This window comes from Pelmatolapia mariae, linkage group LG12 (genome assembly GCF_036321145.2).
Source record: "Pelmatolapia mariae isolate MD_Pm_ZW linkage group LG12, Pm_UMD_F_2, whole genome shotgun sequence".
Taxonomy (NCBI): Eukaryota; Metazoa; Chordata; class Actinopteri; order Cichliformes; family Cichlidae; genus Pelmatolapia; species Pelmatolapia mariae.
In genome coordinates this window covers 24,183,775-24,255,562 of record NC_086237.1, presented here as the reverse complement: position 1 = coordinate 24,255,562, position 71,788 = coordinate 24,183,775, and the positions used below count along the sequence as shown (strand labels likewise).

The 71,788-nt window shown below is 40.5% G+C and overlaps 3 protein-coding genes across 9 annotated transcripts in view; 2 read left to right on the top strand and 1 right to left on the bottom strand.

Moving 5' to 3' along the window:
* mlxip (MLX interacting protein) overlaps positions 1-4,654 on the top strand; it is a 33,559-nt gene extending 28,905 nt beyond the window's left edge. For all 4 annotated transcript variants that reach the window (XM_063489386.1, XM_063489389.1, XM_063489388.1 and 1 more), the window contains exon 17: positions 2,647-4,654. In XM_063489386.1, the coding sequence (XP_063345456.1) occupies positions 2,647-2,753 (107 nt within the window). In that variant the 3' untranslated portion in view covers positions 2,754-4,654. The remainder of the gene's footprint in view (positions 1-2,646) is intronic.
* A 16,899-nt stretch (positions 4,655-21,553) lies between these two features.
* Positions 21,554-38,005, top strand: LOC134638283 (leucine-rich repeat-containing protein 43-like). The gene is made up of 12 exons (XM_063488799.1): positions 21,554-21,629; positions 21,700-21,929; positions 22,375-22,485; positions 24,856-24,998; positions 29,117-29,367; positions 29,490-29,687; positions 33,804-33,946; positions 35,999-36,028; positions 36,065-36,101; positions 37,194-37,399; positions 37,571-37,655; positions 37,866-38,005. The coding sequence occupies exons 1-12, from the start codon at positions 21,554-21,556 to the stop codon at positions 38,003-38,005; spliced, it is 1,650 nt and encodes a 549-aa protein (XP_063344869.1).
* A 1,689-nt stretch (positions 38,006-39,694) lies between these two features.
* On the bottom strand, positions 39,695-67,354 carry clip1a (CAP-GLY domain containing linker protein 1a). 4 transcript variants are annotated; one of them, XM_063490745.1, is made up of 27 exons: positions 67,222-67,354; positions 63,543-63,841; positions 62,405-62,940; positions 61,562-61,686; positions 61,251-61,467; positions 60,936-61,133; positions 60,755-60,846; positions 60,483-60,543; positions 58,208-58,312; positions 56,132-57,040; positions 55,857-55,973; positions 55,496-55,553; positions 55,263-55,346; positions 54,985-55,141; positions 54,663-54,828; positions 54,125-54,340; positions 49,698-52,151; positions 48,912-49,049; positions 48,649-48,755; positions 45,836-45,956; positions 45,672-45,724; positions 44,981-45,001; positions 43,606-43,723; positions 42,935-43,067; positions 42,360-42,412; positions 41,075-41,202; positions 39,695-40,793 (listed from the first exon to the last, which is right to left on the bottom strand). In XM_063490745.1, exons 2-27 carry the CDS (start codon positions 63,631-63,633, stop codon positions 40,565-40,567), a joined length of 6,687 nt encoding a protein of 2,228 aa, XP_063346815.1. In that variant the 5' UTR covers positions 63,634-63,841; positions 67,222-67,354; the 3' UTR covers positions 39,695-40,564. The 4 variants fall into 4 exon arrangements, with proteins under 4 accessions (XP_063346815.1, XP_063346816.1, XP_063346817.1 ...); XM_063490746.1 differs by lacking the exon at positions 44,981-45,001; XM_063490747.1 differs by lacking the exon at positions 58,208-58,312.
* Positions 67,355-71,788: the final 4,434 nt, after the last annotated feature.

Here is a 71,788-nt window from a genome sequence, read left to right as displayed (position 1 = left end):
CGGGGTGTAGAGCCTTAAGCGCCAACAGCAGACAGAGACAGATGAAAGATGAAGACAAACATACCCACACTTATCAGAGCTGAGGCTCCTTTATATTGAGAGGCATCTACGGCTTCTCCTCTTTTTGTTATGTAAGCTCCCAAAATTTGACTTTAAAAGTGTTTAATTTCCACTTTAAGCTTCAAAATTTTCCCAATTTGTGTGAAATCATTCTCTTTAAAAACAGTTACATATTAGATGTATTTATTCATGTTTTACTTTGATCAATGTGTCAGTTTACACAACTTTCCCAGACCTCATCATCCATCATCTTTATAGCTCATTTTGACAGCTTTATGGCCAAGGTCAGGTTAAAGCGTCAGGGTCATGGTTGTTATGCCAGCTTTGCAGCAAAAAGCAATTAGTCCTACTTGATATTTTTATGGCTTTAAAGGAGTTGTAATGCCAAAGTTATAGACTAGGGGTGGGCGATATAAACGATATACGATAGAAACGATATAAATTTGGCCAACGATAGAGATTTTGACTATACCGCTCTATCGCGATAGCGCATGTTGATGATGTCATCAAGCTGCGCCTGTTTTGGTCGAAAGCATCGCAGCGGCTACAACCATTATCATCTGCAAATTATGCCGGGTGACAGTCATAGCAAAGAGATGAAGCACTTTTGAAATATGGGGAAAGCCAAAAACTGCACTTCCTCCACTTCCGTAACATTGGTTCATTAATGTTGAATTCTCTCGCAGCTGTTCTATTCCCATGTTGTTGCAGTATATTAATAACTAACCTCGTATTGTGGATGGATTATCTCAGTTGTTCTCCTGACTGAATTTTGCCCCGTGTATAGCATCCTGCTATGCGATTGTATTTGTCCCTAACCACCAGAATCCCTCACGTTAACTTTTATCGAGTGTAAAAAAAGTTGGCGTTCATCCTCCAGCTCCACTGTGCTAATGTTATGCTAACATAGCTGTGTCGCTAGCAATCACGTAGCACAACATTATATACCAGGTAGTCCAACTTCAGTAGCCCTACAAACGCCACTGCTGTTTAGTTTTCTGTCTTCATTTATGTTGGAAGTGATAGCAGAGCTGTACGTTTTAATTACTTTCAAAAATCTCTCAGTCAGAACATGGTATGTCATGTTTAGGTGGAAACTAGCGAGCTAACTTCCTGTTAACTTGTAACTCCGTTAAATTTAATAAATTCTGTTTTCATGGATGCCTGGATGTTAAACTTAATTGCTACACCTGATAAAGCAGCAACGCTGATGATTTTATTAAAGATGAAAGAATTTAGACCGTTTTTAACTCTCAGTATTCGTTTGACTTTGGGACCTGAAGCGGATGGAGTTTTGGACCCAGATTACTCCGCGAAGCTCCTCACTACGGCAGCCGTAATGCTCTGACAATCCATCAAGCAGTGCGGCTTACCAAAGTTGTACTAAAACATTTTTAACAGATTTCTGCACGCCAAAATCGGTTCGAGGTCAGTAAGCACAACCAGAATTCATACATAAGGCACACTCTCGATTTTTGAGAAAATTAAAGGATTTTAAGTGTGCCTTATAGTGTGTAAAATACATTATACAGAAGAAAAGAATATATTGCGATATATATCGTTACCGCACATGCTTCAAATTATATCGCGATATGGATTTTAGGCCATATCGCCCAGCCCTACTTCAGACTTCAGTTTGGGCTGTCAAAGCTATAATCTACCAATATGTCACAAACCTGACCTAAGTATACTGGTCACAAATAATTTGTGTATGTTTCGACTGCTTAACATGGGCACTCCCTAAAATATAAAGCACTGTAGTACAAGTATATAGTGTATACCAGTATATATCATTTCAGAGTCTACATGCCATGAGAAACATCCCCTACAGGTGGACATGGTCAGCAACGATACTAGTGGAGGCTGAGGAGTTTAAATGATGCTCAAATGGTAGTAAGGGGCCCAAAGTGTGCCAAGAAAATATCTACAACATCCCCATCATTAGACCACAACTGATCCATTGGAACAAGGCAGGACATGAAGCTGGTTTTCTTGTTGTTTGTACCAAATTCTGACCCTAATGTAAAAATACAACATTTTTCTCCAGTTTGTCCAGTTTTTGTGAGAGTCTTTGTGAACTGTAGCCTCAGTTTCCTGTTAGCTGACAGAAGTGGCACCACATATGATCTTCTGCTGCTGGAGTCCATCTGCTTCAAAAGTGCTGCATACTTCGGCTATAACCAGTGGCTATATAAATTACTTTTGCTTTCCAATCAGCTCACAGCAGACTGGTCATTCTCTTCTGACCTCTGGTATCAACAAGCTGCTCACTCTCTATAGTATTTTATAGTATTTTCTCTTTTTCTCTGTATGAGATGGTTGGTTGGAGGCAAATCCCAGCGGTTTTTGTGATATTAACACCAGTTAGTGTGCCACCAATGACCATGCCACATTCAAAGTGACTTAAATCACCTTTCTTCTTTATGCTGATGCTTGATTTGAATTTGAGCAGGTCATGCAGTCAACCGAAACTCAGATTAAATCAGAGCAAACTACATGCGGCTCTAAATGCAAAGCACACGGGCATCTGTTTGTGCAAATATCAATCATTTGTTTTAATGCAATTTATTTGGGCTTGTTTTTCAGTGGTCCTAAGTACTCTTCGCCAGCTGTGCACTACCACATCCATTCTCAGCGATCCATCCGTGCTCCCTGAAGAAGCCATCCAGGCCGTAACACAAACAAACTCTTAGATTCCTCCTGGAAGTGACCCAGAAGCCACCTGAACTTTTTTTTTTTAACCATCATAACATATCACTGGTTTGCCTTGTAGCCTTTCAGCAAGCTCACAGTCTTCCACAAATCCCAGAAAAGAGACTATGTTTGACTTTTGGGAACGAGGCACAAAATGAGTGCAAAAATGACTTTTTAATCATATTTAAATAGAAGGAACTATGACTACCTTTAGCTTTCAGATGATTTTCCTCTTTAAGTGTATTAGAAGCTGGTCCGTGTTGTTTTTATGTCTTGAGCAACAACTTGTATTTAAATTTAAGTTACATTTAAAAAATGTAAAGTCACAAGATTGTGTTTCAAAAAGGGAAATACTGAGTGAATGTGAAGTTTATGTTCTCTTATGCAGTATAAGGACATCATTTCTTTCCTTTCACAAGATTATCAGATTTTTGTTTTGTTTTGTTTTAATCTAGCTAGAAGTACAATTTATTTGGAGGTTCAAACACCTGCCAGAGAGGAGATTGAAATATATTAAAGTTGAATACTTATATGTTGGAATTTGCCAGTCCTGTCCTGTTCTGTTCACCGTCCCTCGTTTACTCAGGTGAATGTTATCTTGTCAGTTCATAGCAGTTTTTTTCCGTCCCTGCTCTGCCCATTTCTACTGAGCTCACCTGCAAACAACACAAGGATGAACGTTGCAGGCCGCAGCACGATGCCGCAACATTACTGTCAGCCCCCCACAAGACGCGTAACTGAACTAGCAGTACAGATTTTGCATACACTACTGTATATTCCCGCATCTACAGTGTTACAGGATCTTCAGTGTGCAGTAGGGGTCTTTCTGGTTCTTTACTGATCACTCAGGGCTACGCTAATCATCTGAGAACAAGTCGAGCCAGGATCCTTCTCAGCAGGAACACGTACTGTCTGTAAGGGTACAGGTTTCACTTACCTGCTGTTTCTTTCCTTCTCACAGGTACACTTATTCAAAGCGAACACAGATAAAAAGCAATGCATTGGAGGAGGCGCAAAGAAACACACCCAAAGCCATATCCAAGAGTATTCTCAGTCTGTTGTGTTACTGGCATAATGTTTTTATGGAGTACTCTGCTTTGTGGAGAGCTTGAGGGTTAGACACTGTGTGAGTGCAGCTGGCAGCCTTGAGGTCAAAGTGTGCCTGCATGTGATCTTTGCCAGTTGATTCGTCTCTTTATCTTCTTTTGTGGTTCAGCACTCCTCAGGCAGATGTTGTGAATTCTTTTTTTTCTTTTATTGTGCAGAACAACTGAGTTTACAGTAGCACAACGCACCATGTTTAATAGACGAATGTGCAGCTTTTTGTGTGTGCAGTTCTTTTCTTTTTTTATTTATGATTGGATTGCACGTGTCTTGTATAGGGAAGTTGTGCTCTTGTGTTCCTCTGTAGGCTGCTCAGTTCACAAAAAAATGGAGAATGCAGTGATGAACACTTAAACGAACAGTTTGGTGTTGCGAGTCAAATATATAGGGTTCAGATATGATTTACTACTATTTGATGATGAAAATGCACCTCTGAATGCAGCTAGGTTTTCTCTTTAAATAGTTTTGTAGTTGTTTCTCCTCTTTAGAGGATGTATCTGTGCCGTTTCTCTCCTGTATTACACTGTTTTCTATCCTTCTCTCTCTCTCTAGTGATCTTTACTTCTGTGTTTCTTTGTGTGGATTTGTTTTGGATGATGTACAGGATGACGCAGATTGGATCTGCTTATGTTCGACTCACCACATTTAGTATTGTATTGTTTGTTTTATGAAGAAAAGATATTTTCTTATGCTGCATACGACTGTTTCTTTGTTCTCTTCCCAAATGTCTACATGCAACATGATGGAAAATGCCTTAAATGATTCAGAATCACAATAAATACAACAAAACTGAAAACTTTGTCTTCTCATCACTTTAATTTCAATACAAAACATTTGCTCAAAAGGATCCATGACCAGGTATCAGATTTAACTAAATATTTTCAATAAAAGAGAACATTAGTAGCCGACCAATCAGTGAATTCTAAACTTAGCTTTGCCGAGCAATTCGTCCACAAGCTCCAGCAAGCACTTGGCGTACACATAGCTGTCCAAGTCCTGCTTGAAGGAGGGCAGTCTGCATGTGTGGGAGACCGTATTGCCGGTCCAGAGATGCACCACATCACGTATGATCTGACAGATGTAGTGCAGCTGTGACGACAGCTCCGGGGTGAACTTTGACACTTTTGCCATGTGGCACTCGAAGGAGCATAGCTGGTGAGCAGTGAGGTGCCGCTGCTCCGGCTTGATCAGCTCTGAAAGGTTCAGGGTGGAGCAGGTGATGTTGGGAAGCAGTCCAAAAGCATCCTGCAGGAGAATCCATGAACATACAACTACTGGTAACTACTCATCGCTGTTTGTGTGAAACTGATGATGATGTGTTGTTATTTTTGTAACACAAACACATAAAAATGATCCACAGAAGAATTTTAAACTGACAGTTCAAATACAGCTCTTAATTCATCACTTTCAGTCCCAGGAAGAGTTTATTATGCCTTTCTTTGTTTTCTAATGTAAAGTTATAATGTTTACATTTTTTTAAACCAGCTGCTAAAAATAGAGCAAAAGACTTGATAATGCCTTTAATGCATCAACATACACTCATGGTCTGTGGTGTCACCAGCTCCTCATGTCCATATAATCAAGGGAGCACAGCCTACAACTGGTATTGCTTGTAACATCCTAATACCAGTGTATGCACCTCAAATAACCTGATATGACTATAAAAGCTTTAATTTACTAAACCAGTGGTGGACTACCTATAACCTCTCTTTAAAACACAGTTTACCAGCTCAGTTTAGTTTCAGCAGAGACAGAATCAAGTTAAAAACATCAGTTTCTTTTATAAAGTCTAAATTCTTCCCTCATTATGCAATACTAATGATCTTTGTAAGCATCAGAAGTCTTACCAAGTGCTCCAGCGCGCTCCGTATCTTCACCCTAATCATCCGGATGCTGGCATTCAAGGCACGCTCGGTTGCCCTGTTTCCAACAGCCTCACAGTTTGCTTTCACAGCCAGCAGGCAGAAGAAGATAAGGACTGTAGCAGCAGCATGAAAGGGAACACAGTGGAGATTAATTAGATTGATTACACTGAGCAAGTTTGCCAACCAAAAACTCGAGTCGAGCTGCAGCCTGCTTTCAAATGACACAGCCTCACTTCAGGATGCTTACCAGCACGGAAATTCATGACAGCAGGAGGCTTTGGTTGACCACGGGCTCTGATGAGACACTGTGGTCCATCTTTCAAGGATCACTTTTATTGAGGCTTTTCAGATAAAGATCATTGTTTTCCTTTGGGTGTGGCTTTCAGAGCAAGAATTTTAGGATTCAGTGTTTTTCTTCTGGGGCAATCCTTTGTAAAGAAATTCCTTCAAAAGAAAACAAAAAACATCGACACTTCCCGTAACAGGTGCACAGTCAACCAAAACAGATTAAATCTGTAATAACTGGACAAAAAAAGAAAAGTGTACAAACAAGAATTAAAGGTGGGTACCTTTGTGCTTTACCCTCGTTTGATCTTATTTCCTGTGATATCTCATGTAAAATCAAATAAGTAACTCTTTAAAAAAACATGCCAAAACTGTTTCAGTGTTAGCTAGAATGCAATTTTTTTCTATCTTTGACCTTTACCATTGTCCTTTAAGACAGGCGTATGATTCTCAGCTGCTACTAAGAGGCCCAAATTGTGGCAAGAACCTATCCCCACATCATCACATCACCAACAGCCAGATACAAAGCAGGATGAATCCATCAAATCCTGATCCTACCATCTGGATCCTGCAACTCAAGACTCACCAGACCAGCATTTTTTCCAGTCTCCTATTGTCCAGTTTTGGTGAGCCTATATAAATTGTTGCCTAAGTTTCCTGTTCGCAGCTGACAGGACTGGCACACAGTACAGTCTTCTGCTTATGTAGGCCATCTGCTTCAAAGGGAAGGGAAGGGAAGGGAAGGAGCCTGAGCTAATGTGTGAGGTTGAGAGGTACCAGCTAGTTATAGTCGGGCTCACCTCAATACACGGTTTGGTCTCCGGAACCAGTCTCCTGGAGAGGGGCTGATCTCTGTCTCAGCCTGGAGTTGCCCTTGGTGACAGGTGGCAGGCTGGGGTGGGTGTCTTATCTTAGTGTCCCCTCAGCTTGCTCCCTTACGTTGGAGTTTTTCCTGGTGGACGCGAGGGTTTGTTCCCTGGACCCATGTGCTGAATGACAGTTCAGAGTAGTGGGTGCTCCACCTGAGGACTCTGGCGTCTTATTGGGAGACTTCAACACTCAAGTCCTATAGGGCTTGGTTAGCCTGTGGGACTTCGGAGGCAGCCGATTCAGGAGGAACAATGCGGTTTTTGTCCTGGTTGTGGAACACTGGATAAACTTTTTAACCTCTTGAGGATACTTAAGGGTGCATGTGAGTTTGCCCAACCAGTCTAACATGTGTTTTGTGGACTTGGAGAAGGCATGTATGGGCCCATTGCTACGGGCCATTCGATCCCTATACAATTGTTGCAAGAGCTTGGTCTGCATAGCCAGCAATACATTGGGTCCCAAGGGTGGCTAGCCCTTCCCTTATAGATATATATAAGGTGAGGAGTTTGGCCATCTGGCAGGGGCTCAGAGTAAAGCCACTACTCCTCTACATCGAAAGGAACCAGTTGAGGTGGTTCGAGCATTTGACATCCCCACACTCGTGAACAAGACCCTGAGATACTTAAACTCCTCGACTTGGGGCAGTAACTCGTCCCTGACTCGGAGTGGGCAGTCCACCCTTTTCTGGCTGAGGACCGTGGCCTCAGACTTGGAGGTGCTAATTCTCATTCACACCGTTTCTCACTCGCCTGTGAACTGCTCCAGAGCGAGCTGGAGGCCACCACCTGATGAAGCCAACAGAACCATATCAGATACAGATTTTCTCTGTATTTATTATTGTGCTATCTACTGTACAATATAAAGCGCCTTGAGGCGACTTTTGTTGTGATTTGGCGCTATATAAATAAAATTGAATTGAATTGAATTGAATATAAAAAGCAGAGATGAGATCCTGACACCACCTAAGTGGAAGCCTTCTATAGTTTGTTCCTGTAATAAATACATTTTTAATAAACAATTTAAAATGTAGAAGAAATGAAGAAATATCATAAATTTAAATATCATATTTAGATAGAAGTAACTATCATTACATTGGAAGCTGATCCTTATTGTTTATTTGTCTGGCAGAAGAATATTTAACTTCATGTTTATTTTGTTACTTGTTGTCTTTTTAAAAGTTTTGCATATTTTCATTTCCTGTGCTTTCTAGAAGTATTTATATAAAACTTTGGTTTTGGTTGTTTTAGATCTTTTAGTCTTAATATAAAGATTTAGTGTGTTGTGTACATTTCTAATGTGCTGCCAGACTTGTTTGCTGGACTAAAAGAGTGGTTAACTGACCAAACTGAGTAATGATGACTGGATAAGTCAGCCTGCAGCTGGGAACTGGTGACTTAGGGCCACTTGGTGGCTGTAATGTGGAACTACAGGCTGACAGCTGATTACATCTGCACACTACACTGGGCAGATGCTAGAGTCTTGTGGAGCTGATAGGAAGTGATATCAGATGGGAACTGTGCAGAGGAAGGACAGCTCATTGGGTGTGGGTCTAGCTGCTGTTAGAGAATGAGAGGAGATCAGGAAACAGCCTGCTGGACAGTTACAAGGACTGGACTGTGCTGTAACTCTGTGGACTGGGCTTTTGTTTTTATTTTGCTGTATTCAGGTACCTGTGTAGTGTACTTTGTCAATGGAATTTTCCCTCAGTTCTTAAGGAGTGTAATAACTTTTTTTATTATTTTTAATCATCCATCAATTCACTTTCTTCCGCTTATCCGGGACCGGGTTACAGAGGCAGCAGCCTAAGCAGAGAAGCCCAGACTTCCCTCTTCCCAGCCTCCTCCTCTAGATTTTCCAGGGAAACTACTACTACGGCAGACTGGTACAGTGTCCACATCACTGCAGCTGCAGCACCAATACGTCTACTGTGCTCTTGCTCCCCTCTCCCCTCACTCATGAACAAGACCCTGAGATACTTAAACTCCTCCACTTGGGGCAGTAACTCGTCCCTGATCCGGAGTGGGCAGTCCACCCTTTACCGGCTGAGGACCGTGGCCTCAGACTTGGAGGTACTAATTCTCATTCACACCGTTTCTCACTCGGCCATGAACCGCTTCACTGCGAGCTGTTGGGCACCCCAAATTAAGCCAACAGAACCACATCATCTGCAAAAAGCAGAGACGAGATCCTGACACCACCTAAGTGGAAGCCTTCTATAGTTTGTTCCTGTAATAAATACATTTTTAATAAACAATTTAAAATGTATTTATTTTTTATTCATTCTTGCTCCAGTCTCTGTCCTTTGGCTAACTTGTAGTGCTTGCTCTCTGCCTATCAAAGATTTAGATGCAGAGTTCCTAGCCTCTGTAAAACATGGGTGGCATTGAAAAATAAGCAAAAGTTTAATCTAGCCTTTTACAGGTTTAAGAGCAGCGCTCATTGCCCAGACGTAAATGGTAAATGGCCTGCATTTGTATAGCGCTTTACTTAGTCCCTAAGGACCCCAAAGCGTTCACACTACATTCAGTCATTCACCCATTCACACACAGACGTGAGACACAAAATATGATGAGGATATTAGTATATCTTGGTAGACCTTAGATGCCTAATTTAAGGGCCAGGTGGGGATATGGGGGTGAAAGGAACAGATTTAAGGAAGTCTTAAGGATTTTAAGATGGTAAGACTTGTGTGCGCTGGGGCCTCTCGGAGACTAAGGTGAAATGTTCTGTTTGGAGGATTCAGGGTTAAAAAGAAAAGAGTGCTGCAAATGTTGCTCACTCTTTCAAGTGGTCACCTTTATTGAGGTTTGAGGTATGCAGGTGATACTATATGAACTTTAGGCCCAGGACTGTTACTGGGGCAAGGATAGGAGGGAGCTCAAACTTAGCTGAGGCTAAGCTTGGCAGGACTTTATAGCTACGCTAATAACACTGAGATTATTTAGGTGACCTGGATTTGACTGTATATTTGTGAAGATTGAGCTTGCCTTTCTTGATGTGAGTCATGAGCCTGAAGGGTGGGTCAGGGACCACCACCCCAATTTTTTTTGGTTATGTGTTTGCCAGACAAAGGTGGCAAAAGTTGTTACGTGCATGAAAAAGGTTTGACCTTAATCTTTGACCTTAACGGCTCATGTATCCAAGCTGATGCACGACCTTTTGAGACTTTTACATCATCAGTGTGATTTTTTTCCCCGTTAGAAAAAACAAAATCAATTACAAAATAGATTTTTATGCAATAAACTCAAAAAAGCCACATAGCAAAGCAAATGAAAAAAAAAAACAAAAAAAACAAATTAAACAAATTAAAGCTCATGCATGTAAATTTTTATATATATCTATATGTATGTATATATACATATATATATATATATATATATATATATATATATATATATATATAACTCAAACTCAAATTTCTAGCAAATATTTAATGGTTCAGGCTTTAAAGGGCCTTGCTTCTGACACTAGATGGATGGATGAGGGTGACTACTATTACTTTATTGGGTCAGCCAATAAAGTAGTTCCCTTGTCCTTTAAGTGTGGCTAGAGTCTTCACATCATCAGATTTTTGTCTTTTCCATGTGCTTTAGGGAGTAGGTGAAGTTGTGCCAGAAAAATTTATTGAAGGATGGAAAGGGACATGCCGCTCCTCCACAGACTTTGGTGCTCCGCTACACTAAACTTGCAACAACCGCCTGCCCGGCATAGATCAGATGAAGATCAAGATGTCAGGACTACCATCATTAAAGTGCTTTGGGGTGTCACAGGGGACAGTATTTGGATCAATGTGCGTTATAACTTGTATTTAAATTTCAACTGGTTTTAAAAATTTAAAGTCACAAGAATGTGCGTGGGTTTTTTTTAAAGAAATATGAAGCAAAGTTTTTATCCAATATTTGTGTGCTGTTTCTGGTTGATGTAGAGTATTCAGAATCACAATAAATACAACAAAAATGAAAACTTGGAGTTCTTTTCCCTTTATCTTTAATAAAAATAATTTGGTTATTAATAAATAAATACAACCAGGATATCAGATTTCAATAAATATTTTAAATAAATTAGAACATTAGCAGCCGACCAATCAGTGAAATCAAAACTTTGCTTTGCCAAGCCATTTGTCCACAAGCTCCAGCAAGCACTTGGTGTACACATAGGCATCCAAGTCCTGCTTGAAGGAGAGTGGGCTGTAGGTCTGGGAGACCGTCTTGCCGGTCCAGAGCTTTTCGACATCCCGCATGGTCTGGCAGATGGTCTGTAGCTGTGATGACAACTCTGGGGTGAACTTTGACACCTCTGCTATGCGGCTGCGGAAGGACGAGAGCTGGTGAGCGGTGAGGTGCTGCTGCTCCGGCCTGACCAGCTCCGAAAAGTTCAGGGTGAGGCAGGAGATGTCGGGAAGCACCGCGGGAACATCCTGCAGGAAAATCATTGAGTTACAAGCTGCAGGCGGTTCAAATACAGCCGTCAATTTATCACCTTCAGTGCCAGAAAGGTTGAAAGGCTGTCATTGTTCCCTAAAGTGCAAATTTACATTTTCACATTATTTTTTCCACACCCCCCCAAAACTTTCAGTTTACTTTAGAAAAGGAAGCTGAGAAATGTACTTTTAGATTTTTGCTTAATTTTAAAAGCAGTTATGGATGCTGATTACGTATCACTGTCGGTAAGTCGGCAAATAATTTCAGCTCACTGATTTACTGATATGTCACCTAGTCCCTGTTAATCTCTATTAGTGCCTTTCAGTGCACAAACTTAGAACAAACCTAAAATAAAAATGAGAATTATTGTTATTTATTGTTTTCGTTAAATTATCTAAAATGTTCATTTTAATATTTTATTATAATCTCAGTCGATTCTGACATCTAACTGGGCTGTGTGCTCAAACACAGCCCAGCGCTTTACTGAAGCTGCTTCCATTAAGATGAGTCCATTTTTACAAACTATCATTCAAGCTGCTTTAAAACACATGTAAACTGTAGAAACTTTTAACAGAGACAGTACTGAGTTAAAAAAACACCAAATTCTTCACACAGTCTTCCTTCTTTATGATCTAATGATCTTTGTAAGCATCAGAAGTCTTACCAAGTGCTCCAGCGGGCTCCGTATCTTCACTCTAATCTCCTGGATGGTGGTGTTCAAGGCACTCTTGGTTGCTTTGTTCCTAACAGGCCCGCAGTTTGCTTGCACAGAGAACAGGCAGAAGAAGATAAAAACTGCAGCGGCAGCAGCAGCAGCAGCATGAAAGGGAACACAGTGGAGATTAATTAGATTTGAATACACTCACATGTACACAGAGAGAGAGAGGGGGTGAGCTGCAGTAACCACTGGAGAGTTTCAAAATTGCGCAAGTTTGCCAACCAAAAACTCGAGTCGAGCTGCAGCCTGCTTTCAACTGACACACAGCCTCACTTCAAGATGCTTACCAGCACGGAAATCCATGACAGCAGGAGGCTTTGGTTGACCGCGGGCTCTGATGAGACACTGTGGTCCATCTTTCAAGGATCACTTTTATTAGAACTCCTGAGATAAAGATAAAGATCAGGCTTTTAATATTTTCCTCTGCGTGCAGCTTTGAGAACAAGAAAACTTTAGGATTCAGGTTTTTTTCTCTTCTGGGGGTTTCCTCAGAGGAATCCCTGGTTTAAAAAAAAAACTACACATCCCGTAACAGGTGCAGATCTCATGTGATTACTCATGTAAAATACATGAATGACTTGCACAGCTTTCTATATATATGTGTGTGTGTGTGTTTGTGTGTGTGTGTTTCTATTAGCCTAATATTACACAAGAAAATGAGTCAGTGAACGTAATCAATCAAGCTTTATCCCGAAAATGTAAATGTGTCATCACTGTTTTAGGTTTTTTCTTGAGCTTAATCATTATTGACCTTTGCAGGTCTCCATTAAAACCAGCATATGATGGTAAGATTTTACTAAGGGGCCCAAGGTGAGAAAATATCCCCCAGAACATCACACCACCAAGAGCTTGAACCATTGCCGGATGGATTCTCCATCCAAATTCCGACCCTGTGATCCAAACGTCACAGCAGAAATCAGAGTCATCAGATCAGGGAATATGCTTTTAATCTTCTGTTATCGGTTTTTGTGAGCCCGTGTGATTGTAGTCTCATTTTCCTGTTCTTAGATGACAGGAGTGGCACACAGTGTTGTCTTCTGCTGCTCTGGCCATCTGCTTCAAGAGATGCTCCTTTACATCCCTTGCTGGTAACACATTGTTATTTGAGTTGCCTACCTATGAGCTCAATGCAGTCTGACTATTTTTCTCTGATCTCTGACATCAACAAGCGATTTTCACCCAGAGAACTGATCCTGACAGGATGTTTTCTCTATGTTGGGCCATCCTGTATAAACCCCAGAGATGGATGTGTCTGATCAGCAGTTTATGTATTCTGGCACCAACAACCATGCCACATTCAGAGTCACTTAAATTATGTTTCTTTTCCCTTCTGATACTCAATTTAAACTTCATCATCATCGTCAGCTAAATACACTACATGTGATTGGCTGAATAGGTATAGAGATACTAAATTGCTCTTTTTAAACACACAGTGTTTTCTTACTACAAGAGTCTCACTCACACCAACACAAGTCATTTTTTCTACATTCACATATGTGATGGTTGGGAGCATCTGATGGATTACCTTGGGGTTCAGTGTGTTTCAGAGTTGTGGATGTCAGCGATCGAACCACTGACCTTTCGATTAGTAGACGACCTCCTGACCCACAGCCTTCTGAGTATATGGTACAGATATTAAGCTGCTAAAGATGTTTACAGTCCTGTTATTAACTCTTTTCCTCTTTATGTGGGACAAAAAGTTGGTTCTCATAACATGAAGATGCAGTCATGTTTATGGTTAAGTTATGGTTAGGCGGGTTAGTAGCTGTGCTTACACTAAGTGTTAGTCAGGAGGATGTTCTGTAAAGTCATGGAGACAACTCTGTTTGTGTGGTTCGCCTTTGGCAAGAGCGTCCTCTGAACTTCACCGTGTGAAGGTTTGGACGTAGGTTTGCTTTTAGGTTAGTGCTGAGATGGCTACAACATTTTGATGGCTAAGGTAAAATGTAAAAAAATAAATCATTATGTCCTTTGTGTGACAAGCAGAGAAACAAGGAAAGGTCAAAGAGCTTCATGGTCTGAGCTGAACATTTTATTATGCCAAGTAACGTTTTTAAACTGCACATGTGGTAGGTTACACTATCCAGTCAGAATGGACCAGCCATAAAACATTACACATCATTCGATATAAATAAAATAAATACAGGCAAAAAATAATAATTAATTAATAAATACAAAAATAAATAAATAAATAAATAGATAGGAAAATAAATATTTTAAAAAAGTCTTACATTTTGTCTAAAAGGTTAGTGAAAACATTAACAGGACGGCTCCATCTGTGTGAAATTTTTCACCCATATCATGCTGTTTTTTAAAATACCGAAGATAGTGGTTTTCTTATTGTAAGTGTCTAAAGCGCTTAAATCTGTGCTGCACTGTTGCTGGGGGGCACCAGCGAAATCTGTCTGCGCAACAGTCAAGTTGAACCGTTTAAGGAACACATTTGTGTTCTTGGTGACTTTTTCAGCCTTCAGGTCCCCAATTACACCCTTGACGAATGCTGGCAGGCTTTCGAGGCAGCCCACAATGGCACAGATGGACTTCCTGATCGCGGTTTCGTTTCCCATTCCCCAAGTTTGTCCCTTAAGTTTCCCTGTGTCGGTTGAGTTGAGTGGCAGACCTGCGTATTTGCACTGCAAAAGAAGTGAGAGCAGTTAGCGCAAAGGCAATGATGCAGCACTGCGCTCTGAGGATGTTAGCTATACTTCCATGATAAAAATCAGAGTTTCAAAGGGTTCCTTTACAACAGATTGTGTTTATCGTGATACATAAACTGGCTTTGACAGTTGAATGCAAATCTTTAGATTTATATTTTCCGGCACATTTTATTTTATTGTACTTACATAATTATTTGTTGCCCTTTCTAGTTCGCAGAGAGATGCTTCCAAGTTCGTCTTCATTTTCTCTTTAAGCTCTTGTATAGGGTTCTTTGGGACTGGGTTGGAAGCCATAATGGGAATACATATCATCACGATGAGCGACAGATGAGGGAGCTCTGCAAGCAGTTATGCATAAAAAAGCCGATGTCAAAAAAAGCTGGAATCAACACTGCTGGCAGATCTCCTGATCATACTAAAAAAGAAAGCTAGACTTGAGAGACTGACACTTAAACAGTTATTTCAGATGGTAAGCACACCCTCATACCTCAAAGCAGGCTTACACCATAAAAGGTGGTAAAGTAGCAGAAGGATCATTCACTTCAATGTATATTTTTATGTATATAGTGCCATTTCAAAACACTGGTTACTTCACTACAAAGTAAAAACCCTACAATCTTAGAGAAAGAGGATTAAGCATGTCGCAACAGCAGGGAGAAAGAACTCCCTTTTAACAGGAAGAAACCTGCATCGAAACCAAGATTGGAGAGGTGCTGCACCCGGGGAAAGAGAAGGGGAGAGGAGGAGAGCGTGGAGACACACAGACAAAATGCAAACTATGAGAGGGGAAGACAAAAGTTGATGATATGCACTAGTGAAAAGAGCTGAGTGGAAAAGAAGTGCTCAGTGCATCATGGGAAGTTCCCTAGCACTCTGAGGCTATAGCAGCATAACTGAGAGATGGTTTCAGTCACTTGATTCAGCTCTAAGTAAAAGCTTTATTAAACAAAACAAAAATACCCCCAAAACAATAACAAAAGCTGAAGCCTAATCTTAAAACTACAGAGGATGTCTGTCTCCTGAATCCAGACTGGGAGGTGGTTCCACAGGCGAGGCTCAAGCCCCTGCCTCCCATTCTACTTTAAGAAACTCTAGGAACCACTGTTTAGCCTGCATTCTCCATCAGGACTACAAGGTCTGTAAGGGCCCTGATCAATCAGTACTTTGTATGTGAGTAGAAATAGGATCTCTTCTTCTAGTCCCCGTTAGCACTCTCACTGCAGTGGATTGGACTGAAGGCTTTTTTCTTTAAGCTTTTAGAGCAAAATCATAATAAAGAAGTACAGAATAGTCCAGCATAGAGGTAACAAATACCTCAAGTTTTTTAGGGTAACTCTGAGGCAGTTATTGACATTAAAGTATGCAGGCAGGTGAAAGATGGCAGCCGCACAAATTTGTTTAATGTGAGCGTTAAATGACAATGACTCCACGCTTCGAGCAGTTCTAAAAAGCCTCACTTCAAAACACACCACAACGTGAAGATAAACAGCAGCTCTACACAAAGATCTGTGGCTGATTTACGCTTTGCAGGAACAAACGATCCTCCTATACTGTTCAACTAGAAATCAAAAGCAGCTTACCTTTAATAAGACCCATGGTGTTGCTTGTTTCTGTTTGCTGCTAATGATCCTAAACTGGCACACACTGTGCTTATATACCAAAATGTGGGATTTTTTTTGTTTCAGGAGATGACGTTTGTGGCACTATCGTCCAGAGAATCTTTCTAAATGTTTCTATTTTGCAATTGTAGGTCGTTCACCACATGAACTTACTGTGGGTAGACGAAGCAAACTACCACAGAGGTATCTCAAAAATCTGATGTCTGTTGATTAAAGAGAAAAAGTGGTGAACTGCAGGTAATGATTTGACTGTGTCTGCCACTGACCCCATAGTTAACTGCTTGTGGCAGTACAGGAAACCCAGATAGACTGACTGACTGTCGTGTGAACTGGTTTGATTTATCGCTTTTTGTTCTTTCTGTTTCTGAATCACATTGCTTTCCTCTTTTGTTGACCAGATATTTCCAAATAAGGTCCAAAAAGCCAGATTACCTTTAACTGCGGGGCTCCAGAGGGCCAAGGCCCGCCGCCTTTGGATTCAATCACAAGGGGTCGCCGCGCAGGTAGTGCCACAAACACCGAGATGATCCATTTCCTTTTTGTTATCTACATATGTTCAGTTTCTGTGTACTCGTTGCAAAATTTAATCAGCCACGTGAAGTTACCGACTTGTAGACTGTGTAAGAGGCCCTGAACCACGCAGGGCAGGACAGATTCAACGTTTTCATGTTGTTCATGTTGTTTACGCAACAACTTGAGATTCATCTGACCAGTCAATATTTTTCCAATTAAATTTTTGGCGTGCGTGGGCACCGGTTTGGCTCAGTGCGCTGAGCGGGCAACCACATGCCATTCGGCTGAGAGCGGCCCGCCCGGGTTTGAGTCCGTCCCGTGGCCCTTTCCTGCGTGTCTTCCCCCCGCTTTCCTGTCCGACCTTCACTGTGTCTATTAAACAAAGCAGAAAAAGGCCAAAAGGTTTTTGATGTGTGAACTGAGGCCTGCTCTTAGTTGACAGGAATGGCACTCGGTGTGGTCTTCTGCTGCTTTAGCCCATCTTCTTCGCAGTTACACATGTTGTGTGTTTAGAGATGCTCTTTATATTTGCTATACAAATAAATTTATTATTATTTGAGTTACTGTTGCCTTCCTAAGTTTGAAGCAGTCCGGTCATTCCCTTCAAACCTCTGGCATTTTAAAGGTATTTTTACCCAGAGAACTTCCGCTCGAGGATATCTGCTCTTTTTCGCACCAATCTCTGTAAACAATAGAGATGGTTGTGTGGGAAAATCCCAGATTAGCAGTTTCCAAAATATTCAAACCAGCTGGTCTGGCACTAACAACCATCCCACATTCAAAGTGACTTAAATCAACTTTCTTCCTCATTCTGATGCTCAGGTTCGTCTTCAGCAGGCCGGCTTGACCACGTTTACTTGAAGCAGCCTTGCACCATCTCAGTCTGACCTTTTGAAAGGCTGTGTTGAACTACAACACATTTACTCCTAAATACAGTGTGCCGCTACCATGTGATTGGCTTAGATTTGCATTAATCAGTTGGACAGGTGTACCTAATGAATAAACTCATTTTGAGAAAAATGCAAAGAGCTTCACTCACATACACTTTTTCGCTTATTTAATATTCAACAACTATTCAAGTGTGGTTCAGTAGCTGCACCTAATAACGTAGCCGGTGTATATTTGAAGTGGAGAACAAAACTGTTCATGGAAATAAGGGGAGCCATAACTCCTCATACCTGAGGGTAATTTCCACTCAGGGTTTCACAGACATGTCTACAATGGTTCCAATTCCAGTAGACTCACACAAGCATTGAAGATACTGAGTCATATTCAAAATCTACTTTATTGGGTCATAAATTTCATAGAAATTAATCTAAGAAAAAAAAGTCAGTGTTTTTCCATTATCAGACACAACACAGGATCTTATCACCTTGTAGCCTGTGTAAAAGGTTTTATCTGAAAACGTTATCACTAAATGTCACCTGCAGTCTGTGTCAGTTATCTGAGATCTCAGTGTACTAATTCCATTCTCCTTGTGGTTTACGGGGAACTCTGTCACTCGATTACTGGAGAACTCCACAAAACATAAGTGCACACCTAACTCAACAATAATTCATGAGCTGCCATAAAATTTTGCCAGATGTTCACACTTCCCAGAGTGTGAATCCAACGCAGTCTCCCAGTAATCCCAGGACTCCCAGGTAATCCCCAGTATCTCCTACAGGTGTAACAACACCGTGATAGGCCTCACTGCAGCCACACAAAGGCCACTAATGTCTGTTCAAGCATGGGGTAAAAGAGACAAACCCGTATAACAAACACAATCATTCATATATTTCCTCATTGAACAGTCATTTCCAGTGGACCAGCTCACAAACAACATCCTTATATTTTCAAACTTTTACAAAAACTCAAACAACTCACCCATCAGAACTTCATCTTTTGGACCTTGTGTTCAGCAAAGTAACTGACAGCACTGCTCAATTCCAAAATCCTAGTGGTTTACTCATCCTGCTCTCTTCCCTCTTTCCCCCTGTGAGCATTTCCTTGCTTTGGTTGCTATATATATTTTAAAAAGCCACTGCGCTTAGTAACTGCTCTGAGCGAAACACAAAGGTGACATCAACAGGTTTGGGCACATTTTGCAGAAATGACAGGAAGCAAGATGAGGAAGTAAAGCAATATATTTCGCCAGAATCCCCCTCTGGCAACAAAACTCTTCATAAAATGCACCTATTAAATCAGTGGAGTGTAAAAAGTCTGAGTAAATATTTGCAGCTAAAATCCAGTTCATCTCTTTGTTCACAGTAGTTGTGAAAAACACTGACTTTGTTTTACACCTCATTATTTTCTTTAAAATTCATCACTAAATAAAATGTATTATGAATACGAGTCAGTATCTTTAATGCTTCCACAAGTCTTATCACGTAAATCGATCAATAATCAGTGCAACACATGCCATTTAACATTAACTTTCTCTAGACTCAGCCTGCACATGTCACCCACGGTGAAAATGTGTGGTCACCCAAATTCATTGTCATCCTATAAGAAAAGCCTCCACAAGAGCAAATTTAACATCGGTATTTAGTGTTAAACTAAATACCTGAAAATGTAAAGACATTCCTATGGGGCTCTTTACCCCAAAGCACCTTTGTGCTTAAATATACAGCTGCATGGAGCTGCTACGTCAAGCCTTTGTCTTTGTCAGATGGCGGGTGTTAATCAGCAGTAAATCTGAGGTGAAAACGATTAAAATGCACACATTTACTATTCCATTCCAAGGAAAAGCACAGATTTAATTAATAATAAAGTTATGTTTGTACCTGTCAGGAATTATTGTGTCATTATTATTCTCCTCTGTATCTCCTTCCTGCAAGCGTCTGGGAGCTGCCAAGGGTTAATTGCTAATTGTTTACACTAACAAGGTGTGGCTAGAGGTGTGCATTTGGCTAGCTTTGGGGCCTGGTTAAGTAAAAGTTTAAAAAGAAAAAGAAATTCTTAAAAGGAAAGCAAGATGGCAGTGAAAGAATAAAACTTAGAACTGATTATCAGTCAACCATCTTTTTAGCTAATGTTTAAAACATTGTATATATTCTGCTGTCTGATGCTGATGGGTACACTTTTGCACAGCCTTTGCAGAGTCACATCTACGTCTGTTTATCCTGATGGTAAAAACGTTTGACATAAATGGTTGCGGAGCCAATTTGTGAGACAAATTTTCACGTGTCCATGTGACCAGATTTTTTTCCAAGCTAAGTAAGCTGCACTGTTAAAGCATTAGACTGCGACTGTGTTATAATACAGTAAATTATATTGGAAAAAAATCTGGGAAAACATTTTGGCTGCACCAATAGACAATTTATTAACTATTTATTTGAAGATGAAATCTTTCAATGTGACTACTTTTTTAAATTTAGGACTTAAAAGAGAGTTTAGAGTCTATTAAATTTCCCAAATATTCATCACAATCAGCAGTTTTTCTGCAGTATGTAAATATTACTTTCTACACTGTCCTGATTTGGTGAAAAACGCACATGCTGTTTTAGAAACTTTTAACCCAAGAGAATGATTCAGGCTTCCTTTTGTGGTTTCCTGCTAACCTTGTTTCTTCTCGTAACTTTGTATGGTGTCAGTTGTATTTAGCAGCATTTTAGAGAAACAATATGACTATCTTCCTTTAAATCAACTCCTAATAGCGAATGACCCCAAATAATTCACTGATTGTTTTTTCTGAAGTGTTCTTTTCCTTTTTTTCGGGAGTCCAAATAACTTTTGTTTTCTATAAAAGTAACATCTTTTATTTGCCAGTGAGTTAATGATCAGTCAGTCCAGTAGTCATGTTATAGTCATACTCATTATAATAACCTCTTTATTAAAGCATTACATTCATTTAACACAGCTAGAAGGTTGTCATACAATCATTATTTGATGAGGGTGGCCTGTAAATAACTATCAAAGTAAAAGTCATTTGTGGAAATAACACTATATTAAGGCCAATACGTTCTAATTCAATTCAGTTTGTCCACTGGCTTACATTACTGCGAATACCCTCGTCCATAAAAACCATAATCCCTTCACCTTTTGCAGCTCCACTCTCTTCTGTAGATGTTGTAGCCAACCACATTTAGTGCAGCAGAGCCATAATTTGTAGGAAAAAGTCAGTTCAGTTATTGAGAGCAAAAAAGAGAGACAAAATAGCAGTTGGGTGTAAATAAGATAAAAACCCACAACATGCATGCACGGGATGATGGAAAATTATAGTCAGGAAGAATAAAGAAGAATCAAGACAGGCAAAGAATAAAAGTTCAAATTTATTGATTAAAAACAGATGAATAATGATAATGATTTAGGAAGTATGGCAAAGTCGTCAGGTGAATGACCTTCAGTCGGCTTTTCTGTCCACTTCCAAACACAAATCCTTTCTACTAAGGCAAAGGTCATCTCAACACAGAGACAACAGGTAATGCCAAACAATCACTCACAACAAAGAAGCACCAAGCTTCATCAGAGAAGAACAGCCGTCATTTCATCCAGTTAATGTGTTTGATTTTTAATGGTTAGTAAAACAGAGGACTTCAGAGCCATTCATGCCAAACTCCCTCCTAATGTTTCACAGGGTAGCTGCATGGAGCCCCAGGTGTTGCCAGGCAACCCTACAGGCATTTGTAAACAAAGAGCAGAAGTCCTTTTCTTCTGACAGACAGACCAAAGACTGACCATGAATGCACGAACTACACTAGCTACAGTGTGACCGTGGTGTAAATCCACCTAAATGTGATGAAGTTACACAGTGACTAAGTCAGCCATGAGCTCAAGCACACTGTCTGCTGTGATAGAGAAGCTGATTCACAGCCTATGTCTGAATGACTTTCCCTGTGGAAATGGCACATGGGTAAGTATCTTAAACACTGACTTGTCTATAAATACTTTAGAGTCTAAGACATTAAAAACATGGATTCAATCTGCAGAGAAACACCAAAGGGAATGCGGAGCGAGCAGAGATGGAGTCCACGGATGCTCTTCTGGATCTGCTGAGCTGCCCTCATTCTCCATGGCGCCATGATGTAATGTGGAGCCCGCAAGCTTTGCCTCTCAGACAGCTGGCTGTGCTCACACCTGAACGCCTCCACGCCCCCTTCATTTACAACTACTTCACTTCACTTCGCATTGTTGACAGAGACGTGAGTAGTCCTCTCATAAGGAGTGCACTGGTGTTCACTGATAGCCTATGGCAACAGTCATTGATTAGTCTATGATCCACAGTCATTCAGAATAAAAGATTTTGTACCCCAGATTGAGAAGGAACCATATAAGGTATCTTCACTGACTGTGATGTGCAACATAAAAAGTAATAATTTTAATAAAACTCAAAAAACAACAGTTGAAAAAGAAAAAGAGTTTTGTAATATGAAGGGTTATTGGGGGTTAATTTTATATTTGTCCCAATGTTAAAGTGCTGTCAGTTTGTCTAATGTTTCTTCGCCACAGATTAGCTCAGAGCTACCAGTTTGCCTCAGATGACTCCTCACCCCACTTTTATCGTATTTATCATAGCGCGGATTTATTTAATGTTTGATGCTTTTACACATTTGTAAAGGTTTATCTTCTGTCTGTCTGCGTGTTCAGGTAACAGCCATTGACGGTGGCCTGTTGAAGTTCTCAAAGCTGGAGGAGCTGGTGCTGAGTGCTAACAAAATCTCAGAAGTACCTACAGCAAACCTTCCCGGCACTTTAAAGGCAAGTCCCAGTCCTGCTTTAGCTTGAATTTGCAGCTCTTAACAGATTTAAGTGTAGACAGCATTGTTATCATTTAAATGTGATTCATGATTCACCAAAAAACACTATAGCTGTCCCATTCTGCATCATCAAAGGCGACACCCTTGCTTTCGGATTTACCCATGAGATCAGACGTTTAAATACTCTCATAATTGCCATAAATGTCATGGTAATTTTGGACTTTAAATGATTTCTGTATTTTTTCCAGAGTATAATGATTGTACAGCATACCTCTAATGATTTAACAAAAACAACAACAAAAAAGAAATTAAATGCACAAGTTTGAATTTATTTTGGATTTTCTCTGATCCACACAGGGCCAGAATCATACAAATATACAATATGAACATGACGCACAACCAGTAGTTCCTCTTTGCAGCATAAAAGTATTTGTTTGTCAGCACTCACTGGATCGACCAATACTTAGGAACAATGAAAACATTCATGGAACTCAGTGAAACTCTAAGAATGAGAATGCAAAATTACACAAGTCGGGAAAGTCTCTCTGAGCCATTTCTCAACAACTTCAGGTTTCAACATCATTAGTTCAAACTGTGTCACCACTTTTCCAAGGTGTGGAGGAAGACCCATATGATCACCATCAGACGAGATTGCTTGGGATGTTCATGAAGCACCGAGGCTCAAGCCTGCCATGAGCTGTTGGACAGTGTTACTCTCCAACAGTGAAGCCAGTCTTATATCACTATGATCTGAGAGGGTGCCTACCAAGAAAGAAGCCCCTGCCTTAGTTGAAACCTTTAAGCTCAGTTGAATGAAGTTTGCAAAGCCCTCTGGAGAAAAGTTCTATGGTTAGATGAGCCAAACTTAGCTATTGAGTTTGGAGGAATCAAGGTGAGCTTTCAAATCTGAGAACACTGTACCAGCTATCAAGCATGGTGGCGGTTGCATCATGCTCTGTTTTGCTGCCATTTATATTGTCACATTGAAACACATGCAAGCGGATAGAATAATGAAGGAGGAGGACTACCTCTAAATCTTTCAACTTCACCTCAAATCAACAGCTACATGGTTGAAAGTTGGACACATTTGGCAGTCCCAGCAGGACAATAACCCCAAACAAACTGGTTTTGGAATGGACACAATAGGCTAACATTAAACTTCCCTTAATGACCTTCCCAAAATCTGGTTAAAAGCTGGGTCTGTGCCAGAAAAATCAACCAGTTTGAACTCTACCAATTCTGCCAAGAAGAGTGGTCAAATATCCAGCCAGGCTACCAAAGTGTCTCATCCAGGTGCAACTTACTAAGGGGCATTTAACCAAATATTAGTGGGGGTGTATGTAAAAGTCTGAGCCTCTATGTACATGTTTACCCTGTGTGAAGACGAAATCCAAAATAAACTTCTGCACTCAATTCTTGTTTTTGTAAAGTCATTAAAGACATGTGTACTTTAAAAACTTTAAAGCACGGAAAAAGAACAGTTCAAAGAAATCATTAAAATTCCCCAAATTAGCACTAAACCCATGATGACTGTGTGTAAATTCTGAACACAAGTGTCTGTGGGAAAGTGGTTTTAACGTGTTGATGCACTGAGAGCTTAGCCCGGCACAGTCTGGCAGTGACGGCCTGAATGAGGGGTGCGTAGAGTCATGCAAATCCAGCCACACTGCTGGCTTTGCAGATGCAGTGAAAATCAGATTCAGATTCTGTGATGGAGGAAAGAGCTTCTCAGCTGTTCTCACTCTCTGCCACACAGTCTCTCAATCTGATTTTGTGCAGTTTCACTATCATATACTGATGCAGCTGCTCTGGATGGTCTTGATAGTCCCTCAGTAGGAATGTGGCGAGGATGGGAGGTGGGATGTAGGCTTTCCTCAGTCTTTGCAGAAAGTAGACATCCTGGCTATTGAGATGTTCAAGTTCTGCACCAGGCAAAGATCGAGGAATTTGATACTCTTGACAACCACAGCCTAGATAACACAAGAAGGTGACGATGACAAGTGCTGCAACCAGTGTGCAGTGTCACACTTGCTCTTTTGCTTTCTCGTTCTCGCTCTTTGTTCCCTCTCTCTTTCACTCTTTTATCTCTCTTTGTCTCTTTCATTCAGTGTGCACACAATAATGCATACATGTCAAGGACTGTGAAGCTTTAAAGTTTTGGGCTTTAATGCACAATCAGACTGACAGCTCAGCAGCTCAGCTCAATCAGTCCTTGGTGTTTGTTTGTTTGTTTCTTTTTCATTTTCAGATCTATGGTTTTATAAGTGATGATGACGCCGGCTTTTATCTGAAAGTTCAGAGAACAAAGTGTAGCTGATGCTGCATGGAGGAGATGAGTGAGTGACACATTTTGAACATGTTTCTTTCAAAGATTTTGGAGCTACGTGCAAACCGGCTGTCGTCTTTAGACAGCCTCGCCAGCGGTGCTCCTCCTCCCCACCTGCAGTACCTCGGCCTCGGCTCAAACACTCTGGGTTCCCATAATGATGTCACTCATCTTACTGGAAGACACTGGTTAGTTCACATTACACACCACAGACGCACAGACACACACACATACACACAAACCGGAAGCTTTCTGGCATGTTAAGAAAACCAAACCAGGTCAAATCAAGCTTTCAAGTGTACTTTCTAATCAGTCAGCAGGTGACATTACTTCATTGCAGGTTGCTTTTATGTGGATTTACTTCTCTTTCACACCTGTGTGTCATACTTGCACTGATCAAACTGAAGCAATACCAGCTGGTTTCCTGCCAAAGTGCCACCAGAGACTAAAACATACCCTGTTGGGAGGAAAATCTTTTCATCTCACCCACAAAACTTTGAGGAAAAACCAGAGCTTTCACAGTTTTACAGAATTATAATACCAGAGGGGAATACAGGCCTGATGATGTCTGTGTCTGTTGCAATCAAAAGGAAGTATTACAGCTTCACGTTAGAGCTGTGAGGCTTCTGCTCTTAATCATCACTTAAACAGAACTGCAAACATCTAAAAACACAACACTTCTTTATGTCCTGTCAGGATTTTTCAGAACAGGAAGTGTTAAACATCTTGTGAAAACAGGAGTATAATGGCTCGTACAGGGGAGAGAGGAGCCTTGTTGAGCAGCTTTTGGATGGACTTCTTTTGTCCTCCACTTGTCCAGTTCCCTCAAGATTTTTTAAGGACACACTGCACACAGTGCCCATAAATGTCATGTTTTTGGCTTGTAGCTCTTTGGAAATCATGTCATTGGTGCAAAAATACTATTTTATGCCTACCAAACTATGTTATGTTATATGTTGGGTGTAGTCTATGTCATTTTCACCAATTCAGTTAATGAAATGGGAACAAGTGTTGTGTTTTTATCTTATTCATAGGTCAAACAAAAAAACAAGCAACCCCCCCCAAAAAAAACAAACAAACAAAAAACACAACAAAAACTTTACTTTGAAAATGATCAAGTACACGAAGTGGACTGAAAACGAGTGAAAAACAAACAAAACACTTCAGAAAGTCTGGAAAACGAATGCTCAACACCAATTAAAAAATAGCTTGGCTCCTTGGAAGCAAAAATATAGAGAAGACTTTTACACAGTATTTTATAAATCTACAAAAATATGATTTGAACGTTGAGTGAATCATGGAAATTCATGAAGTGTCTTGATAGAGTGTCGGGTGACGCTGCTTCTGTGCACCTTTAGCTTTTTCAAGATCAAGATCAACCCCCTTCAACCTGATAGCTGTGAAGGCCACAGCATTCGAATGATATCACGGCCTATGAATGAGCGGCTCGTATCAGGAAAATCCCAGCAGAAATTTACCATCGTAATGCAAAAATGATCAGTCAGAACAGCATCGTCATGGTTTGCAGTGAATTTTATCTCCATTGGTGGGCGGCTGGATCCCCGTTGGCACACACGCACACACAGTTTGTGATTTTAAGGGTAACTTTCCGAGTGTCACCACTGACTGCGGGTATTTTAGAGCCTGAGATTGTCTCAAAAAGACACAGTTGCATTGATGTTTATAGTTTGAAACACTAGAGGACCAAACATACAGCTTTGATTTTATTTCTTTTTTGGAGTTATGTTGATCAGATGCCTTCTGTGGCCCCTCGTCCATTCACTGAGACGGTGTCCCACATTTTGAATGGCGTTCATTTTTTAAACTCAACACTGTGAGAGAGACAGACGCAGTGTTTCTGTTACGCAGTGAACTTTATCAGTAAAAGTTGGACTTGTACTGATGGCTGTCATCATGGGTTTCCTGCAGGTTAACCTGACACCTCCCTTTGCTGCCTACGCTACACCCAAAGATTGCAGCTCACAACTGATAAACACCGCATAAGAAAAAATTAGAAGGAAATGCAGCTACATCAGTCAAGACCGGGAAACTTCAAGTAACTGGCTTAAACTAGTCAAAAGGGTTTTTACAAGTGCTCATCAGTCATTTGTGTGCCATACAATGAAACTATCGTTGGTTGCATCCCAACTGAAACCTCAGCATTAACAACCAGAACAGCAAATGCAAAAAGGAAGGAAGGAAACAAAAACAGGCGAGAGGCTGTCTTAAAGCTCCAAAAACAGGCATGACATCATAGACGGAGGAAAAAACAGGTTTAAACAAAGAAAAAAGAAAGAAAATAAAATCAAAATTTTAAAAGAGAAGAAAGGCGATTTAAGTGAATCTGGGATGCCGCGGGAGGAGATTTGCATCGTGGATGCAGAATGAGATTATTACATCTGGATCTTAAATAACTGGCACACACACCGTAGCTGACATTTAGTGATAACTGTGATAACAGCCTACAAGGATGCTGTGTCATAGCTGTTCACAGTTGACTTGATTTTGATTTCCCAGATTAATTTCTTTGAAATTCATGACTAAATAAAGCATATTTTGAATATGACTGACGTGTTTAGATCAGGGATGTCAAACTCCTTTTATAGTGTGGGCCACATACACTTTGAACGTAATTAAGTGGGTCGGATTGGTGAAACCCCTCTTTCTACATAACTACACCTATCTGAGATATTCTAATATTAGAAAAAGAATTGCAGTTTCAACAATACATTTAAGTTTTTCTGCACGATAAAGAAATGCTGCTGTGGGCTTGAACTGTAAGAAATGTTGGCGTGAGTTCTGTAAACTCAGCCTGTATTTATAACGTGGAAATTTTGTCTTCATTGACAAAATTGTTTTGTTTTTTTTACTGTGAGCCCAGTGTAAAAAAAAAGAGATCAATTTCTACACTAGATGAGATGACAGTGAAAAAAACAGGAGTTTTCTGTTATGTAATTTATTACTTATTTAAATTGTTGAAGTATGAATGGCCACGGGGGAGGAATGAGTTATCATAAGCAAAATCTGTAAAAGTCTAAAATTTAAGCGATTCTTCTCATTTTCCAAAACTGTCCAATGGACCAGATTGGAGTCTTTTGCAGGGCAACTCTGGGCCCCAGGCCTTATGTTTGACACCCCTGGTCTAGAGAAACTGCAACTATTTTAGACACAGATGGATTCGTGTCAGTGCAACCCTGGGTGGAAATTACACTCAGGGATGAGGAGTAATGGCTCCAGCGTTTGTGTGAAAAACTGTTTTGTGCCCCTCAGTGCTTCACTGTGTATATACATACCCTGGCCACTTTATTAGGCACACCATTTCAGCTGCTCATGAGCGCAAATATCTAATTAGCCATTCACGATGTGGCAATACAGTGCGTTTAGGCACGTATGAAACTGAGTATCAGAATGAGGAAGAAGGATGATTTAAGTGAGTTTGAATGGCAGCTGTTGATCTTCAGGGATTTTCCCAGAACCATCTCTATGGGTTATAGAGAACAGGTTGAAAAAGAGAAAGTATCCAGTGTGTGTGTGTGTGTGTGTATTTTAGATATATATTATTATATTTTTCTTTATAACTTTTATGTCACATTTTTTCTCATATTTTTAATGCTTTACCCTTCTGGAAGTTACACTCAGTAGCCACTTTATTAGGTATAGCTCTATGTGATTGCAAATATCTAATTAGCCAGTCATATAGCAGCAACCCAAAACAACTTGCTGACATTCAAACTGAGCACCAGAACAGAGAATAACGGTGATGAAAGTGACTTGGTGGTTGGTGAGTGAGCAGCAGTTTTGTGGGTGAAAAACGAAAAGCTGCTTGTCAGCTGAGAGAGGGAGATAAGCTACAGCAGCCAAAGGCCGCAGTGTGTCCCACACCTGTTAGCTAAGAACAGGAAACTGGGGCTACGATTCACACAGATTCAACATGAAAACATGGTGAAAAACATGATCCATCCTGCCTTGTATCAACAGTTCAGGCTGACTGTAAAAGTGAAACGTGTGTGTGTGTGTGTGTGTGTGTGTGTGTGTGTGTGTGTGTGTGTGTGTGTGTGTGTGTGTGTGTGGTGTGAGGTATTTTACTGGCACACTTTGGCCCTCTTACGAACTGAGCATCATTTAAATATCATAACCTATCTGAGTATTATCCATCCCATGAAGATGGATGGAGGATGTGTTAAAACACAGTTAATAGCTGCATGAATGAAATAAGATATCTGTCATCATCTTTATCATCTCTTTGGATCACAAGTTGTCTCATACACATCTGTCCTGTAAAGCCAGCACCTCTGTCTGTCCTCAGGCCACAGCTGGTGTGTCTGGACCTCAGCGACTGCGGGTTTCAGGACCAGCCAGCTCTGCTAAATAGCTTGAGCACCCTGCCTTGCCTCAGGACGCTGCTGCTGGAGGGAAATCCTTTTGCGCTTGCATCTTCATACCCGGGACTGACTGTGGACAGCCTCCCGCAGCTTTCCTGTCTGGACACCTCATGGATTTCCCCGGAGGAGAGGATTCGCTTTAGGGGCTTGGCCAAGATGAGTGGTGAGTTTGTGAGCTGCCCTATGAGCCCTGTGAGCGAGGGCCCCAGTTTTCTATATAATTTTAATGCACACTGAGCATGTGCTTACAGGTCATAACATCAGAATACTTTTTACTTTGCACAGACCCGGCAGTAGGCACAGCGTCACCCACAGTGAGCGTGGGCAGGATGACGGGAATTCCAGATCCTCGGATGATTGTGGATGACAAAGCTCCCGATTTCCCTGTGGTCAGCTACCGCTATTTTATCACCTACGAGTTCCTGAGGCATCAGACACCTGCTCACTCGGTGACGTATCCTTCCCACACATTTGAGGTTTTTAGCATATCTACAAGTTTAAATGTTTTTAAATGTTTTGGGCCTCATTCTATAGTTCTAATATGGTTTCAAGCATTGCTTTGGATATACAGTTGTCAGAATAAAGAGTGCAATTTAGTCAAACAACATATTTCCTTCCTGTGTTAAAAGATAAAGCTACCCACATGCTGATAAGTTCGTCATTTGTTGTTTCCACCTTGGTTACGCAATCTCTCTACTACACACTACATCTTTACATCTTTCTTCTTCTTCTTTATTAAAATTTTACTACAAATTGAGGTTTGTGGGTTTTTTTAACCTCACATTTCTTTTGTTACATGTAATTAATGTATTTACTTCACTGCTGTAACTAAATTCAGAGCAACAAACAGCGACAAAATCCTTCTAAAATATCTATCTTGCAATTCACCGGCAATCTTCAGATTTCAAGGTACTTTAAAGTATTATGTAAATTCACCTTAATTTCAGTGGTTATCACTCAAACAGCCATGATGGAATACATGAGAACGGAAAAAGGTATAATCAGACAGTAAATCCACCTCAAGCAATGAGAGGAGAGGAAACAGGTGGGAAGACAGTGGGAGCAAATCAGGAATAATGATACAAAGGAAGTTAAGCTCGACAGAATGCACAGGAGAGAAGAGACTACCGCAATAAAACAAGAAACATAGCTAACGCTGAGACAGGGACTAAGACATACACACATGACACAGAGAGAAAAAGGTAAACACTTCAGAAAGGAGACAGTGAAGAGACTAAGGGAACAAGAAGGGAACTAATAAGCCAAAAGTCATCTTAGAGAAACAAACAGGGAACCAAAACTATATTAACAAAAACTAAGAACAAAAACCGTAAACCATAAAAGACATAATGAATTTACAAAAAGACCCTGAAAGTGGTCACTGCATTTGGTTGTTAGAAAAGATCACGATTTCAGTTCGTGTTGATCAAAAGGCCGAATGGAAACAAGAACTGGGAATGTTCGTATGTTTCTAAAAAAAAGTGGTTTTCAGATCACATTAAATACATGAATGTAAATGTGCAGCAATGAAACCTGATTGTTTTAACACAAGTCTGAGTGTATAAATCACAAAGACTCTAAAAAGTTTTGAAAATTAAATAAATAAATAAATAAATACATTTTTATTTATATAGCACCTTTCAAGACAGAATCACAAAGTGCTGCACATAAGATTACAAGTCATAAAAAGATTAAAAAAAAAGAGAAAATAAAACAGGCAAAAAATTAACCAAAAGCAATTTTAAAAAGGTGAGTTTTGAGTTGTTTTTTAAAAACAGCTACTGAGTCCGCAGTTCTTAATGTTTGGGGGAGAGAGTTCCACAGTCTAGGGGCCACAGTGGCAAAAGCTCTATCACCCTTAGTTCTCCTCTTAGTATTTTTTATAGCAAGTAAGCAATGATCAGATGACCTCAAGGACCTGCTGGGAACATAGGGCTGTAGCAGATCAAAGATGTAGGCTGGTGCCAGTCCGTGCACAGCTCTGTAGGTCAAGACCAGGATCTTAAAAGTGACTCTAGATTTAACAGGAAGCCAGTGTAACTGAGATAACAACGGTGTCACATGTGAGTACTTGGAGGATTTTGTCAAAAGCCTAGCTGCAGCGTTTTGCACAACCTGCAGACGATCCAGAGAACCTTTGCTTAGACACATAAACAGCGAATTACAATAATCCAAGCGTGAGGAAATAAATGCATGTATAGCAATCTCGAGTTCAGAACCAGATAAAATCGGGCTTAGCCTAGCCACATTTATTAAATGATAAAAACAAGACCGAACCAGAGATTTCCCATGCCCATCCAATGTGAGAGTCGAGTCAAAAGTGACACCTAAATTCCTGATAGAGGATTTAACATAGAGTGAAAATCTATCAGGGGCGCATACGAGGACTTCGGTTTTCCCCTCGTTGAGTTGGAGGAAATTTGCAGCCATCCAACATTTGATCAAATCTAAGCAATCATTCAGACGCTGAAGCTTAGATAAATCCTCGGGCTTAAAAGAAACGTACAACTGAATATCATCAAAATTTGTGAAACTGTTTATTTTAGTACCTAAAAATATGTTGCATATCTTTTTATAATTGTTGACAAAAAAATGTAAAAACTTTTCTGTCCTTTTGTGTGATATAATGTGCTGCCATGTGGTGCGACAGGCATAAAATAACCAGAAATGTGATTTAAATTTCTAAATATCTTTAAAAAACCACTGTGTGTTACATTACATACAGTTATCAACCCTGTTTAACGTTAACAGGCTGACAAAGTTTTGCTTGCATTTACGGAAAAAGGTGAACGAGTCATGGTGAAACATAGACATGGACTTATTTAATCCCACATCGGGGAAATTCACTTATTACAGCAGCACAAATGTGAAACTGAGATATTATATATTAGAAAACTAAAAATAGAAAAAAATTTGTAAGAAAAATCGTGTACAACAAGGGTCCATGTACAGATTTTTTGTACAGTTCAGTGAGAGTGAAGGAGAAATATTGTTAGTATTAAATTTACATGGCATGAGTAATATTTTTTATGTTATTATAATACACTATATATACATGTGTGTGTGTGTGTGTGTGTGTGTATGTGTGTGTGTGTACCTGTTTAGACATCTTTGTGGGGACCAAAAATTGGAAGTTTACTATACTTATGTGGACCAAAATCCTGGTCCCCACAAGTTTGAAGGCATTTTTCAGACTTAAAATGTGGTTTTAGTGTCAGGGTTACAATTAGGTTATGGTTGGGTTTAGGGTAAGGGTTAGAGTTAGGCATTCATTTTTGATGGTTAGGGTTAGGGTAAACGGTGAGGGAAAGCATTATGTCAATGAGATGTCCCCACAAGAACATGAGTACATGAATACACACGTGTGTGTGTTTCTTTACTTTCTTTATGACTTTCATGTCACATGCCATAGGACACATTTTGCATTTACTGACAAGGTTCGGGACCATTAATATTTTTCTTCTTTATACTTCTTTAATATGTAAATGTATTTATTCTTCTAAAATGTCAACTGCCTGTTTTTCTACTACAAATCTGTCAGATCTGATGACTTTGTGGCCATTGACTGATTGACTCAGTAGCCAATTTATTAGGTATAGCTGTATGTTAATGCAAATATCTAATTAGCCAGTCACACAGCAGCAACTCAAAACAACCCGCTGACGTTGAAACTGAGCACCAGAACAGGGAATAACAATTTCACACACTGCTGATCTACTAGGATTTTAACACACAACCATCTCATACAGACAATGCTCTAATCGCTGGAGAGATTATAACTCCACTTTCTATGTTGTAGACAGCAACAAGTCTTTAACGTCACAAAAACACAATACACAAGCCACACACTTCATTCAAAAAGGAAAACGAGCACATAATTTCCTAAATTTAAGCACACAACTGGGAGGAAAAAAGTACTCAGAGAAACTGCACAGAAGTAAAATTATTCCATTACTCCAAATTGAAATTGATTTATTTTTTTTTTTACAGAAACTTAACACTGAGACAAAATCTGACACAAGATCTGTGACTGAAGGCCAACGATCAAACGAGAACGGCGAAAAACAGACGTCCAAACAAGACGGGGGCATTTTGAACTCAGAGAAACCCATTTGTGGCAACACATGTGGTAATAACACTTATCTCATCTGACCTGTTTGTCTTTGACGTAAACTTCTGACTGCAGATGAAGCACAGCAGACACTGTGACAGCTTTTTGTACTTTTTGTGCAAATATACAAAACAAACAAACAGGGTCGCACGCAGTGTATAAAGGAGTCTGGAAACAATCCCTTTTTGATATTTGGATTTCTTAAACTTGGTGATGTGTCCTGTTCAAATGAGAGAATTTTTCTCTTATAAAGTTTGTGGAATTTACACGCTTGCCTTAAAGGAAACTACAGTCAGATCAGCCGATGAAGAGCTGTATGCCTACATAACCTGAAACCAAATGACGAACCTGATCCTTTATCGCCTTCATCAGGTGTCAAAGGCACTGATGAGCTGCCGGTTTATATCTGGTTTACTTGTGTGTTTTCTTTTACCGCAGTGTGTAGTCATGACGATTCAAAAGCTGGACTTTTTGGTATGTTTTTCTTATTTCTTCCTCAGCAGTGTTAAGGCACAGCACGTCCAAGCTGTCGTGGTCAGAGAGCATGGACTTCGGTGACACGCAAACCCACACTGTGAGCGCTCTGGGAGATTTAAAGAAATTCCTCAATCGGGGACTGCGTTTATGCTTAGAGGAAGAAAAGGTACAGAAAGTCAGGTTTGATAGGGTGTGTGATTGCACAGGCCTGCAGCCAAACTTTTCTGATTCACCGAAAGTTCTTCACTGAAACCTGAAATGACTCAAAGGCACTTTGAAGAAGTTAAAGTGCTTCATTGGGGTCATCTTGAATTCAAAGACACACAAAAATCAAAGTGAAAAAATGATCACTTTCCAGAAAAGGGTGGAGTGCCCACTCCGGGTCAGGGACGAGACCCTGCCCCAAGTGGAGGAGTTTAAGTATCTCGGGGTCTTGTTCACGAGTGATGGGTGCGAGAGATCGACAGACGGATTGGTGCAGCGGCTGCAGTGATGCGGACGCTGTACTGGACTGTTGTGGTGAAGAGAGAGCTGAGTGTAAAAGCGAAGCTCTCAATTTACCGGTCGATCTACGCCCCTACCCTCACCTATGGTCAGGAGCTGTGGGTAGTGACCAAAAGAACGAGATCGCGGATACAAGCGGCGGAAATGGGTTTCCTCCATTGGTGGCTGGCCTCTCCCTTAGAGATAGGGTGAGAAGTTCGGCCATTCGGGAGGGGCTCAGAGTAGAGCCACTGCTCCTCCACATCGAAAGGAGCCAGTTGAGGTGGTTCGGGCATCTGACAAGGATGCCCCCTGAGCGCCTCCTGGGCGAGGTCTTCCAGGCATGTCCCACCGGGAGGAGGCCCCGGGGCAGGACACACTGGATAGATTATATGTCTTGGCTGGCCTGGGAACGCCTTGGTGTTCCCCTGGATAAGCTGGCGGAGGTGGCTGGGGAGAGGGAGGTCTGGGCTTCTCTGCTTGGGCTGCTGCCCCCGCGACCCGGCCCCGGATAAGCGGGAGAAAATGGATGGATGGATGGATGGAAAAAATGATGCTGCAGGCTCGTCTGTTTTGCCAAACTTTCAATGCAGCAACTCAGAATGGTCTGTATGACCCCGTGTGGTAGTATGCACGTAATGTGACGATGGATGAGGTCCTGCGGATCTAATCCCAGATCTGGACCAGGGTATCACTCTTGGACAGTCTGAGGTGCAACCTGGTGGCGTTAGACGGACTACCCCTCCATGGGTATGCCTCCCCAGACAATCACTGGGTCACCACCAAACCGGTCATGCTGAACGATGTTACAGGCAGCTTAAGGTTCTCCTCAGCCTCTCCAGACCCTGTCTGTCACATGTGCTCAGGGTGAACCGGCTCTCATTTGTGAAAAGTGGTGTTACCTCCTACCACCAGCAGTGACACAGATCCTACTGCCAGCAACCTCCACCTGTAAAACCATTCGTGTTATGGGGGTTGTCTTATTGTTCTCACTGTAGTGCACCTGTTGTTAATTTCATTAACACCAAAGCATCTGAAACTGTTTTTAAAAAAACCCCTCTGATACTAAACTGACCTGATCAATATCCCAGAAGTTTAACTGACTTGATGCTGCACTCTGATTAAAAAGAGTTCCAGTTAATAATGTTTCATATTACATCTTCTCTATAGAGATAGTTTTTCAGATTTTTCATTTATGATTAAAAGTCCTCTATCCAAATAAGTGATAGGCAATAATTTACTCAAGAGTCCACATGATAAGTTTGGGCCTGTTCAGTACTAATGTTGTCTCTGTAAGCTTATTGATGAGGCTCTCCACAACAGTCACAGTTTATCATGTTGTCCAAAATTAATTGGTTAAACCTAAAAATAAATATCTTAGAAGCAGGAGACAATGAGCTATTTTAATTACAATATTTAGAATCAGCATATATGAAGTATTAGATCCCTGATTTGTTTCCTGGAGGAGACACAAACCCAACCTCAGCAGGTCACAAGCATGTGTACTCGTACTCAGGGTCTCAGCCCTCCTGAGAAATGGGAGGTTCTCATCAGGAAAGTCATTTGGTAGCAAATCAAACACGTAGATGCATAAAGGGAGGAAGGCACCTTACCAGATTTAGCACATAGAACACCAGAAATATTCCATTTTATTTCTGAAGCAGACAATGAGCTGAAGATTTGTTGACCAGTGTGAGTCGCAAAATGCATCAAAACTCATAGTTTGTGGTTTTAGGTCCTGTCGTGGCCTGCAGCTTCTGAAGAAGTCCTGCTGACCAAAGCCAACCAAACTGGAAAAGAGAAGAAAGGCAGGAGGGAGAAAGACGTGAGTGTATCATGTAATACCATTGAACTGTAGGTACAGCCATCACCTAACTCACCGACTGCAGACACAATAATGAACTTACTTTCAGGGAAATCATGCACTGTTGTGGAACGTGGAAGAAACTTGGTGATGTGGACAGATACACAGATTTTTATGTCTGGGTTCAGTGTCGGAAGCTATGCTTTATTGCGTACTATATATTCCTTTCAACATTGATGGTGCCTTTACTTCAGAGATGCAGGCTTTTGACGAGTGTCAGGGGTGATTTGTGTAACACTACGCAAAAGCATATAAAGGTTCAAAAGTTCAAAATGGACCAAAAAGTGACCCTTGGGGAATCCCAAGAGGTGTTTCTGTTTGGTGCTTATCATAAATACTGAGAGATTAAAGGTATGCACATTTTTTCAGTTATGGTGGAGTAGGTGGAGACAAGTGTCAGAGGAATAACAGTAAATCTAAAAAACAACAAAAAAGTTCATGTTTATATGTGGCACCTTCTTTTTTGCATAACAGACCTTTAACATGCATGTGATGGCACAGGGAACTGTGATCTTAGATGAATATTTCTGGAGGTGTTCCTGAGTCCATGCAGGGATTTCTGTGACATGTTTTTAATGCAGTGCTGCCTGACGATCCAGCGATCTCTTGCGTACAGAGATTCCTCCAGATGATCTGAATCTGTTGATTTGATTATTCTGAAATCATTTATAGATGCAGTTTTTTGCAGGTTGGTGAACCTCTGTTCATTTAAGTTCTGTGTAACTCTCCCTCTATAAGATTATATCCAATCATGTTACTGACCAGTTGCCAGTAAACCTAGTTGTAATAGTCACTTACTTTTGTTGCCCCCATGCCAACTTTTTAAAGATGTGTTGCTGCCAATAAAAATATTAGCTCACTCACTTTAAACACTTTCTGTGTCCTGTGGTGGATAAAATTTGGGTTTATGCATTCTGGTTTTATTTTATTTATTGATTTATTTTTATTTTTTTAGAAATGGGGTTGTAATCAACAGAAACATAATAACCACAGGGAAAGCCTCGATGGAACTGTATATAAACAGAAAGTTATTTAATGTCACTGGTCTCTTCTTTATAGTCTCCAGGTAAATCTGATTTCACCAAGTCTAAAGACAAAAATAAAAAATCTGTACCTGAGCTGGTCCAAGATGCCCCGATCAGACGAATCCTTGGCTCCGTGCACATCCCCCTGCAAAGCCTGGTCAGAGGAGGCCAGCAGGTTAAAGTCCTCTGTGACTTTGGCGTGCTGCACACAGACTCTGAGGTGGAAGCAACACAAACACATCAAAAGGCAAGTTTGCACATATGAGTTTAGGTTTTGCTGAGATATTATTGCTGTTTTCTGGATGAGTTACATGGGACAAAGGTTAAAATAGGAAAATCCATCCAAAAGAGTAGCATTGTAGGAAAGGACACAAAAAACAAATTGACATGTCTGGGCTATTTTTTCGTACATCTTTAGGATTTGGGAAGGAAAAACAAAGAGGACAAGAAGAAGGAGGACAAGGAAACAAAAGGGAGACAGCACAATGCAGCATCGTCAAAAGGTTAGCGAGAAGACTGCTTCATGACAAAATGACTTTGACATACATAAGACAGGATAAAAGCACCAGACTACTTTGAGAGTCAGAGCAGCTGTAGATGCTGTGGTCTGTGTCTAGGAGAGGATATTAAGAAAGAAGGCTAAGAATGAAATTGCGTCATTAGTCAGTGAGCTTTTCTTTTTCCGTCTCTGTAATCCTGCGTGATGTCGGCAGATAAAGAGAAGAAGGCGTTTGAGGTGCACGACTCAATAACCAGCCAACAGGAACCAGTGATTGTGGAGCTGATTGTGGAGCTGAAGAAATGGCAGACTGCATCTGAAGCTCACCACTTCCTCCTGCCACAAACCTCCTAAGGCAGACTGTTCTCCCCGGGGTCCGTTTGTCCTTCCTTCCTCATGACTGTTAACTGTGACAGTACCGTTGAGATAACTGCATAATAAATTTCTTGCCTCTGCAAAGTACCGCGTTATCAGGCTGCTGTATTTGCATCCTATTCAGCACTGCATGTTCTGTGTGCATCTAAGTGGACTGGAAAATGTCCGTACTTAGGGCTTATTCAGAACCTCAAATTAAATATCATACCCAACTTTGTGTTCATGTGACGTGGAAAAACCGTCCAGACTGACAGATTCCTTTTAACTACAGGGAAGCTATTTTTTGAACTTAGTTATTAAATCCACTCAGTGAATCACCATCTTGTGGTGGTGGAGAGGTTTGTGTGTCTCAGTGAGCCCAGGGGCTTTGTTGCTGAGGGGTTTTTGCCCCAAAGCAAATTAGTCCTGTATGAAGGGCCAGACAAAGAGTGATTCAGAGGACCCCTGTAGAAGTAAAGAAATCAAGAGAGCGAATTACTGTGCCCAAGATGGGGTTACCAGGGCCCCTGCCCTGGAGCCAGTCCTGAGGAGGGTGGTCAAGTGAGAGCGCCCTGGGCCCGTTGGACCCAGCCACTCCAGTAGGGTGGGTTCAGTGGGTTCAGTGATGGAGAATGTCGGCACTGAACCCCATTAAAGCCTAACTTTTTATATTTTTTCAAGTGACAAAAAGCAGTTGTGGTAACTTTATTAAATTATTAAAGTGATTATCAAAGATTAGATCACTGTCGAAAAATAATGCCAAGCTTCCTAACTTGTTCACTGTGTTTCAGAGAAAGGATGATAAATTATTTTATGTCTTTGACTTTTTGGAGTAACAACAAATATTTCCATCTTATCTCTTTTCACTTCTGAAAAGTTTCTAGAAAATTAATCAAGAATCTGACCCGTTAAACAAGCTAAATTGTGATCCTTGAAATGTCTCTGTGAAAGAATCATAATACATCACTGTTGACCTTCAGGTCATCAGTGACTTCAGTAAGAGCCGTTTCTGTGCTGTGGTTGGTTCTGATTGGTACTTATCAGAAATACTGACATTAAAAGTATGAACATTTTTTTTCAATTAGGGTTGAGTGGGTGGAGACGAGTGTCAGGGGCAAGTCTGACAGAAGAATAGCAGCAACAGTGAAAAGGACTGTTTATAAGATGGTAGTGAGACCTGCTGTGTTGGTTTGGACATGTGCAGTGGAAGATTAGTGGTTACAGTGGACAAAGGATGCTGAAGGTGGAACTGTCGGGCCAGAGGAAAGGAGGAAGACTACAGTAGAGGTTCATGGATGTAATGAAGGAGGACATGCAGGAGGTTGGTGTGACAGAGGAGTATATCACAGATCATAACGCTTATAAATGAGTCTTACAGCAAATATCAAGTCCTTATTAAAGGGGACTGATAATATAACCAGGTGTTAAAATATATTAAAATAAGCCCGCCAGGCAAGTGCTCCAGATTTGGCTTCTGGAGCTTTTTAAGTGTGCCTCTATGAACACGTTTGCAGTCTATTAAACAATTCCCCCCTGCTTTAGTACTCTGGTTTTGAAATGTATAAAATAAAGGTTTGCATATTTAGTGTACTGTTTTCACTGTATAGTGCACCAAGGCAGAAGGATTCAGGCGTGACACACAGATATTATTATGAAGGAATTGTGCACAAAGATGCTTCATTTACCCATAAATGTTTTATTTATTTTTTAATACACCAATATTGAAAACATGTTGTGAGAAATGCCAAAGTGTTTCACCGTTTCATACAGAAATGATCTTCTAAGAAACTTTTTTTGGAAAGGCACAGTTCCATTACAGGAACTGAGGACTTAAGCATCAAGTCCATTATTTAACAGTTTCTTTTATTCTTATCAATCTTCCTGCAGTCCTTTTCAAAGTCCATAAAAAAAGTTCCCTATTAAAGCCAAACAGCATTGCTTTTTGCTCCAACTCCATATCAGAGCAAGGAAACCTCTCCCTGTTACAAATTTACACTCATACTATCAAATCTTTAAGTACATAGCATTTCCAGGCATAAAAAATAAACTATAGCTCCCAGACTTTGCGCAAACTGACATTTGTTTTTCAATCAAGTCATTTACAGCTTCAAATAAACACCTTTTATGATATTATATTATCTCTGTAACCCCCTTACAAGCTGTGCAAACGGTGTTAACATACTGATAAATTAAATGATTTGAAGAATCTCCGAGAATGATACATCCACTTACATTAGCCCCTCACTCACACAAACCCAAGATATCAAACTTTTTTTTTCCTTCAAACTCATTTACAATTGCAAATGAAACTGTTATTTCATGTGTAGCAATTTATTTGAATGAATGGAGAGATTCTGCCAAACCTTTCTCCTCTAAGAGCGCTTAAGGGGTGGTGTGGACAACAAAGATGCTTGAAACAAAAAAAAACAAGCACACAAAATGCATACACACACGCACAATTAGGACCCCAGAAGCACAGCGTAATCCAAAATGGTGTGCAAATATAGTGATTGTGCGAACGAGGGTTTAAAAAAAAAGAAAAAACAAAGCAAAAAGGCTTTAAAAGGTCTGGTCATCGTTACAGGAGTCAGTCCAGTGCCCAAAGACCTCACAGATGTCGCAGTAGGGCCGCTCCTCACCCTTATTGCCATGGTAGGTGGTGTGTGGAGGGGAGTCTGGCATCTGCGTTTGCGTAGGACAGTCCTCAGTGTCGTGGAGGTCAAAGCAGTCGCAGATGTCGCAGAAGAGCCTCGGGGGAGGTTTCTTCTTTGCAGGCTGCTTGTCGTGGCTGTGGAGCAGGAGAAAAAGTAGAAGAAGAAGGATAAAATGACAAAGAAGAAGCAAAAGAAGGAAGAAAAAAGAGGAGGAGAAAAAAGGGGTAGAAAAAAGGAGAAGACAAGAAGAAAGAAGCAAAAGGAGAGAAAAAGGAGGAACAAAAGGAGAAAATCATGAACAAAAACAATGGAGAAGCAGCAGAAAAAAAGGAGAAGGAGAAATTGTTCAGAGTCATTGCCACGCAGCGAACATCATTTTAAACACCTGAGAAGCTCTTTTGTGAATCGGACTTACCCGTCATAGTTATCCAGCTCGCTTGGATTATTCCCATTAAGGGCAGCAGCTGCCATTTTTTCCAGTTTGTCCTTGAGCTCCTGATTCTTCTTCTGGAGGTCCACAATGACTGAATTCAGGAAATCAATCTGTAAAGGAAACACACAACATTAGCATCAAGGCTGCCCCTGGAGATCAATGAGCACAACATTTTCTAACATATTAATAATTTTAAACAGCTAATGGGGGTTAGAATTATTGTACTATGTTCAAAGGCTTTGATTGCTACAACAATGTGGACAGTAACTATGGTGATGTTACGACAACAGTAACTACGTGTCACTAAATATTCCCAAAAATTAAATCCCCCTTATAAAACAAACAAACCAAAAAAACAGAAAAAAAAAAAAAAAAAGGTGCTGAGTGGCTACTGCGAGTCATCAAAGAAGAATCAAAGCTTGAAATGAGCCACAAAGAAAGCTCACTTATGATGATTAATGACTGCCAATTAAAACCTCTGTGAATTTTAACAGAGCACTCACTGAACGCTTAAATCAAGCTCGATTCATTTTTGGAGGACATTTGTAGTTTTCACACCAAATAATGTGACTCGACCACATGAAACATAAGAGCCACAGTGATGGACAAACATGCACAAGTGAAGCTGATGAAAACAATAACAAACCGCTGCCTGATGGTGGTGCAGCATTGCCAACATCAGAGACAGGGCAGAGGAGAAGAGTTGGAATAAAGAAAGAGAAGGAGAAAAAAAAAAGAAAGTGAAATTCAAATTAGGACTTCTGCTCGACAACACGCTCAAGTCATCACAGACACGTTCTACAGTATAACATTTTTAGAATAAACATGGGAGGGAAACTCGTGAAGCTGAAAACACGCTCACAGAGGTGACCCGATGGAAGTGTGTTACCAATTTGTTTGGCTTTATCAGTCATCCTTGTAGAGCCTGAGATGACGGAAGCTTCAAATACTTTCAGTGAAATTAAACTCCACTAAATTCACCTCCACAAAACATTATACTGTAAGAATTAAATGAGTCAACAGAACTATAAAATCCACTATATAGCCTGTTGCTACAAACAAAAACATAGTGTCATTTAGTAGTACTGCATGAGCAAACGGCCCAGTCATTCACAAACAGCATTCAGGAAGTCTGTTTCCATACAGCTGCCCCAAACGGGCAGGGTAGGAAAGCATTGTTACACTGAATGTGTTAAAAGAATAAAATAGACAAAGCAAAACTCTCAGTCTGTTCACCAGTGTCAATCGGGAGTGCCGCAGTACACACCTGACTCTCTGCAGTCTCCTTATCCTCCCTCATTTGGTCCAACACTGCATCACCTGGAAAACAGAAATTAGTTTACCTTTGGATGGATGCACTTTCAAGTTTCATTAATTCTGCTGCTATCGAATGGCTGCAGTACAAGATGAGATTAAAGGGTTAATGAAGTATGTAGACCTGGCTAGACCGCCACAGCAACTCCAGTCTACATAACATAAGCATGTTTGTGCAGTTTTGGATTAAAATCAACCTTTATTGCATATTTTCATTGACCTTTTACTCTCCATATCCTCGACATGCTATATAGACTCTTTGCTGAAGGAATACATTTTATACATTTAATCTGCTGAGCAGTAAATGACTAACACGGCAGAAGAAAGTGGTGCTGCACGCACTGCATCATTGTGGGAAATTACATATCAAATGCCCCCCCCCCTTTTTTTTTTTTAAATAAATACAAACACACATAGCCCGAAGCAGAGGCCAACAGAAAATCATTCTGATATCAATTATCTGAGCCAGGTGACACAAAGAAAGTCTGGCTATATTGAAACTGTGCACTGTTGTGCCTGAGGACTTACCAACGGGCCCCGCGGTCAGATCCTTCTCCAGTCTCTGCACACGCGCCTGTAGAGTAGCTTTGTCCTGCTCCAAGGATTGAATTGTACCCTGCAGTGTCTTAACTGAGGCACTTTCCCCACGTACTACAGCCAGCTATGATGAAAAACACAAAACAAAACAACCCTTGATATTAAATTACTGAAACGTTTCTTTTCAGCATTATAGTACAAAATAAACAAACAGTGTACAAATACAATCTCAGCCAATCTTCAAGCCAAGATTTGAGAGTATATTCAAAATAAGAAGACGAAAGCATAACAGAAATGTGTCACCACCTCCAGATGTTTCTTGCATTTCACGGATGCACTTTCAAGTTTCATTTTTAAGCAGAAAGCGTGGCCACACTTTATGACCTAGAAGCAACTTCCTGTTTCTAGCCTCTGAATTTAAAGAAATGTGCCTCGAACCTCCAATTAAAAGCTATACCAACTGTGACAGGGAAATGACACTGAAAGCCACACATGGCATTTAACAGCCAGCTGACATAAAAATGTTCCTTGGAGCAAACACTTGGTATTGCAGTGCACAGACTCCATCAACAACAATCAGATGAAAAAGTTTGTGCTTCAGAATTATGTTACAACATCCTTCCCCTGGCTGTGATTTGCTATAACAACTTCAAATAAATTACCTCGCTCTTGAGGTTTTCCACCTGCTGGTCCTTTTCTGAGATTAAGGCACCGTTTTTATGGATGGACTGTTGGAGGGCAGCCTTCTCCTTATCCAGCTGTTCCTTCAAGGCGCTCTCACTATTTCAGGAGACAAATGGAGAAAGTTTATTTCTATGGACAAAATTTTCTAATTGTAAGACAGCAAATGTACTGAAGACAATGCTAAAACTGAGATCCAGTACAAACAACATGTCATGCAGGTGGGATGGAGCTGTAGGATAAATTACAAGCATTAGCGTCTTGTACAGGTTTACAGAAATGTGGTCAATATACACTCACTAGCCAGTTCATTAGGCACACCTTGCTAGTACCAGGTTGGACTCCCTTGTGTCTTCAAAGCTGTGTTAATTCTTAGTGGCACATATTCAAAATGTGGCTGGAATATGTGTGGCTGCACATCCATGATGCTAATCTCTTTCCCACCACATCCAAAAGGAGCTCACTGTCATGTTCAAGAAAGCAGTTGGAGATTATTTGAGTTTTGTGACATGGTGCTGTCACACTGAAAGCAGCCATCAGTAAACTGGTACACTGTGGTCATAAAGTGATGCACATGGTCAGCAACAACACTCAGACAGGATGTGGTGTTTAAACGATGCCCACTTGGTAGCAAGGGGCCCAAAGTGTGCCAAGAAAATATCCCCCACACCATTACGCCACCGTCAACAAACTGAACTGCTGATGCAAGGCAGGATGGATCCCTGTTTTCATGTTTTTTGCACCAAATTCTGATCCTACATTCTGAATTTTTCCAGCAGAAATTCAGACTCAGACCAAGCAGTGTTTTTCCCACCTTCTATTGTCTAATTTTGTTGAGTCCGTGCAAGTTTCCTCAGTTTCCCATTCTTAGCTGACCAGAGTGACACCTAGTGTGGTCTTGTGCTGCTGTAGACCATCAGCTTCAAGGTTTGACGTGTTCAGAGGGACTCTTCTGCATACCTTGCTTGTAGGAAATAGTTATTTGAATTACTGTTACCCTTCCATCATCTTAAAGCTGTGTGGTCTTTCTCCTCTGGAAGAAACAAGGAATTTTCATCGCGAGAATTGCTGCTAACTGGATATTTTCCCTTTTTGTTAAAAATAAATAAATAAATTAAAAAAAAAATCAATCTTATAGAGATGGCTGGGTGAGAAAATCACAGCAGAACAGCAGGTTTTTTTGTTTGTTTTGTTTTTTTAAATACTCAGACCAACAACCATACCATGTTCAAACTCACTTAAAACACCTTTCTTCCTCATTCTGATGCTCAGTTTGTACCTAATGAATTGGCCAGTGAATGTATATTTACGCTGTGACATGACTGACATGGAGTAATATTAAAAAGCATTAAGTACCTGAAGGTATTATTTGGCAGGCTTTAAAGGAAAGGAAGAGCATATTCACTTATTCACCAGTTCAGATGTTTAGTAGCTGAAGTCATTCGTGCTTATGCTGTTTATAAAAGGCTTTAAAGTGGACCTCCTCATTCCCAGCGCCACATTTTTATCTTGCACTCTACTAAAGTAGCTTTCAATGACCAACACTTCAAATGATCAATCATTATCTTGCACTGTGAAACAATAAATTTCCTCAGTTGTCTGTCTGACAAAAAAAAAAAAAAGAAGCTAATTCAGCTACTATTTGAATTTTAATATTTTACTTTCTGTCATTGGCTGCATCTAGGCTTGTTTTGAACCTGGCGGCTGGGCGCCACCTCCTGCTGGCCAATGTGGACAACAGGCTTAAAAACCTTGGGGGGGGGATTTAGTGTGGATTTAGTCAATCACAAGCTGTACAAACCAGTGTCTATATACATTTCTGGTAAAAGGTGTATATGAGGGAAGTGTAAAGAAATATCAAATTAAGTAGAAGATTTTTTTAAAGATTTTTTAAAACTTTTTCTGCAAAAGCAAGAATCATAAAGTGATATTTACTACATATTTGTAAGTGGTCTGATTATTAAAAACAAACATTTTATGAAACAAAAGAAAAACATATGTTATCCACTTTGCGTGAATCACGTAATGCAGGTGCGAATAATTTTACCTTTGCTTCAATTCTTCCAACTGTTTTTTGAGCTTTGAGTGCTCATCCTTAAGCTGGCAAAGGAAAAAAAACAAAAACACAAAATGGTTAATATTCAGTCACTGTCAGCTGAATTTAAAAATCAGAATCATGTGGGTCTCTGTATCCAAAGAATAAGTTTTAACCTTCACAACGTCACTCTGGTCTCTGTGTTTATTATCGAGCTCCTGAGTCAGTCTGTTTTTCTCATCTTGGAGCGTCTGTAGGGACTGCGACTTCACAGAGACCGCTTCTTTAAGCTCCTCACTGGAGAAAAATATTGTTGTTCAACTCATCCAAGTAATTTTTCAACTCAAACAGACCATAAGAAATTGCAGGGCAGCAGAAAGGAGATGGAGGAAAAATAAAAATGAAATCAACCATCAAATACTTTGCAAGCAACTTAAAATTTACAATAATACACTAAGGAATTCAAGAAATTCATACTTCGCCAAAATAATCAGTAATAACAAAAATAATCCCAAGGTCCTCTTCTCCACCATAGATCACTTATTTAACCCTGATTTTAACAGCTCCCAAAGACCCCCCACAGACTCACTCTGCGAGCAGTTTGCAGACCACTTCAGGGGAAAAATCAGCTCCATCAGATGTGATATTTTATCTTCTCGTGTTATGATTTTAAACACATCTGAAGGCTCGATTGTACCTGAGGAGACACTGGACAGCTTTGTCCTGGTTAATGCTGAGAACCTTAAGAAAGTTTTCTCCACAGTGAGACCCACCACATGTCTTTTAGATCCAATCCCCTCTCCACTTTTTAAAACACTTTATGGATTTTTTGAAGCTGAGCTTTTATACATGATGAATTGCTCTCTTCAGTTGGGTGTCTTCCCTGCTGACTTTAAAACGGCGGTGGTGAGGCCCCTTCTGAAGAAGAGCAATTTAGATTGCAATGATTTTAATAACTACAGACCTGTATCCAACTTACCATTTTTAAGTAAAATTTTAGAAAAACTTGCTTTTACTCAGATTAATGATTTTCTGAATGATAAACAGATCCTAGAAATATTTCAGTCTGGATTTAGGGTGAACCACAGCACAGAGACCGCTCTCCTAAAGGTTTTAAATGATCTTAGATGTAACTGGGACTCCCAAAAGCTCACAGTCCTGGTGCTACTGGATCTAAGCGCAGCTTTTGATACAGTAGACCACGCTATACTTTTAAACAGATTGAAACACATGGTGGGCCTCTCTGGTGCTGTACACAACTGGTTCACTTCCTATCTCTCAGACAGAACTTTTATGGTGTGTATGGATACATGCTCCTCTAAGATCCATAAAATGACATGTGGTGTGCCTCAAGGGTCGGATTTAGGCCCTGTACTTTTTAATTTGTATATGCTCCCTCTTGGCGGTGTCATCAGGAGGCATGGAGTGAACTTCCACAGTTACGCTGATGACACTCAGCTGTACATCTCCGTGTCTCCTGATGACACCAGACCAATGGATGCCCTTTTTAACTGTATTCTAGATATAAAATCTTGGATGGCAGAAAACTTTTTACAGCTTAACCAGGACAAAACTGAAGTTTTAATCTTCGGTCCTGAGGCTCAGAGAGAGAAACTCCTGTCTAAATTACAGGCATTTTCACTATGCCCTTCACTACAAGTGAAAAACCTGGGTGTTATTCTTGACTCTGAGCTTGGTTTTATCCCACATATTAAACATGTAACCAAAATTGGATTTTATCATCTAAAAAATATAGCCAGAGTCCGCCCTATTCTCTCTCGGGCCAACACGGAGATGCTGATGCATGCTTTTATTACCAGTCGCATTGATTATTGTAATGCCCTGCTCTCTGGTCTCCCCAAAAAGAATATTTCACCTTTGCAACTTTTGCAAAACTCTGCAGCTCGTGTGCTGACGAAGACCAGAGGGCGGGCCCACATTACACCGGTTTTACAATCGCTGCATTGGCTCCCCGTGTGTTTCAGGATCGATTTTAAAGTTCTTTTATTGGTTTTTAAATGTCTTAATGGTCTTGGGCCTTCTTATCTTTCAGATCTGCTTTTACCATATGAACCCTCACGGACCCTGAGGTCCTCTGGTACTGGCCTTTTGATTGTCCCTAAAGTCAGGACACATACTCACGGAGAGGCAGCTTTTCAGTGGTATGGTCCTCGACTGTGGAACAGCCTGCCGGAGGAGCTCAGGGCCGCAGAGAACGTTCATGTTTTTAAAAACAGGCTCAAGACCCACCTTTTTAATTTAGCTTATAACTAACGCTTATTTATTTTATCCTGTTATTCTATTTATATTATTAATTTAGTTTTACCTAATATCTATTGATTGTATTCTTATTCATTTTTTATCTTCTTACTCTGTTTATACTTATATTTATATTGTATCCCACTCTTATTTATTTTATCTTTTTATCCTGTTTATATTCTTATTAGGTTATATCTCCAGTGTTTCCTCGGAGGGGGCTCTCTGCACCGGGGCTGTGATCGACCGTGGCTGCTGGGGCTCTGTGGATCCTCTCAGCCTGGCTGGGGGGCTTCTTTGCCGCCCTCCTGCTGTGTGCCCAGCCTGGAGGCTGCGGTCTGTGACCGGCTCCCGGTGCAGACGGCTCCCTGTGATAGTGTTTCCTCACTTGGCTAATGCGTACCCAGCCCAATTTTACTCTTTAAGTGTGTGTGTGTGTGTGTGTGTGTGTGTGTGTGTGTGGGGGGGGGTGTATCCATGACCGTTTCTGTTAATGAGAGTGCGGGGGATGAGTGGGAGGGTGGGGTGGGGTGGGCTGCTTTTAACCATGTAAAGCACTTTGTGCTACAGTTTGTTTTGTATGAAAAGTGCTTTATAAATAAAGATTGATTGATTGATTGATTGATACACTGGCTTTTCATATCTTTACAATAACACGCTATTTAGTTGATTGAAAATATGAATATGAAATGTTTCTGTAACAGAAAACAGTTGAGGATGAGGATGTACTCACATTTCCTGGCATAAACTTTTTCTCCTCTGAGTTTCATTGCAAAGCTGCTCTTTGGATACATTAAGGTCTTCTTGATACTTGGAGTTCTCTTTCTTCAGCGTTTCCAGCTTTAAAAAACAAACAAACAAACAACAAAAGGTGGAGATAAATACAATCAGAAGATTTTTACTTCACACCATCACTTTCACATCACTTTATACAAAAAGCCACTTCCGCCCAAGGTTACATTATTAGAAGTTTCTCTTCAAAATCCCATCTTTTACCTGTGTTTCCAACTCCTGCTTGGAAGTCTGCAGCTCGTCCAGCAAAGACTGGACTTCATTCTTCTGCTGCATCAACACGGCCTTCTCTTTTGTCAGCTGTTCGAGAGCCTTGGCTGTCTTGCCAGAGGCCTCTGCAGCCTAAACGGCGAATGATCAGAACAGATTGAAATTAAAAGCAGCAGATTGTTGGTTAGGACACCAAATTACTTTAACCAAAACACTAGAATTAGAAATTCGCAGATCAGATTTAACTACTCGTAATGCATGATTTGTTTTGACAGCAATTTAAAAAAAATGTAATTAACTACATGTTAAATTATTTCCTCAAATAGCTCGACAATTATCAGACCTCAGGTTTTTGCAATCCAAGTGTGCCTAAAAATGAACAACATGAAGATTTCACAATGAGGAAACATAATTAGTGCATAAAGACTTAAATCCTGTGGCCTCAGAACGGACACTGACAGCTGATTGTCTTGTGGAAGAGACAGTCAACTATTTAAGTTATGGCATTTCTCACTTATCATTGAGCAGGACCCAGATCACCTAACACCTACATAACCATATGATCAACAGGAATTTTTACCCAACATCAGATCACGTTATAAACCCACAGGCTAAGGCTGGGAGCTAAAAGAGGTAAACACTGGTTAGTAAATGGAAAGTGTTAAGACATAAAGAGCAGAGGGACAGTGCGACAAACCAGCAGGCATGCAGTGAGAGGGTGACATAGCCCCAGCCGTTCTAACGTGTGTTAATCAGTGATTTCTACAGGAGGACAAATACCTCAAGCTGCTTAGAAATGGCATTTTTTAGCTGTGATTCCAGTTGCCTGACTTGCTGGGTGGCTTCATCCTTCTCCACCCGGAGGGCATCCTTCTGAGCTGTTAAATGTGCGATGCTGGAGGAAATTTCTTCTTTTACAGCAGTGGAAGCAGATACCTCGGCTACAGCATCTTGATATTGCTTTTCCAAAGTTTCTTTGTCTGTCTGTAGGACCTTAACATCAACCTGTAGTTTTTCCTGACTAACCTGCAAACACTTCAACTCTTCAAGAAGTTTTGATTGCTCTGCAAGCCAGTTCTCCTTGTCCGTCTGGAGGGAAGAAATCCCCTGCTCTAGTTTACACTGGCTGGCTAACAGCTCATCCTTCTCTGTGGTCAGTGAGGTCATCTGTCTGCCCAGCTCCTCCAGCTTCGATAATAACTGGTCTTTATCTTCTGTCAACTGTGAATTTTCTTGCTCTTGGCGCTTCAGTTGTGCCTTCAAAGCCTCCACATCCACCATGAAGGCCTTCTTTTGCTCCTCAGCATTGCTGAAGTTGTATGAAAGCTCTTCTTTTTCCTGAGCAACTTTGGACAAAGCTCTCTGTAGTTCCTCAATTTGCTTGGAAAGATGATCGTGGTCAGACACCGCTTTACTGCGCTCATTAGATTCAGTCTGCAGCTGGGTCTCAAGTACGCGCTTGGCATCGGAGACTGAATTAATCTGACTTTTCAACTCCTGGATCTCCTGAACCAGCTCCTGGTTCTCCTTCTGCAAGGACAGCACTTTTCTCTCTGCCTCAGTCTGTAAGGACTGAAGATGTTTGTGTTCTTCTGTAAGTTTCTCTACCTGATTAACAAGCTCAGAGTTAGCCTCCCCAAAATTCAGTTTTAGTTTACTGTGCTCTTCACTGAGTTCAGCTTTGCTCTTTTCAAGCATTTCATTATCAGAGGACTTTTTCTTCAGTTCATTTTGCAGGTCAGTCTTTTCCAGTTTCAAAGAAGTCAACTTGGCTTCAAACTCTTTTTTTTGCAGTTCGGTTTCCTCCAGCACTGTTGATAAGTGATTCTTCTCCTGAATAAGGTTAACATTAGTTCTGGAGCAACTATCCAGTTGGTCATTGATTGTTCGGATATCACTAGCTAGCTTATCACGTTCGAGAGAAAAAGCACTTTTGTCAGATACGGCCTTTGTGTGCTTCTCTTCTAACTCTTCCTTCTCCCCAGCCAAATGCTCATAGTCCATTTTCTGCTGTTCCAGCGCTGAATCCAGGCTCATCTTCTCTTTTCGTAAAGCATGGAGAGCCATCTCCGTTTCAGAATTCTGAAGACGAAGCGCTTGCTTCTCTTGCTCAACAGATACTAACGTTTCTTCAAATTTCTCTCTGGTCTGGGTCAGCTGTTCTGTTGATACTTGAAGCTTTTTCTTTAATTCTTGTATCTCTCTGAGAAGCTCTTCTTTCTCGTTAGAGGTTTTTCTTTGGATTGCAAGAAGGTCTTCCTTCTCCTGTAGCAAGTGAATCCTTTCAGAATCAGTCACTTGACTGCTTGTCTTGAATTCTTCAAGCATCTGGGCCAAGCTCATTTTTGAGACTTTAAGTTCTTCACATTCACGGATATAGCTCTCCATGTCTTTCTTTGTAATACTAAGCTTATTCTGGAGCTCCTCCTTCACAGTCTCAAGGCTCTTTTTGTCCTCCACAACTGCGCTGATTTCAGAGGACATCTCTGCTTTCTCTTTTGTCAGCGTTTCTGCTAGGGCTTGGAGCTGGGTGTTCTTCATTGTGAGATCTTCTTTTTCTAAGTTCAAGGATTTCAGTTTTACCTGAAACTCAGCATTCTTAGCATCAAGAGACTTTTTAGCATTTCTAGCAGAATCTCTCTCCAAAATCAGATTGTCCTTCTCACACGTCAGCCTTGACTTGCTTTCATTAAGGTCCTCTTCAAGCCAGTTTCTCTCCTTGCACACTTTTTCATAATCCTCAAGTAGCTGCTTGTTTTTCGCTTCAGTTTGCTCAATGTCCTGTTGATGCTTTAGGATAGAATCATTCTTCTCTGCATTTTGTCTTTGAAGCTCCTCAATTTGAGCCAGATACTCACTTTTACTTTGCTTCAGATCTTTGATTTCAGTCTGTGCTTCTAGAAGAAGGCTTTTGAGCTTGTCAAGTTCCTCATTCATTGAAACCTTCTCTTCATCTGAATGCTTCTTAGTGGCGAGCAGTTCCTCTTGGCGTTTTGTTAGCTTTTCTCTGGTTGTAAGCAGTTCTTTATTCTGGACTGAAAGTTCCTGGTGAATAATCTCAAGGGCAGAAAGCTTAGCCTGAACATCTGAAAGCTGCTTCTCCAGTTTGCCTTTCTCAGCCTTAAAATCCTCACTTTCCTTATACATATTTTCCAGATCTAGGTTTTGCTTTTCCAGTTTTTTGGACAACTGTTCAACGTCATGCTTGTAGGAGTCAAGCTCAGCAGAAAAACACTGGGAAAACAAAAGATGACAGAAAAAAGGGAGGGGAATACCCAAAGCAAGGAATGAATGAATACAAAATAAACCAAGCAGATATGGATATCAGTCATATGCAAATGGAAAGGTTAAGCTGCAGAAGCATCAAAAATGGCAAAAGATCACACCAGAGCTTACACCACAATGACTTTCAAAAGATATACATATATAAATATGAGGCAGAACATTTTTCACTTCTGCTTTCTTTAAATACGACTTGAACAGGGCATCTAAAATGAAGCAATCAAGATATGATTGATGACACTTCCACCTTTAATTTAAAGGGTTACAAAGAATATTCCCTGAACTACTTAGATTGGTTCCCTTTAAGCCTCACGTTCATGGTGAAAAGCTGTCAGCAACCGGGTAATTTAAAACCTTTTGGTACTGTAATATACATCATCCTTTCATTTTTCAGTTACTGGAGAACAGACTGATATTTGTTCATGAAATAATGAGAAAACCGGCCACACTGGGGCATGAAATTGATCTTCTATATAGAAAGGTCTTGAGTTTATTCCATTTGGTTAGTGGTTGACAGTTAACAGGTTAAAGAGGTGCTGATCAAAATGAAAAAGTCCATAATCAGGCTGTGGTGATTACTAGATTGCAGAAATTTGAGGTCCTGGAAGACCGAAGATTGATAGTATCAGACGAGGAAAACCAAACCTTTTGCAAACACCTAACAAAAAGTAGTTTTTTAACCAAGGCACACCTTCATGAACAAAAATACACAGGTTTTACAAGTTCAAGTTTTATCAAGATAAACATATATATTAAGAAAGGTTTCAGGCTGAAATCTTACATGTCTATGTCATGGGAGCCAAGGCAGCTGGAGCTTATTTGTTATGCGACTTCAAACCAAAGCTGCAGACTTGATTCTGAAGCGTGTGGTTGTATTTGTATCAAAGCATCAAAAATTATCCTTAAAATTTAAATTTATGAACCTTTTACTGAGTGTAGAATGATATATAGTAACTTGACTTGCAACATAACTGAAAAATTCACAAACACATGTTAGAACGCATCAATACTTAACTTTGGTTCAACTGTTGGATTTCAAAGTCTTGAATCACATCTTGATTGCCTTATTTGTGAGTACACCAAGTTTAAATTGCAACTCAAAAAAATAAACAAAAAAATTGTAACCATCCATCTCACGACTAATGAATGTAAAATAAACTTTTTAAGTGAGCACTGACACAAACAAATAAATTTTTTGAAAAGTGAAAATGTTCTAATTTTTAAAAAAAGGAAAAAAAACAAGGCATGCTTATGAAACATGCTAGCAGGGGCATGCTACAAATAATAGTTATCACTTAATGTAATTAAGAAAATTTTAAATCAATACCTAAACATACAATTTGTAATATGGTCCAGTATCCACATAAATCTGTATAGCTCAGCAACCAGTATGATGTTTTTTTAAGAGAGATTTTTTACTATGACTTCATAAATTTAAACAATAACTTTGTCATTTTGGGTTTATGTCTGTAACTGTATCCATGTCATCCTGATCTGAAGTTCTTAAAAAAAAAGTTTATAGTCTGAAAACTTTCTAAATCCATGGCAATCCAGATTGATCTGAAGGTGAACATGCGATCCATGTGCACAGCATTTAAAACTAATCGTTTCTCTTTATGTGAATGTTTTTCCACTAATAACCATAAACCATCTATAAATACAGACAGAATTTTATAAGCTCTACCCCTGCAAGCATGCAACCCATGGTGCCTTTGATTGTAGGGCTTGTTATTAACTGTAATGTGAGGGGAAAATTAGCAACTCAAAACAAATAATGTGTATGGCAAAACGTAAATAAGCAACGACAAAAAAAACCCCAAAACAGTTAAATACATCTTCCTCACTGTTTCCGTTTCAATCGTTTTAATGTTCGAGGCTACCAAATTGCCAAAAATAAAAATGCACCAGAAGGTGTTTGCACTTACCTGGGCCTGCTCTTTGTATGGCTGCAGTTCAGACACCATCTTCTCTAGCTCTTGGGTTTTGTCCTTGGAGGAGGAGAGTTCCTGCTTAAACTTGTCAACCTGACTCTGCAGTGTTTCTAATTCCTTTGCATGGAGTTCAGACACCTGAGAGAGGGATTTCTCCTGTGAGGCCTTGAGCTCCTCAACCAAGGTCTCACCCTGTTTAACAGTCTTCTCCTAAAGAACAGGGAACAAGAAAGGGAACACAACAATAAAATTTTTGTTGCCTTGTTTTGATGCAGCTCATGTCTAAAGAATATGTTTTTAGTGGAATAATTTACATCGAGTAATAAGCGTTTCCATTTGCAGTTATGAGTTCACCAGTGAACAGGCTGATTAATTCCTGCCATAAGTTAACCGCTCTGACGTTAAATGAAGTGTTTGTGGTTAGTGAAATAAAGATGCTGTGAGCATTTCTAAAAACAGATGTGTGCATTGAAAATGCTAGCTCAACATATGTACTCAAAATATACATCAAAACATATTTTTTGTGACTAACCAAGGTAGTGATCTTCTCCTGAAGGGTATTTATTTCAGTCTGATGTGCCTCTCTAGTCTCTTTGAGCTCGTGCTCTTTGTGGGACACTTCTTGTTGGAGTTGTTCATTTAAGCGTGCCACCTTCTCCTTCTCCTCTGCTAGGTGATTTTGTAACTCCTCCAGCCTCCTGTGTGATGACAAAAGAAGAGGAGGATGTGCAGTGAGCAGTCGGATAAATTACAAATTACGTGGACTAAAACAAAAGAAAAACAAGTATCCGACTCTTTCTGAGTAAACATTGTAATCAGGTCATATTTAATGATGGAAAATTAAAGTGTGGTACCTTTCTTTCTGTATGAGTTCTTCATTCATTTTGGTCAGCTGTACAGAACTATCACCTGATGCCCTCATCATATCAGAGATATCATTTTCCAGCTTGTTTTTGTCTTTTGAAAGCTGCTCGTTCTTTTCATCTGAAGCCTTTAGCTTCCTCTCCAGCCCTATAACAACCAAAAAAAAAAAAAAAACCCATAAAAAAAGATGACTTTGTTAAAACAAAAAATGTACACACACACACACACAACATTTAAAGATAGATCAATGAAATGATAATGAGCTTACCAGCAAGCTGACTTTTTAATGACTCTGATTCTTGGGCCAAGGATGTGTACTCCTCTTCTTTCTTACTCAGTTTCTCAAGTGTTTCTACAAAAACAAAACAAAAAACAAACAAACAAAAGAATTATACTGATACTAGAAGATTTTGCACATTAAAAACGTAGAATGACAGCAGATGACGGGAAAATGGGATGTGAAAACATTTCAGTAACTGAACACAGAGTGACTCAGATTACCTTGCATAGTTTTTGATGATGTAGTCTGCTCCTCTGTGCTTTCAGCCACCTTTTGTTTCTGTGGGCAAAGTGAAGGAAATATTTTTTTAATATGAGACTTCTACGGTAGACAAACTGCCAATATGTAATGTTTTAACTGCGTTCAATACTGAGATCAACCCACTGGATCAGTAAATATTAGCTGACACTAGCTTACTGCAGATATACATGCAGATTTGTTGTGTGACAAAAATAAATATCAACAAATTAAAAACTGCAGCCGAGAAATAACAAAAATAAGATAAAGGTAAACTGTGGGAAAAAGGGAGGTACAATTTGGGGAGAATATCCCCAAAACCAAAAATTAAGTCACAGTTCTCACCAGGCCTCCAAGTTCTTGTTCCAGGGTATCCTTCTCCTGCTTTACATTATTCAGACTCTGCTGTAAAGAGAGGACTTCCTGCTGTTTGCCCTCCAACTGAGAGTTTAATTCAGCAACCTTTAACATATAAAATGCAATGAAATGCATAACAAACCAAAAGCAATGATTTTATGAAAATGGTACACCAAGCCAAGGATAATCACATCACCAGGAGAAAAATATGGCACATAACAAAAAGGGAGCATTTATTGATCATGAAGCTACTAAGAACCCACCTTGGCACCCTGCTTGTCTCCTTGGCTCTGTACCTCCTCTAGCTGAGCTTTCAGAGCTACAAGCTCCTGGTTACTTTGTGCTACTTTGCTCCGCAGAGCCACCATTTCCGCCATCTGTTCTTTGGTTTCTCCATCCTTGTCTTGAGCCTGTTGTGCTAGCGTCGCTTCCTTCTCCTCAAGCTCCTTTACCCTAAGTTCAGCAGCATGAAGCTTTCCAAGAACATCCTCCATCTCCACCAGGTGCTGTTCTTCTGTTTTTTCAACACTGGACCGAAGTGACTCCTCCAGTCGCTCTTTGTCCTCAGTCAGAGACAGCACCTCTGCCTTCAGCGCCTTCAACTCCTGAGTCCATGCCGTGGCTTCAGCTTTGTGTTTGGCGGCAGCTTCCTCCAGAGCTGACTTGTGCTCCAACTTCAGCTTCTCAAGTGCACTTTTGGTTTCTACAAGTTCTTCTGTCTGAGCACCTGCACCTTTGCTGAAGGACACCTTCAGCTCTTCCATGGCTTGCTGGTGAGAGGCAACGGCAGCCTCCAACTTTGAACGCCACAGTTCAACAGCATCAGCATTCTCCTTCTCTGCCTGACTTAAGCGCATCTGCAGCTGCTCTTTGTCACCAGAGAGCCTCACAGATGTAGCCTGAAGCTGAGCAACCGCATCATTGTGGATTTTTTCTTGAGCTTCTAGCTTCTCCTTGTATTTACCCAGCTCTTCTTGATGACTAGTTTCCTGAGAAGCCAACTGATCCCTCAGAGAGTTTATTTCTTCCAGGAGGGGAGAAAGAGTGGAGATTGAGTCCTCAGAGCCCTGCTGGACCCCAAGACGCAGCTGCAGGTCAGCTACCTCTCTTGTTCGAAGTGCAAGGTCCCTCTCAAGTTCCATAATACGGGATCTTTCTGACACAGTAGCAACCTTTAAAAGCAGGAAATTTTTATTTAAAAATGTATCTCAAACTAGCCTACTAAATATCTTAGTACATTTTTTTTAAAGGGATTAATAAGATTATTTAATAACTAACTTTTGCTAAATAACTGAAAAACTTTTTGTTAAAGTAATTTAAAGTGATTACTGGGTGAGATTTTTTCCTCAATTTGCTTTTTTTAAATGAGAAGGATACAAAACATTTGATGTTAAAAATAAATCATTATACTGACCTCTTGTGGTTATAAACGGTATGATCCAAATAATGGAAGTGAACACTGAAAGCATGTATGGAGCTACAGCAGTGTGCAAGAGATTTTCCACCAAGTATTAGACTAGAAAGTGTCCTCACTGACGTCATGATTTATCGGACACACAAACTAAAAACATCTCAGGTAGTCCTGATATTTTATAGTACTTTTACACTAATCAAGCTCTGGTACAAAACTATATATTTTTTTCTTTTTTTTGTTAACATAGTGCAGTTTTAAACCTACAGGCCTAATCCTCCTCGAAACTATACATTTACTGTGACTGTAACACTGTAGGTGGAGTGGTCTGGGAGGTGGATCCGGTTTTAAACTAGCAAAACGCAGGGACACCAAATAAGCGGGACAAATGGATGTCAGGAAGGACTGGGAAAGGAGAGCATAGGATAACCGGGAAAATGATTAGCTTGGTACAAGCTGGGGAGGAGTTTGTCTGTCTGGTTAAGCAGTGATATCACAAAACCATCTGCTGGAAAATATAGGTAAACATGTGTCTCTGTCAGATACACATGGTTATTGTTTTGGAGGTCAAAACCTCCATATTTTCAATATACAAAGATTTTGAGTGGGCCAGTGTAAATTTGAGATAATTTAATATCTGATAAAGTGTGACAAAAGAAACTAATACTTTTGACATTTAATTTGCAAACTGTAAGCAGGGCTGACTAATTTAGGATTTTAAATATACCAAAGATGTTTAATATTTTAGGATATGATTTAATCTGGTTTTTAAGATCAGGGTTATTAGTTTTATGTAAAGCTGATAAAATGCATCTGTAGGGTACATTTACCACAAGCCCATATACAGCAAGAGTCCAGTTACTGCTGCACATTTTTTGGCTACGGGCCTTTTTCCCAACGCAACACGCTGCAGAGCAGAATTCATTACCCTAGTGTCTTCTAACTCTCTTTGGAGTTTCTCAGCTTTGGTCTTTTCAAAGAGCAGGCTCTGTTCAAGCTCCTTAATGTGGGCATGCTCCAGTCTGGTCTGCGTCTGTTAGTAAACAAGGGGGAGAGGAAGAAAACACACCAGTGCCACCATCACATGCCAGCCCAACGCAGACAGAGAGGGAGGGAGACAGGAGAAAGGAAGGAGGGGTTGGATAGGGATGACAGTGAAAGTGTGTGTGGTGTGTGGTCTGTGTGTGCGCAAGTGAGTATTTGAAGGGTTGAGGCAAGGACACTGGGTGGGTGTGGATAGTGGTGGATGAGTGGAAATGAGAAAACACCCCCATGCAGAACTTTCAGGCTGTGCCATAAACAGCTGCAAATAGGGATTTTTTTTAAAGAAACGGTGGGGGGGAAAGAAAAAAACAAAACAAAAACAACAAGCAGCGGACGACGGGGGCATGTAGTATTGATGTGCAGGATGAGTATGTTGATGGAAGCAGTTTAGAAGTAACCATGCAAAAAAAAATGTCACCTGGTAAACAAACCACACAGACTGTTATGATACACAGAAAATTTGATACTGTGTGCCAAGCCAGCAAGTAAAATCAAGTTAACATGACTTCACCACGGTGTGGAGAGAAGGCAGTACTGGGAGTTTCCTGATCCCTGTGTGTCACTAACACAAAGTCGGTGCATGTTAATATACAGAAGATGTCCGATTTTACCAGACGAAGTCAATATAAAGACATTTATTATTGTGGCTTTCTATATACAGCAATTAGTGTTGCCAATACCTACACTGCTTTCTCTCTTTGGTGATGAGGCCACTGTCCACACTTTATATATTTAGTGTTGTGAGAAACCAGCAGTTATCAGACCACCATGTGCAAGACTTGTGACCAACTTAACAGAAATCAATCAGTAACAGAAACATTTTAGGCTCAAGAAATAGAAAGGATCTCACTGGCTTTCTCTGTATTTTGGTGCTACAAGTACAGATTTTTATGGGAGCTTAATAAAGCATTACTTAGAAAAATGCTCTGCTTCTAATCTTATGTAAACACAATAAAAGTTAAAAAGAGGGTCTGTTTGGAAAATTGGAATAGCACCACTTTTAAATGTATGTAGACCATGGTTTATCCCAGGTCTTCATTGGATACAACTGGATAAAATAAACTAATATTTAACAATCTGATGCACCATATCCAGTCAGTGGTACGGACATTGGACCGGTTTGATTAGAAAACTTAAAACACATATATTAAATTACATTTTAACTCTTAATATAGGGGTTATTCCTCCCTGGTTGCAGTGGGCAGGCTCAGAAATTAGGACTGTGACTGGGTAGTGAAAAGACAAGGGAGCATTTCCAGTGGTTCCATGCTGAGCACTGGACCAACATGAAAGACAAAGATGGGAAGGAAGAAGAAGCAATAAGACCGCGTCACTGAACAGGGAGGGTTACTGAGGGTTACAGCTCAACATTAGTACACCTTCAACAGCTTGAAGTTAACACATTATTTTTTAGTTTGGTGGTCATATTTTTTTTTTTTAACTACACAAAATTATTTATGAATATCTGCTGCTTTAACTGTTAGTACACACATTTAAAGAGAAGGAAAATTGAGTTTCTAACCCTGTAGCCCACAGTTTAAAACATCTATTTTGAGCTAGGATGCCTTCAGAGTAACAGAGGTGGTTTCCTGTGCAACACTGTGGAATAAATAAATTCTTTAATTAGAAAAGAAACACATATACTACTGAGCTACTGCACTCTCAATATTGCAATTTGGGATGCAAGTTGCTAAAAACAACAACAACAAAAAAAAAACCCAATAACAAATGGTAAACAGATCATGACATAATTTATCTGTCTGCATTAAGTTGGCGGTTACATAAAACTAACACTTTCAAAATCAAGATGTCAGATTTGGTGATTTAATGGAAATGGGGGCAGGTTTAAATGCAAACACTGTATTGACTTGACTGTACTTCTGTGAATCTCATGTAAGATTAAAGTAGATATATTATGCTCCATATTATATTATAGGAATCTAGTTGAGAAGCTTTGACTGATTTGAAATTCAAATTTACCAAACTGGACCTTGGAGTAGCTACTCCAATTTTGCTAGCTTTACCAACATTTTAAATCCCTTTATTATGTGGGTTTATGTAAACTGGAATTTCGGGCACGGTGAATGGGGCAGCCCACTGCGTCTGAAGTGTAAATTTAGATATGAAGTCAGCGGTGTGTATCCGTGCTGTGTATTTACCTCCAGGTCTCCTTTGGTAATGGAAACTTCCTCAACACGAAACTGAAGGTCCTCCACCTTCCTATTTAACAGAAACATACTCTTCTGAGGCACAAGCCACCTCTAAACTGCAGTGATCAAGAGCGATGCCAACAACAAATTTATTACCTTATGACTGTAAAACAACAGCACTGGGAGCAAAGCTCTCACCCCACTTTCAGTGTCTCACAACATTGAAACTAGAGGACCTAATATGCTCTCATGAGCATCTTTAACTAGTCCCACACTCTCACCTACGCTCCTCCTCAAGCTGATTCAGCAGCTCCACCTTGTCTTTGTCTGCAGCTTCTACCAAGGCACGCAACTGATCCATCTTTGCCTCCATCTGTCAAAATCACAGACAAACATTTAAAAGAGATAAAATTAATACATACTAAACTCTAACTGTAGTTCAGGCTCAGTGACTGAGCTGACCTGCTCATGCTCATCCCTCAGCAGGGTAATTTCTTGCTCCATTTCTCCAACATGGCTTGTGGCCTTGGCAACTTCTGCCCTCTCCATGTCCCTCTCAGCCATGAGCTGCTCAATATGCTGTTGCTTTTCCTTCAGTGCCTCTTGCAGGGCTGTGGTGCCTGAAATCTTTCGATTATACCTTGAGGATGTCTCTGTCAGCTGTAGAAAGAGAGACAGGTACCATGTTCATACTGCTGCGTGTCTCTCACCATAATGCCACAGGTAATACACCATTGTTGTTCTTTGTTGTTTTTTTTTTTAATAAGTGTGTCTCACCAGGCCTGTGCGGCTCGGCTTAGCACTAACAGAAGATGCCACAGAGCTCATGGTACTGATGGATGAGGCACTGGGGCTCCTCTTCAGCCCCGCCGGGGTGGCCACCACTTTCCGAACGGTTGTTTTTGCTTTGGCAGGCGTAGTGGAAGGAAAGCCAATGCGTGTGACTTTGTGCACTGGAGCAAATAAGCCATACTTGGGCTGGCACTGAAAATATCTGAATACAACCACAATAATAAAAGTGTTCAATAAAAGGAGGAGTGTGGTTGAGTTTACACACAACTTGTTTATAGATCTTGTGGCTTCCGTACCTTGTGCCTGCCACTGCCCCATCGTTCTTTCCTAGGGGCTCGTCCAATTCCACGCCACACCACTCGCCTTTGGCAAAGTCTGTTTCTCCAAGGAAGCGTACCACTCCTGCCTTTGTACCACCAACCTAAGAGGAAATACACCAAAGATTAGCCAACATTTAATTCTCTTAACAGATGAAAGGGGACTAAAAAGTAATCAGCTTTGCCTGGTAATAAATCCCAAGGGAGATAATTCCATAAAAGCAACAGATGCAAACATGCCAGGATTGTGGGGTATGTGTGTGTTTATTACATTTTATTTTTTATAAATACATCATTTATAAAAATAATTTATAATAATAATAAATTATTTATAAAATAATTTCTAAATGATTTTAAATTGCACAGTTGGAAAGTTTACTAAATTTGGTAATGGTGAGCATATTTCCTCTGCTGCCCAACAGGCATGAGTAACACTTCCTCTTTACTTAATGTGCTACACATCCTCGTCATTGTGGGGGGGGGGGGGGGGGGAAGGAATTCATAAGGAGGAAGCAATGCACTCAACATCTATAAGCAGACCTGAGTGACTGTACTACACTATACTCCGTTACTAAAACTACTTCACTGACTCAGAAGTGAATGGTTCAAAGTACAAGTGAAAGCAACCATATTTCATTTGTTAGCTTCCCAAAAACTGGAGGACAGCTTCATGAGTCATGTGATTCTCAAGGCCCTGCTGACATTGCTAAAACACAAAAGGGAGAACCTTCAGATTTTTGTAGCTTTGCTGAAATGTTCAGGGAAGAAAACTGTAAGCAACTTTTTTTTTCCTCTACTTATAGAAACTTTAACAAACTTTACCAACACACGGTCACCAATCTTCAGTTCCCGTTCCCCCTTCTTGACCGATCCAGTCTCTGAGAGGTTGGAGACAGATTCACTGTTTGTCCTTGCAAGGTTGGAAGATGGGGTAGCTGGTGTTGTTGCTGTTGAGGCCTTCTTGGCTGTCGCAGTACTTGAAGGCGGTGCTGTTTTTGTGGCTACGCTTCCGACTGAGGGAGTGGGTGATGCTGCGCGGGACGTCGGAGCCGTCTGAGTTCCATTAGCCTCTCCTTCTGTGCGAGACAACTTGGAGGGGCGGGTAAAAATCCCTCGCAGGGCTTCACACTGAAAGTATCGAACGCCTGCTACTGACCCATCGTTCTTCCCAATTGGCTCGTCTAGAACAATTCCTGCCCACTGTCCTGGGGCAAACTGCGTTTCTCCCAAAAACTGTATGTAGCCCGGCTTATTTCCATTCACCCAAACTCGATCCCCAATCTGGAAGCTCTCCTCCACATTCCCCGACTCTCCAGTGCTGGTACTTGCAGCTGATTTGTCTGCAACAGCAGTTTTAGCTGCATTTTGGTGAGAGAGAGAGCAGACTTAAAGTAAACTCATTAAGTTATTAATTTGAATCAGAAAGCCACGTCACAAATGCAGAGCAAACACAACACACCCCTTGTATATATATATTTTTATTAGTGCTGTCAGCGTTAGTCTCGTTAAAATGACGTTAACGCCATAACCGCATTAACGCAGCAAATCTCCGTTAGCGAGTTAGCGCGGATCGCCTCATGCATGGGGCTGCACGCATTAACGAGCTAACGGAGATTTGCTGCGTTAATGCGGTTATGGCGTTAACGTCATTTTAATGAGACTAACGCTGACAGGACTCATTTTTATAGCACTAATTTTTATATTTATATAACACTATAAATGTACTGTCATCTGTTTAAGTCTTGCTGCTTAACGGGGTACCAAAGGGAAATCTTGCATTAAGAATATACTAATTATTTATTCAAGAATCAATTTTCATGTTTACGGTAAGTTTAAAAACAAAACACACAAAAAAACAAACAAACAAAAAAAAAAACACCAAACATGTACATTGTTTTAAATAAGGCTATACCTGCATTCAAATGCTACTCAGCTGAAGAGTTTCGACATGTATTCCTACCTGTGCTGGGGTTGGTCTTGGGGGCTCCTGTTCCAGGTGGCCGAGCTATCTTGCTAGGCACTTTTATGCCACTGGGCTTGGCTGTGCTCATGTTTCCTCCTGTGAACTGAACCACAAGGCTTGTGTTCGTCCCTGGATACAGACTGACCCCAGACCATCAAAACCACTGCCTGCTGCTCTGTGATGGCAATGCTTTTTCTCTCCGCACCAAAATTTAATAAACAAAAAAAGGAAAAAAAAAAAGAAAAAAAATGAGGAAAAGGGAGAAGGGAGAAAAAGCGCTTCTTGCAAAAAGGACCCTGTTGAGAGAGAGAGGGAAAAACAAAACAAGTAACATTACTTGATTTTGTGAACCTTTACTAAAGTATTTTTACTCATTGGTCAATAACCCTTGTGTGCCTTCTGCCAATATCCTCTGCCTTTAACTCTTATTGTCTTTGACAAAAATAATTTATTTAAATAATTGATTTAATTTATTTAACTAAACTAATAAACAACAGTGCACCTGTTGCAAGCCATGATCTGTAGACTTTGTTTTTAGTGCTGTGTTAATGGAGGTATTTTGTTATGACAACAAGTTCCTCGGCATACACGACATCACAGTTAGATCTAAAAATACCCCTTCACAGCCTAACCAACGTGCAGTCTGTGGTAGTGCCATCTGAACGTCTGATAATGTGTGACCTTGACCACAGAGCACAGACTGTGTCACAGAGGTTCTCTCTCAATCTATCATTCTGACATCAAACAACAAGTAAGGCTTGGCTGGCAGCTTTTTATAAAACTGGATTACTGCAGAAACACGACCACAGGCAGCAGATTATCCTGTTTGTCAGATTACCTCAGCACACAAGCAGATTGGCTGAACGCTCCATTTTAACAGAAATTGTCTGTCACTTACTTGAAGCAAAGACTGTGGAATCATAATCATAATGTTTTATACATCTGCTGACCTTTAACATGCACTTAGGCAGGGAAGGACCCTGCATATGTCCCCATCCAGCCGAGACACTGTTTGTACAAGTATGGAATTATCACAACCGTTTTTGTATGTAATCTGCAAAGAAATGAGCTTATAATGAAATTCTACCAGTATACAAACAAGGGTTTTCATTTAGTGTACTGACACTTAATTCTGTACTTGGGCTTTACCTTGTCACGTTATGAGTGAAAACAAGGAGCTCAAGGGCTTGAACAATGTCAAGAAAAGATTTTATTATATGTAGCTATTCCTGTAATCATTGACTGCAAACATCTGAAATGTCCCGGGACAATGAAACAAGCTGTGCATGTATCGAATTCCTGAGAGCGTTAAAAGTTTTTCACTTCAAAACAAACTATGACGTGAACCTCCTCGGAGTCAGGCGAGACGCTCGTCTTCAAAGAAAAGAAATTAAATGTAAGACTTGTTCAACAGCAGCACACAAACATACCTTTCATTCCTGAAAGGGCCTAAGAGCTGCACTACACAGGTTTACCTAAACAACTTAAGAAAGGAAGCTCTCACGCAGCCTCCAAGATATTTCTCAGCAGAGAGTGAAAGGTGGCCATCAGCAGACATGACCCAGTTTGAAAGCAGTGCTCCAGTTTTATCCCGCTGTGTCTTTGAGTGACGACTGACTCAAGCCCTCAGGTCAAAAATAGGCAAAACAGGGAAGCCATTATAGCTGAAGACTGTCTATGCAAGACTGCACTTTCTAGTCTGATTGACCCATGAACGTGTGGTACAATACGCAGAGGTTACATTCATTGTGCAGAGAGTTTTAAAAGCAAAAGGTTAGTTCTATCAGAAAAACCACAAAGCTCTAGTACAAAAATCATATGAGCTTGACCAGAGGATGTTACAGCTCTGATTGGTGAGCTGATGCTGTCAGCTGAACATGATCCTCTCACGGTGAAGAATTTCCCACAGCAGTAATGTTAATCTTTTGCCACTGACTCAGTCTAATCTGTAGCTTGGGAAAAACATCAAATACTCAAGCTTTGCAAAAGTTAAAGAGATTTAATACACTGATGCATGCAAAAAAAGTATAATTCTTAAGTAGATTCACATTACATCACATGTAGTATGATTTTATCTCTGCCCTGGTGTAAATAAACAAACAGAAACAGGTAGACAGTAGCTTGTAAAGCAGAAGTGAGACTTCTCAGAGACCTCCATTAACATAGATGACTTCCATTTTCACAACTACATACGTTTGCATGCTCAGCGTCCATTAAAGTATTGGATATGTGTTATGGCTCTGACAAATGATTTAAATGTCCTCCACCACACAAAACAGGATGAAAACAAATTAACGTCCAGACAGAAGTTCTTAAAATTCTTCAGTATATTCACTACTAGTTGGAAGGAGTTAATGGTTACCCAAGTCCACATGGTCTTCCACAAGGTTAATATTAGCCAGAGACTTCACTACTAAATCAGGCCCATTTCCACTATTCGAGCTGCCCCAAACAAAGACCAAGTAGGGTGCATTTCATTGCGTCCATAAGCAATAAACTAACACCTTTACATCTTCAGATGTGTGCATTATCTGACATGACTCGCACATTCTCTCTCCTGCTTTGGTCATCTCAAGGCCAAGTCAAGCTCTGGCTCTTCCTATTTGAGGAAACATCTGCAGGGAGGATTATTCAGGCCCCTGTTAGCACTGACAAACGTACGCAAAAAAAAAAAAGCCTCAAAGGTACAGAATAAGAGCCAAAAGCATCCTGTGTCCTCTAACTTCACTTGTTTTGAATTTAACAACCCTCACCTTGCTGCCATTTTACAGACACACCCCTGTCCTACACAGATTCTGGCTCATACCAGTGTGAATAGACATAAATAAGGCCTGGAATGACCAAAAAACAGACTTCCTACCTCTTTAATGTGTTCTTACAGCACTGCAAACATCACAGTTAAAAAGATAGCATTCATGAGCCCCCTGCCTCTCAATGCAGCTTCACTGACACACTGCACACTGTGGCTGAGCTGTAAACCCAGTTATCTTTGTGTCAGGTCAGCGAATTTGCCTGTAAGCGACACTCGCCTTGTCACCTCTGCCTACCAGTGGCTAGCGGACCGAGGAGCTGTCGATGAGGTGGCACATCTGGTAACGCTGCTCTAAAAATGTCCTGTCAGCTAACTCACCTTACCAGCTAGCTGAATGGTAGCTCTTCTCCCCTAAGAATGGGAGACATTAGCGCTACACAGGTTCAACACGTCCACGTCCAAACCTCCCACATAGCCCCCCAAAAGAAAAAGGTGTCATAAGCTAAGTAACTGAAAGGCAAATTCCACAAGTCCAAAAGTCTCCGCAATGTCACCGGCGCTCCAGCAGGGCACACTGCTGCTACAAATTCACTCAGCACACGTAATTGTTAGCTAAAATCATCTGTATCGAATGAATTTTCGTATAGTGTTGTGGCGCTGAGGTGCCTGGTCACCTCTTCGGCTTAAATGGATCCCGGTCGGGGGGGAGATGTGATCAGTTGCTAAGTAACGCTAGCAGCGAGGCCCAAAGCGGTTCAGCGAGCCGGTGGTTAAGACCACAAGCAATATGGGCTGGTTAGCTAGTGAGCTAAACTAACACCTCACCTCAAGTAACGTCTGAACAACACCTGAACAACTTTCACGCGTGTTTATCAGCCGCTTTGGACCAGAAAATACACGGAAACGGGATGAGGAAGTACTGACCTGATGTGTTTATGTACAGACTTCGTCGTCCGAGGGGAAAAAAATAACACAGCTAGCAAGCTAAGTACAGAACCTCGATGACTTTTAGAAGAACTACGTTCGACTCACACACGGGGAGGCAGGCACAGCCCAGCGTGCGTGCAGCCTGTCCAACGGCTGAGGGAAACGTCAGGGGCGGGAGCCGACCAAAGATGATATGTGCAGAAAGATGGAGCACTCCATTGCTTCGAAGACTGAACGATAGATTAAAGAAGCACTGAAAATAGTCTTTTTTGCCATCCATGTGTAAAAAAAAACAACTATCGAATTGTTTAGAAAAATAATAAGATAACTTAAAATTTTTAGTTTTTAAGTAGACACTTTAAAATAATTAATTGAAATTTTGACTTAGGAATCCCCAAAAAGTTTTTATTCTTTGTTCCAAGTTTCCATAGATAACAATAAACTGGGGAGGAAATAAAATTAGACTTCACTGATTCATCTCGCATATTGGTAACTCGTTAAAAATGGGGACATAGCTTTTTAGCTAGTTTTTTAGTAAACAGATGTTGGCCTTGGATGCAAACCAGCGCATCAAACCCTTGGAGGTTCTCAAGCATCTCTTTTTTGACCATGGCCTCTCTAGAGTTCCTCCTGCATTAAAATGAGTAGCAGAGGGGGACAAAACCTTGTGGTCTCTCAGTAGCCTTCAAATTGAAAAAGGGAAAGACCAGACAAAATCAGCAGCAGTTTCCAAAACTCAGGTGAACTTGCGCAACAAGAACATTTGAACATGTCAGGCAACAAATCCTTCTTGCAAGATGATCGTGAAATATCTTAAGGGAGCATTTTGGGAAAGCACTGCAAGGTAGAACCTTTCCTTGGAGAAGGTTCCTTTGGTGTTGTAGCCAAATGTCGAAATACCAAAAACAGCAAAACTGTGGCTATTAAAATCAACAAGAGCAAACCTGAAATTTTGCAACAGGTAAAATTGAAATGTTCATCCTGGAGAATGGATGCTGATACCTGCAACACTGTTAAGTGGAAATTTTTTTCCTCCATGGAGAGCGCATCTGCTTAAATTTTGAACTGCTGGACCAAAACCTGTGGGACTACATAAAGGATCGGAATCACCAGGGTCTCCCCATAAGAGAATTGAGGCCAATTTTACATCAGCTATCAAATGCTCTGTACCACATAGGTTCCCTGGGAATAGTGCATGCTGATCTCAAACCTGGAAACATAATGGTTGTGAACCGCCATGAGTCTCCCGTCAAAGTTATTGGCTTTGGCCTAGCACGTCCTGTGTCTGCAGTGATTCCTGGTGCCATTGTGCAGACAATTTGGTATAGAGCACCTGAAGTTATGCTTCATATTCCATATAATGAAACAATTGACATGTGGTCTCTGGGGCTGGTAGCTGTGGAACTTGCTATAGGGGTGCCCCTCTACTGTGGGAAAATGGATTATGATTTTTTGAAATTCATCACCGACACTCAGGGCCAGCCACCAGACTATATTCTAGACTGTGGCTTTGCCACAGAATATTATTTCAGAAAAAACAACCACAGAACAGCGCTGGACATTTAAGACAGAAGAACAATTTCTGTATGAGACAGGATACCAATCCAAGGACACTCGACATATAAGACTACAGCATCTTGATGACCTCAAACAAGTAATCACAGTTAGAACAGGACCTGAAAGTGGCACAGATTTATTGGTCAGCCTGATTAAACAGATGTTGGCCTTGGATGCAAACCAGCGCATCAAACCCTCGGAGGTTCTGAAGCATCCCTTTTTTGACCCTGGCCTCTCTAAGAGTTCCCCCTGCATTAAAATGAGTAGCAGAGGGGGACAAAACCTTGTGGTCTCCTTCAAATGGGAAAAGAGAAAGACCAGACAAAATCAACTGCAGTTTCCAAAACTCAGGTGAACTTGCGCAACAAGAACACTTCAACGTGTCAGCCAACAAATCCTTCTTGCAAGATCATCGTGAAATATCTGAAGGGAGCATTTTGGGAAAGTACTTTAAGGTAGAGGCTTTCTTTGGAGAAGGCACCTTTGGTGTCGTAGCCAAATGTCGAAATATCAAAAACAACAAAACTGTGGCTATTAAAATCAACAAGAGCAAACCTGAAATTTTGCAACAGGCAAAACTGGAACTTCGCATCCTGAAGAAACTGCAATCCTTGGATGCTGATACCTGCAACTTTGTTAAGTGGAATGACTCTTTCCTCCATGGAGAGTGCATCTGCTTAAATTTTGAACTGCTTGATCAAAACCTGTGGGACTACCTAAAGGATTGTGTACAAATTGATTCCATGATTATTTCTTTTTAACTCCAATTGCTTATTTGTACTATGCTTTCATTTCAGAGTGCAATGAGACATTGAACTGCATATTTTTCGATTTAAAAAAATCGAAAAATTGGGGTGTTCTAAAACTTTTGACCAGTAGTGTATGTGAAAGTAGAAGCAGAAGAACAGTAGCAGAAGACCACACTGGATGCCATTCCTGTGAGCAACAAAACAACAAGGCTACTATAAGTCATCTTACCTTGTATCAATGATTCAGACTGCTTGTGGTGTAATGATGTCGTAGATATTAATACTAATTTAAAATCCAAAGACTACCTGAGTATTGTTGCTGACAATATCCAACCCTCTGTAATTAAATTGTCCCCATTTTCTGATGGCTGCTTCCAGCAGGTTGACAGACTGTGTGAAAAAGCTCAGATCATCTTAAACTGTTTTCTTGAACATAAAACTGAGTTTACTATACTCAAATGACCTCCACTGTCACCAGATCTCAATCGAATACAGCACCTTTGGAATGTGATGGAATGGCAGATTCACATCATGGATGTGCAACAAATCTGCAGTAACTGTGTGACGCTATGATGTCAACATGAATCAAAATTTCTGAGGAATGTTTCTAGCTCCTTGTTGAATCTGTGCCATGAAGGCAAACAGTGTAAATGTAGTTATGTGCAACACTTACATTGCTTGTAATTATGTGTTCACACCTAATTAAATTTCATTAGAAGAGGGACTTAACTCACACCTTATGCATTCATTTACATACATACACACACAACCAACACTATAAAACAATTAAGGTTACGTTCACACTAATGCGTTTTCGTTTGAAAACGCATCGTTTTCTCTCCGTTTTGGCCTCCCGTCAACACTGAGACGACGTTTTCCGCAAGGAAAAACGCAGCGTTTCGGAAACGCATACATTTCAAAACTGAGCTGTCCTGTTGCAGTGTGGAGACTCGAAAACGCAGACTTTCTAAAACGATGATGCATTTGAGTCATGTGACCAATTAAACAAAGACAGCGGAGTGCATTATACAGCAGTTGTTTTGATTGCTCTCAATTTTGACAGCCCTAAAAAAGATTGATATCAGTTTGTACATGCTCCAGATAGCTTTTCTTCAAATTCTTTAATTCTCACTCGCTTTTGCGCATGCGCAGGACTGAAACGTAGAGCTGGGCGATAGAACGATATATGTATTGCGAAATAACTTTTTCTCGATAGAAAAATGTAACTATTGCGATAGGCCTCATCTCTCTTGTCCTCTTTAAAAAAAAAAAAAGAACAGCCAATCCAAATTAAGTAGCGCAGAGCCTAACCAATCACAGCCGCAGCGTTACGTCACGTGACTTGTTACGTACAGCACAAGTGCCAAGGCGCACATGGTATTTGTTTTTGCAGCCGGGCCGCCCGGGTAATGAAGGAAATGAGTTTGCCGACTAGAGAAAAATCAACCGAGAGCGTGAGCGAAGGTTACCGAAGAAAAAAACAATGATGGTTCCAATGCCGGAGAGATTGTCGAACGGAAGGGCCATAGAAGTTCCGTAGTGTGAGGGTATTTCGGTTATTTCAAGTCTGACAAAAAACAGAGTAGCGCGCACTGTAAATTGTGCCGAAAGCAAGTCTGGAAACACAATAAACCGGTGCATGCTCAATCTCTGACTGAAAGCGCTAATTCGTCATTCGGCTTTTGTCAGACTAAAGTAACTGTTAAAACTGTTTGAAAAGCTAAGCTATACAACAAGGAGAGATTGAGAATTTCCTTTTAGTTCTCAGTTTATTTGATATTGACAAAAGTTAGTCAATTTTGTCTGTTCTTCTGTAAAACAAACTAAGATTTATTTTTAGAATTAAAATTTTGTTTCTAAGTGGAATTGACAATTTAGTAGTCTGTTTTGTTTGTTCTATTTTGAAACTTAAACGCTTTAGCAGCTGCGTTTTGTGTAGTTTGCAATATTTGCCTTTATTTATCTGAAACTGAAGTTTCATGTTCCTTAAGTACATCTACCCTGTTGAACTTATTATGGGAAATAAATATTTAAATTAAAACAAGCTGCTAATTATTTCACATTTTACTTGTGAGCAACGGCACATTTAAATCTTACAAATATAGTTATTTGGCTTATATCGTGATATATATCGTTATCGCCTGAAATGAAAAAAACATATCGTGATATGAAAAAATCTTATATCGCCCAGCTCTACTGGAACGTAAGCGTTTTGGGCCATTTCAATGTGGACGCGGAGTGTTTTCACCCGGGTCAAG

Bases quoted from the DNA above. Each gene is read 5' to 3' on its own strand.
- LOC134638283 (XM_063488799.1), top strand. From the start codon at position 21,554: ATGAGCTCAAGCACACTGTCTGCTGTGATAGAGAAGCTGATTCACAGC. The intron at 24,999-29,116 runs GTTAGTTCACAT...GTCTGTCCTCAG, and splicing joins CATCTTACTGGAAGACACTG to GCCACAGCTGGTGTGTCTGG. The intron at 37,400-37,570 runs GCAAGTTTGCAC...GTACATCTTTAG, and splicing joins CAACACAAACACATCAAAAG to GATTTGGGAAGGAAAAACAA.
- clip1a (XM_063490745.1), bottom strand. From the start codon at position 63,633: ATGAGCACAGCCAAGCCCAGTGGCATAAAAGTGCCTAGCAAGATAGCT. The intron at 62,941-63,542 runs GTAGGAATACAT...ACCAAAATGCAG, and splicing joins CAAGACCAACCCCAGCACAG to CTAAAACTGCTGTTGCAGAC. The intron at 61,134-61,250 runs GTGAGACACACT...CTCTTTCTACAG, and splicing joins AGCCGAGCCGCACAGGCCTG to CTGACAGAGACATCCTCAAG.